Source organism: Phacochoerus africanus, chromosome 8, assembly GCF_016906955.1.
Source record: "Phacochoerus africanus isolate WHEZ1 chromosome 8, ROS_Pafr_v1, whole genome shotgun sequence".
NCBI classification, from domain to species: domain Eukaryota; kingdom Metazoa; phylum Chordata; class Mammalia; order Artiodactyla; family Suidae; genus Phacochoerus; species Phacochoerus africanus.
This window is the reverse complement of record NC_062551.1, coordinates 82,977,011-83,046,186: the sequence shown is the minus strand read 5'-3', so window position 1 is coordinate 83,046,186 and position 69,176 is coordinate 82,977,011. Positions and strand designations below refer to the sequence as shown.

Here is a 69,176-nt window from a genome sequence, read left to right as displayed (position 1 = left end):
ACAACGTTGACCATCCTGAGAGATGTGATCCTGGTGCTGATGGAAGGTAACCTAGGCTTGGGGCTCCTTTTTTGCTCTTGGCTCTCAAGCTCTAATTAAGTCGTGTGTGTGTGTGTGTGTGTGTTGGGAGGGGTGCCCAGCATATTGATGGGGGGCCATGGGCTGGAGCCTGGCATGGGCTGGAGAACCTCCCAGAGTCCCAGGCTGATCTTGGCACTGAGCAGGGCCCTGGGGTATGGTTGTTCCTGGAAATGTCCTGAATCGTCCTTTCCTTTCCTCTTGTCCCCAGGGTGCCTCCTCCCTGCTGGGATGTGTCCTCCCTGCCTAGTTAGAGGACTTTTGGGTGGTGTCTGTAGCATCTGGCACTCTAGCCCTTCTTCATATGCTTTCTTAGTCTCCGTTTGCCTTCCCTTTGTGGGGGGGTGAGGATTATGCTTCTCAGTGCACAGAGGGCTGGCCAGACTAGGGGTCAGAAAAAGACAGTCGGTGTTGGACAGAACCACTGAGTCCACTCCACCCGGAGCATCCTTTCTGTGGCCCCTGCCTCCTGAGGACAAGGCAGGGCTTTGAGGGGTGCTTGGTGGTGGTAAATGGGCTGCCCCGAGTTCACACTTATTCACCCAGCTTTCTTGTGCTCCAAGATCATAGGTCTCTATGTGGTCAGAGTCCATCTGGCTCAGTTTGAGGTCAGCAGGAGTGTCTGGCTGCAGGTCAGGGCTTTTTCTCCAAGAGTGTGATTGACCCAGATAAGAGTGTAATCCTGCCCCATGGGGGTGCAGGGATCCCCAGGTTGCCTTCTTTCCATTAAAAGTTTTTTTGTTTCTTTGGTTTTTTTTAATTGAGCATATACTGTGGGGCCCAGGCACTCTTCCAGGCGCTGAGGAGAGGGCAGTAAGCCAGATGTCCTGATCTCACAGTGTTTCCATCTTGGGAGACAGCAAGAAACTAACAAATACGATAATTTCCCACAGCGTTAAGTGTGAAGAGGAAACTCCGACAGGGAGATGTGATGGGGACCATTTGGGAGGTGGGGCAGCTTCGGGTCTGCTGGCCGATGAGGTCTGAGTGAGAAGACATTTAAGCAGCAGGAACCGGTGGGGGTGGGAGGGAACCGGTTCCTTCAGCCCCTGTCCCTGCTGTCCTCAGGGACCCCCAAGGGCGTGGACTTCACAGCCGTGCGGGATCTGCTGCTGTCGGTGGAGGGGGTGGAAGCCTTGCACAACCTGCATATCTGGGCGCTGACCGTGGCCCAGCCTGTCCTGTCTGTGCACATTGCCATCGGTGAGCAGTGGGGATCCTGGGGGTGGGTGAGGGGGAGAGGCAGCTGGTGGCCTGGGGCCATCCCTCAAGGGTCCAGATGATCCCAGACGCTTGCAGTGCCCCTGCACTGGACTTGACCCTAGGCTGAGTACTTGGCATACATGATTTCATTTGATCATCACAGTCCAATGTACAGATGAGGAAACGGAGCGTGGGGGGGGGGTAAAGTCACTTGGCCAGGCTTTTACAGCTCGTAAGAGGCAGAGGGGCTTCCTAACCTTAAAGCCAGTGCTTTTCCTGCTCTTTTCAGGGTTGTGCCAGGTATGGAAGCCAGAGGGTGGCCTGGTACAGGAGTGAGTCTAAAGGTTTCTTGATGTCCGTGCTTCCCCATCTTGTTCTGCTAAGGGGTAGGATATGAGACTTGGGCTCCTAATCATTCCTAAGGGCCCACCAGTGAGTAACGTTTTTCTGGTGCCTCCCCCTGTGTGTCCTCTTGGCCCCCAGCTCGGAACACAGATGCCCAGGCTGTGCTGAAGGCAGCCAGTGCCTGCCTGCAGGGGAAGTTCCACTTCCACACTGTGACCATCCAGATCGAGGACTACTCGGAGGACATGAAGGACTGTCAGTCATGCCAGGGCCCCTCGGCCTGACCGCCTGGCCAGGCACCACCTGGAGCATGGACAGGCCTGCAGATGGCTGGACAGAGTGTCCCCCAGGCTGAGCCAGGACTCCGCCTAGCCTGACTGTTATAAACCGGGTGCCTCTCCTGATCGCCACTCCACGTTCAGGGTGGAGGAGCCTTGTCCCGCTCCAGGAATGGGCTCTTCCTCTGCCTCCCGTAACTGCCTACTGCCAGCCCCAGGATGGGAACTCAGCAGCTGTAGAACTAGTGTGACCCGGCACCCTCAGCTCCTGGCGGGGCAGAGTCTGGGCCGCATCCTCAGCCCATGCTGGCCTACCAGCAGCCTCTGGAAAGGCAGTGAAGCATAGTGAGGGGTCACCTACCCGCCTCATTTCCCATTTTCAGTCTGCCTGGCCTTTGCCTTGGGAACCTGTAAGGAAGCTCTGGAACAAAGCCCCTTCCCTGTGCCTCTAGCAATACGGCTTAAGGAGGCCAGTGGGGGGTTGGGGAGCTGGGAGGACCCTACACAGCTATACAGGTCACCCCCGCCCACCCCTGTCCCCGAAATGAGGAGCCAGAGGGCATCTAAGGCTGACCTGTGCCTGAGTCACTTCAGCTGTGAGCTAAATCTTTCTTTTCCTGGACGGAGGGGGCTTCCAAGTTTGTAAGGACCTGCTGGTCCTCTTGCCTCATTCTCCCAGTCCAGGAAGCTCTGCCAACACCAAGGTGACAGGACGAGTGGGGGTGGGCAGAGATTTCAGCTTAGGTCCCAATTTAACAGCTGCACAGCCCCTGAGGCTACTTCTCTTACCCAGATAGTGGCCGGGGGTGGGGGGTGGGGGTCAAGGAGCCTGACATCCAATATGGTTAGACCAGCTCTGTTGCTAGTACGGCCTAGCCTGCTCAGAACTTGAGGATGGAGGACAAAGAGGGTACGACCAGGACAGGAGGCCCTGGCTTCCTGGGGTGCATGTGAAGATTCCTGAATTAGGGGGTGGCTTGTATTTACAAGATGGTGAAGGTGGGGGTAACCTGCCCCCCCGTCTCACAGAGGCGGCAGCATGCCCAGTCATCGGGTGGCCCTGATCTAGTAGTCTCTGCCCTCAGGCAAGTCAGAGCCGCTCTCATCTGTGGACTGAGAACCTTGACACCTACCTCACAGGGTTGTTGTGAGGGCTGGAGCCAAAGTCCGCTAAGCACCTGGTGGTTGTGGAAGAGTGGTTATTTTTCATCACCATTCTAGAAGGCTGGCCTGAGGCTGCTTTCCAGGGGCGCCAGGTGGGCCCCCCAGCCTCCCCAGGGGCAGCTGGGTCAGGGTGCCCTGGGGGTGGGTATTGGTCACTCACCTTCCCCTCTTGGCCTCTCTCTTACCACCTGGGAAGCGACCTCTGTGCCTTTCCAGCAGTCATCCAGGGTCGCCTGTGAGCTAGGTCTGCAGGTTTTTCAGCCGCTTAAAAATCTGTGGAAGCGTGTGTAGGGGTGGGGGGTAGGGGAGACTGCGGGTGGCTGAGCTTCACTCCACCCCAGTCTCAGGAATCAAAATTCCTCCCCCCTGCCCCCGGCCTAGGGCAGGCTTGGAAACCTGGGCTTGCTGTCTGCCAGTTCCTTACACCCCTCTCAAGAGACAGCCATTGCTCTCCTCCAGTTTTACAGATGTGTAAACTGAGGCTCAGAGGAGTTGAAGTCGTTTGCCCAGAGTTATACAACCAGTGTGGGACAAGTCTAGGATTTCTGTCTCACTTCCTCAGGCAGGGGCTGGAGGCCTGCTCTGGGCTGCATGTTGGTACAGTATGAGCCCTTGGGCCTGCCAACCCAGGGCCAAGGCCATGCCAAGGCCATTCAGTGTTCTGGGTGCTGCAGCTGTGAGTGGGGAGGGAAAAGGTGCCTCTTGTCCCCCTGGCTGGGCCTGCACTTGGAGTCCTCCCCACCCTGGGAAGGCTGCCTGGGCTGCAGCTGTGTGCTTCCTCACCCACTGTCCTTGACTCTGGGCCAGACTGTCTCCCCTTTCCTTTAACTCTCCATGCCCCCTCCACTTCAAGAATCTAGCCACAGTAAGCCTCCCCAAGGGGAGCTTTCTCTGCACCCCATGCAGTGACCCAAGCCATCCAGGGACCAGAGGTCTAGCTGGAGGATGGAGGTGGGAAACCTTGGAGAGGCCTTGGGGACAGCATGTTCTGGACAGCAGTCACGGGAGTTTCCAAAGTTGTGAGGCTACCAAAGCAGCAGAACACCCGATACCCTGGACCTGGGCTTGGACCCACCATCCCCATTACTCTAGAGTGGCCTCCGCTCCCAGGCGAGACCTGAGCCCCCCTCCAGGCAGCTGCTGCAGAGCTACTTATAGCCCAAGCTTGAGGGGGCAAGGACATAGGCTTTATTTCGGAAGTGATAATTCCAGTTCCAGGTGAACGAACCCAGCGTCATCTCCCTCACGCCACTCTCAGCAGGGCGATCGGGGACTGCCCCTGCTCCCACCCACCCACTATAAATGGCCCAGTCTTCTTCCTAACTGTGTGGGCCAAAGGGTGGGGCTTTTCTTTCAGATTCCTTACCCCAGTTTTCAGACTACTAGCTGCACACCGCCAACCTCCACATTCCCTGGGCTGGTTTAGAACTGTTCCCTTTCGGGGAGGAGGAAGCGTGGTGTGGTGCTGACCTCTAGTGGTCAAGGATGGTAATGCAGGAAGACGGCAGTGCCTGAGCCAAGGGTCCCAGGCCACCTTCTTCTGCCCAAACTCTGCTCTGGCCGCCGGTCGGGAAGGAAGACCGGACACTGGCTCCCGGACACTTCTCCAATTCATCCAGGATTGAGCCTCACAATCCAGGAGTCTGCGAGAAACTGCCTTCCGGCCGGATTAGAAACCCCAGGTGATGGGGGTAGGGTTTTGCTCTCACTTGTTAACACCCTGCCCATGCCCCCATCACTGGGCCCAGAGCCAGGTATGTAGTTGATGTCTCTTCCATCTCTTTGTCAAGTGTTTGTGGCACACTTGCCAGGCCAGAGAGAAGGGGACATGGCCCGGGCCTCCGGGGCCAGCCCTGGGGCTTGATGGTGTTCCTTGCAAGGCAGCAATGACTGCTCTCGGGACTGTGGGACACACCCAGCTGGGGAAAGCTCAGAGGATCCGGGGCAGAAGTGGGAGTCAGGCAAGTTGGTGGAGGAGACGAGGATCTGAAAGACAAGTAGATGTCAGCTTGGCAGAGAAGCCAGAAAGGCAAGAGGTCTTTGAAAGCACAGGCGGAGCAGCAGAGGCAGCCCCTTGCACCTGGGGACTGGAGGGTGCGGTTGGCCAATCGGGACCTGCGGGTGGGGGCTAGCTGGCAGCCTTGACTGGGTCTCCAGAAGTCTCAAGGGAGGCTGAGACTCCACTCCCTACCCACCCCAGGCAGATGGAGGGCAGTAGAGACGGTCCTTCCTAGGGCTTCTCCAGGCTGCGGTATTTCTTACGCAGCACAGACACCGGGTCCTTGAAGAGCACTGGGTCCAGACGGAGGCGAGAGGACACGAGGGGCATGTGGCCAAACCCTGCCACCATCTGGTTGATGCAGTCCTGGGTGGCAGGCTGCTGCTCCTGCCTGAGACCTGGACCCCCAGGTGCCTAAAAGAGGGCAGAGCAAAGTGTTGGAGGGCTTCTCTGAGCTTCTGAACCTCAGCCACCCCTGCCCCATGCAGCAAAAAGGATTTGGGTTAGACCAAGGGAATCCCTTCCCCAGTGCCCTCCCAGTGCCACCAGTCCCCCCTGGTTCCTCACCAGTGGAGGGCTGGTTTCCCTATGCCGAGTTGCATGGGGCACCTTGATAGGGGGCAACTTGGTGACTGCTGCTACTAGGAAGTTCATCAGGACATCCACACAGGTGGGTGCCTCATCGGCCAGGGTCCACAGAGCCTTGGGCAGGGAGTGGGTGAAAAGGGTGTGGTAATACCTGGGTAAGGAAGGAGGAGCAGGAGAGGCTGGAGCAGCGTTCACCTCCCAGGCCCCATTCTTCTTCCTCCATCTCACTCTCCCTTTGACCTCAGCCTCTAAGCTTCCTGTGAAAGCTCTGCTCCCTTTTCTGAGCCCTGGCCTCCTCGGAGAGCTCCCATTCTGAGTATGCACCGTCTCCACTATTCTGTGCTCTGCAGCTTGTCTGCAGCCAATGGCGAACCCCCTGCCCCTCCCTCACAGCTCCTTTGGGCCCCCTCCCCGGGCTCTGAGGTCTGAACTCGGAGCCAGAATGAGGGGAGGAGCAGCTGGTTCCAGGGCCATTGGCCATGGCGGCCCAAAGACCAGCTTTCAGAAGGTTGTGGATTAACCAACCTTATGTCCCACAGGCCCTCCTACAGAGCAGCCTGGGCCCACCCTGCAGACATTAGGGGCATTTGTCACTCTTCCTGCAGAGCCTTTGTGTAGGTCTACAAAGAGATCCCAGGTTACACAAATTTAATTTAAACACCTTTAAGGAACCCCTCTAAAGAGGCCCTTCAGAATTCAGTCCCTAGGGGTGCTGCAGGCAGCTTCTGGAAGGCCCCAGCCCATTTATAAAGCATCAGGACCATTCTCTGGTAATCCCCCAGCCCCAACCCTGCACCAAATCCAAACTGTCCATATACTCTGCATGGCTCTATTTAAAATAACACTAGCTGTCATTTTTGTTGTTGGTTTGCTTTTTAGGGCTGCACCCAAGGCATATGAAGGTTGAATCAGAGCTACAGCCATTGGCCTATACCACAGCCACAGCAAGGCAGGATCCGAGCCGCGTCTGCGACCTACACCACAGCTCGAGGCAATGCCAGATCCTTAACCCACTGAACGAGGCCTGGATTGAACCTGCAAACTCATGGATCCTAGTCAGATTCGATTCCTCTATGCCACGACGGGAACCCCTAGCTGCCATTTGTTGACTGTGTGCCAAGGACTTAATGTGCTTTTCTTATTTGATGATCACAACAGCCCTGTGAGGCAAATACACTTTACAGATGAGGAAACAGAACCTCTGGAAGGGTGGAGAGACTTGCCCATCACAGCACTGGAAGTGGCCTTGAACCTCTGGGCTCTAGGCTGACTGCTGTGTTCATTCCCATGCCACCCTGCTCCAGGTTCAAGGTGGGAGTCTCTGGCCCTCTGTACCTGTGGTAGAAGGCAGCCGAGGTGAGAACCATGGAGAATTCATTGGCCCTCTCAGCAGTGTAGCCCCAGCTACCCCGAGCCTCATCCCAGAAGTGGTTCCACGTCAGAAAGCCGACCATGCGCTCCGGGAAGCTCTGCCACACCACAAACGCGAAGTCCACCTGGGGAGGTATTTAAGTCAGGTAAGAGGAAGGACTTCCTGACCAGCCAGGAGCATCTGGAGACATGGAGGCAAGCCAGCCCGGCTGAGTGGCCCTGGGGAAGGAGACAGAAGCCTGAAAGCTCCCAGGGATGTTTACGGGAACTTTCCAACTGGAAGCTAGAAACAATGCTTTTGCAGTTGGGAGCAGAAAACAATGTTCTCAAAAGAGTCTGTGGATGGAGTTCCCCTTGCGTCTCAGTGGCAACGAACCTGACTGGCATCCGTGAGGATGCGGGTTCGATCCCTGGCCTCACTCAGTGGGTTAAGGATCCGGCGTGGCCGTGAGCTGTGGTGTAGGTCACAGACGAGGCTTAGATTTCGTATGGCTGTGGCTGTGATGTAGCTGGGCAGCTGTAGATTGGATTCGACCCCTAGCCTGGAACTTCCATGTGCTGCAGGTGCAGGCCTAAAAAAAAGAAAGAAAAAAAGAGAAAGAGCGAGAGTCTGTGGAAAGCTCCTATTAGATTTCTGAGGAGGAAGCGTGATTGGCTTGCTGGGGTGGTTTCAAAAGCAGGAGGCTGGACCTCTTGACCTCTGGTGGTCCCAGCTTCTGGAATCCGAGGGGCCACCAGGGCTTTGCTTCTGCCCCAACCCAGATGGGGCTCCTCTTGGGACTCCTCACCTCACTTGTGGAAAGACTGCTGTGGGCGTCGAGGCTGAGGATGGCATCTGTGTTGATGGCGCTGTACGGGAAGAAGCGGCCACTGACCTGCAGGGAGGGGGGTGCGGTTCAGCTGTGAGACCCCCTCCCCAGGCTCCCATGGTGAGTATCTGAATATCTGCTAAGCAGAAGTCCCTGTAGGCATGGTGTAGAAGGAAGAGCCAGGAACCCAGCAAGTCAGCCTGGAACTCGGATCCGAGGACCTTATTTTATGTCTTTGGACTTCAATTCGCCCTTTGGTAAAATGGGACTGTTGGTCCCACGTAGGGCCCTTCAGTTTTGACACTTTCGGATTCCTCTACTGTCACATTAGGAGCTCACCTCGACCCTGGAAGAGATTATTCAACAGCCTTCGTTTGAAAGAAACAGGTCTGGAGAGATGAAGGAAATTTCCCAGGACCACACAGCAAGTGGGTGTGTCACACCAACCTGGTTCTCAGAAGCCACGCCTCCCCATACACCCCCCACCCATGTGCTGCCACCCATCCCTGTTTTCTCAGGATCCCAGGTTTCTCCTTTATCCTTTATCTGAGACAACAATGAACTCCCTCTGCCTTTCCACAGCACAAAAAACCCAGTTCTCTGGAAGCACAATTCCCAAGGACTGGGGATGGAAAAGAATCATTTCCATCAGGCCTGCAGCTGAAACCCACAGTCGATTTTCTTCAGGCCCAATGTGAAGTCCAGCTTCGGCTCAGGCCCAAGTAAATCACACTGTCACACTGGGTGTGTCTGCCCCAGATCCCAGCCTTCGGGGGACTGAGGCCACCTTTCCTTGCCCCTCCCCACCCCTCACCTTCCTGGGTCCATCAATGACTGTCAAGGGCACTGCTGTCTCCGGCAACCTTGGTGGGGGTGGCTTCTCACTGCTCCAGAGAACCAAGATCTAGAAGGAAAGGGGAGTGTTTCCTGAAGACTGGGGCAGAAGGTGGGGGCCGGGCAATCCCAGGAGTAAGCTTTTTCAGGGTGGAACAAGTTTGGGAGAGCAGCTGTATACGTGAGTATGGGAGGAGTTTAGTTGGAGCCAAGGTTCTTTCATGGCTGCCCTGTTTTTGCCTCTGGGCTTCTGGAAGGCAGCAATTCCATTGACTTGGAGCAGTGACTTGTAGCATTAGAACTCAAGTCACACCTAGCCTGGGCCCTGACCCCATTCCCCATCCCCTTCTTCTCTCAGAGGTTTCATTCTCTTCCTCCTGCTCCTTTATCCTTCCCAACCCAGCTCAAATGTTCCATCTTTGAAGCTGTTCCATCTGCGCCCGGGCTGAGATGCTTGTCTCTTGCAAGTACTCTCAAGAGCCTATCTGGCTTCTCTAGAGTGACATTTGACAGTCAGTGTGCAGGGAAATGCTAGCTGAATTTGAATCCAGGGCAGAATCCTCTCCTGTTTTTGCTCTGCCTCCTCAGCATCAAGCCCAGGGTACTCAGAAAATGCTGGGTGAATAAATAAATGGAGGCATGTATGACAACTTCACCCTCCCCAAGAGGCACCTGTTTTTCAGGTAGCTTCATCAGTTTCCATGAGGGAGGGAGGTTGGAGGTGGGGGAAAGGAACTAGAAACTTGGGACTTAAAGAGAAAGAGTAATGGTACTCGGAAAATCCTTCCCATGCTTCCCCCCAAAATGTGTGGTTATCCTTGTCCAGATGTCTTCAAGGGCCCTGCCCTATCCCTTGCCCCTACCGGGGATCCCCACACCCTAGCTGGCAAGGGGGCAGACCTGGGCACAGTGCTGGGAGCCTGCCATTGCCTGGATGAGCTTCATGGGGAGCTGGCCTGGAGCCTCCACCCAAATCAGGGCACTGAACTTGCCCAGAGGACGAGAGCCTGGGGAAATGAGACACAAGCTATTAGGGTGGGAGGTGACAGAGCACCCCTGGAGAGTGATCTGAGCTGGGGACTTGGGACTTGGGGAGAGAGAGGGGGGTTTAGGGAGGAGCTTGGTAGGGCTCTATGGTTGAGGCTGGAGCAGACTTGGGAAGAATTTGTGGGGGACTTCAAGCTGTCCCATCCGTAGGGCATACCCTGTTGTAGGTGATAGAAGGGGAAGTCCGAGGGGCTTGTGGAGAAAGTGGGCAGGGCCAGGAGTGCCCCTGGAGGGCTGTTCCACAGTAGCGAGGGGTGAGCAGATGCTCCAGAGATCCGGTCCTGAATGATCTGTGAAATGAGAGATGGCTATGCAGGGGGGAGTGGTCAGTGTGGCTGTGGGTGGGGTCTGAGAAAGTGAGGACCTGGTGCCTCCCCACACCTCCAATTCAGGAATCTAGGGAAGGTAGCATCTGCATCACTAGATGGCTGGGGACAGAGGGTTCAAAATGCAGAAGTCCAGAGCAGGGGTCACTCAGTGAGGGTATCCTCATTGATGGCAGATGTCAATAATAGGTCATGACACATGCCCCAGGGAACCATTGCCCATCCATTGGAGTTGGGACATGCTTTTTTTTTTTTTTTTTTTTTTTAATCTTTTTAGGGCTGCACGCAAGACATGTGAAGTTTCCAGGCTAGGGGTCGAATCAAAGCTGCAGCTGCTGGCATACACCACAGCCACAGCAATGCCAGATCCAAGCCATGTCTGCAACCTATACCACAGCTCATGGCAACAGGGGATTCTTAACCCACTGAGTGATGCCAAGGATGGAACCCGTGTCCTCATGGATACTAGTCAGTTTCATTACCACTGAGCCACAACAGAACTCCCTGGCACCTGCTTTGAAATCTGTTTGCTATAGATGTCCCTCTACTGATGGGGAAACTGAGCCCAAGACTGGAAGAGGAACTCATCCAAGAGCTCCAAGCCAAGTCTCAAGTTCACCCCAGAAGCAGTTTCAAGGGAGAAGCCCTAACACCAGGGCAGAGGAGGTGTCTGGAGAGAGGGGCGTGGAGAAGGGGCAGCGATGAGTCAGAGCCAAGCACCAGAGCCCCCAGCAGGCGAGCCCCTCACCTCCAGAGTGGTATGGATGACCTTCTCCACTGTGGAGAAGTAGGCGTCCCATAGAAACTGGGTCTGCTGACGCAGGGCAAGGACCCGTGTGAGGGGCATCTCCTGGAGGGCAGTCAGGACCTGGGGCACAGAGGGAGAAAAGGAGACAGCACGGGGCCCTGGCCGGCCCGGACTCACCCTGGGGTGGAGACAACCTAGGCTGCAGGTCTGGGAGCCAGAAGCCCCCTCCCCATGGTTCTCCAAATGGATTGGCAGCAGCCATCTCTGGCCAAGTCCCAGGTCACTGAGCAATCAAAGAGTTCAAGGATCACACAGAGCTGGGTGTCAGTGCCCCTTAGGAACTGTGTGATGGTGGACAAACTACTTAACCTCTCTGAGTCTGTTTTCTCATCTGTAAAATGGGGACAAAAATTGTATTTGTCTCATAGGGTGGTTGTGAGGATTGAATTCGATGATACATGTTAAGTACTTAGCACATTGCAGAGGCTCAGTGAATAGATGCTCTTCTTACTAACTTCCTACCCTATTCTCTCTTCTCAGGGGATTCAAGGCTCACACATAGGTTTTTTTCAGAGCTGGGCAAAATTAGTTTCATCAGCTGGAAAAGTCACTGTGCATTTTGCTTTCCTATCCTCAGTTCCACGTAGGCACTCAGATTTTGGATTTTTTTTTTTTTTTTTGTGGCCTTCCCTTAAACTGGGGATTTAAGGAGTCCTGGACCAGTGGGGCTGGGCCCATGGAGATCATCTGGTCTGACTTATCCCATTGTACAGATGGGGAACAGAGGCTGAAAGAGGCTCAAGACTTGCTCAGAACCCCAGAGGCTTGAGACTAGGGACAAAATCATCAATATACATAGATGGGGGATAAGAATGAGGACTGAGACTAGCCTGGTGCCAGGATCCCCAGGGTCCTCCCATGTCCTGGGTCCAGTCCCCACCCCGTGGGCAAGGCCCTGAGCTACCTGAAGTGAGAGCCTCTCATCAGCTACAATGGCCGCCTTGGTCCAATCGATGACCTCGGAGAAGGGCAGCTCCCAGCGAGGGCTGAGAAGCACAGGGATGCAGCCAGCCTGAGGGGTAGGGGGGTCACTGGGGAGCCCAGTCCCACCCGGCACGCACTCACCCCTCCTCCCTGTTCCGAGGCAGCAACTGCTGCATTGGGGGCAAAGGGTAAAGAGGGAGGAAGAGGGATATGGGGGGTTGGTCTGCAGGGGGAGCAGTAACACGGCTGTAAGCACATCTGAGTCCCAGAATAAAGGAATGGGCAGCTTATCGCCCCTTCCCATTGGCCCCAGGCCCAGACTACCCTGTCAGCTCAGGACAGTGGGGGGACAGGGCTGGGGGGATGCTCAAATGGGGGTTGTACCTGCAGGGCTTGGAGGAAGTGCAAGGCATCAGAACTTCGGCCAGGGATGAGGCAGAAGGTGGCATTGGGTAGCGTTGCCCCAGGGTGGGTCCTAAGGAGGCACAGGAGGGGGTCCCACACACAGGAGGCCTGAGACAGCTACCCCTCACCCCACCTGGCTCCTTTGATGGCCCCCCAGCCCCTCACAGAAACACTCCCAAATTCACAATGTGCAGACTGACCATCATGGTCTCATATGTTAACAAACACACACACACGCACAGCCATGCGCAGCCATACAGTGGCCTGCCCATTGCCCACGGCTGGGGCAGCAGGCAGGAGCCCTGAGCTCTGGCTCTACCGCTGCCCTTGGTGGCCCTCCAAACCTCCCTTCCCTTCTCTGGACCTTGGTTCCCTCATTTGCAAATTGGGAGGTGGCGGGAGCAGATGTTTCCAAGGCCCGACTGACTTGGGCAAGCACGTCTGCCCTGCCACCACTCTGCCACACGCAGGCTCCAGGGCAACCCTCACCTGAGTGGCCTCCATGCCCTGCCCTCCCCCCATCCTGAGGGCACAGGCCCATGAAAGGCTCCTCTGTCGGGAGGTGGGCTGGGCCCCCAGCCTGGAACCACACAGGAAGCTGCTGCCCAGAGGCCCCCCCTTGCCCAGAGGATAGGCTTCCTCTGTCCCTCCCCCTACCCCACTACCGGCCCCAGGGCCACACCCAGCCTGTGTGTGCCTGTGGGGGGAGAGGCAAGAGTCACATTCTCCTCGGAGCCACCTTCCTGGGACTGCCCAGCCATGACCTAGCTATGTGTGTGCGCATGTGCAGGACTCCAGGGCTCACAGGCCTGCTGGGGGGGCTGATGAGCAGGGCCTAGAGGGTCCCTCCACTCTCCTCAACTACAGTCTATCTGGTCCTGAGTCTGAACTTCCAAGAAGCATTCCTAGGAGTACTTAGCCTCTGGACCAACCCTCCCTGAACAGATTGGGAGACTGGGTCTCAGACCTGAGGACTGGCTTAGGCTCTCAGAAAGGGCTGGGGCGGAGCTAGAATTAGGATCACGGTGTGCTAACTCCTGGCCCCAGGTTATCTGAACCACCCCAGAGCTGCTGCCAGGGGTCTCCCAGAGGACCCTGCTCAGGGGTCTGCCTGGCTTCCTCTGGAAGAAACCACAAGTTAAATACCAGGACACCCTGCACTTCATTAAAAAAACCACAACACCAGCCAGCTATGGCCCCTCCCCCTTCCCCAATAAAGCTCTAAGGGACCGAAAACCCCCAAGTTTAAGGCTCCGGAGAACCTAGAGCCAAAGAGACTGCTCAATAATCCAAACCCATGAGTCCTCATTAACCTCCACTGTTTCCTCTGTTCTTTGCACCTCTTTTTCCCTCAGCCTGGAGCACCCTCCCTCGCTTGCAGCCCGAGGAATTCCTCCTACTCGTTTTTTTGTTTGTTTGTTTGTTTTTGTTTTTTTGCTTTTTAGGGCTGCACCTGAAGCATATGGAAGTTCCCAGGCTGGGGAGTGAATTGGAGCTACAGCAATGTGGGATCGGAGGAGCATCTGTGACCTATACCACAGCTCAGGGCAACGCCAGATCCCCAACCTACTGAGCGAGGCCCGGGATCAAATCCACATCCTCATGGATACTAGTCAGGTTCATTACCACTGAGCCACAACAGGACCTCCCTTCTATTTGGGTTTTGTTTTTTGATTTTTTTGTTTTTTTGGGGGTTTTTTTTGTTTGTTTGTTTTTGACTGCACCTGTGGTATATAGAAGCTCCTGAGCCAGGGATCAAACTGATGCCACAGCAGTGACCTGAGCCACAGTACTAGGTCCTTAACTCACTGAGGCACCAGGAACTCCTCTCCTACTTGGTCTTAATGTCTAAAACTCAAACATCACCTCCTCTGGGAAGCCCTCCTTGGTCTCTCCAGCACCCCCCCCTCCCCCGTCTCTGCTCCCACAGCCCCTGTGGACACTGTGGTAGTAATGAGCCAAGCTAACCGCTACTGAACATGTCCTTTGTTCTGGGCACTGTTCTAAGGGCTTCACAGGCCTTGCCTCACTTTATTCTCACAGCAACCCTATGAGATGGGAGGTCTGTGCTGTTGGTATCCCATTTTACGGATGAGGAAACTGAGGCCTGAAGAGGTCACACAGCTCTGAAGAAGAGAAGCCAGGCTTGAAGCTTGCCCAGCCTCTCTCTGCTTAATACTGTGTGTCATAAGACCAAGCGACTTGAGGGCTGGGGCTGCCTCCTTCATCTCAGTATTCCAGGGCCCAGCAGGGCTCCTGGCAGAGAATAGGCATTCAATGGGTGCTAAATGAATGAATGCTCAGTGTGCAACAGAGAAGAGACCCAGGACTAATGGACCAAATGTCTGAAAGGTCAGTTTTAGCACATATTCTGGTAATGGGGCAGGCTGAGAGTAGCCCGTGGGTGGCCTTGGAAGGTGGTAATTTCCCCATCAGAAGCTGGATGAGCACTTGAGTGTGTTTGTGTGTATGTGTGTTGTAGAAGGGATATCGCAGTGATTGCTGATGATCTGTGGGCCTATAAAGTGCTTGCCATTGGACTTGGGCCCCAGTGCCCAAGGCTGTTGTCAATGGGACTCCACCGACAGCCCCAGGCAGGGCTGCATTAAAACTTCAGTGCCCTAGGCACTTATCTTTGTGGCCCCTCAGCCATAAAAATATAAAAATTATATATGTATATATAAATATATATATTTTTTCTTTTTAGGGTCGTACCTGCAGCATGTGGAAGCTCCCTGGCCTAGGGGCTGAATTGGAGCTGCAGCTGCAGGCCTATGCTATAGCCACAGCAATGCGGGATCTGAGCCACATCTGTGACCCACACTTCAGCTTGTACCAATGCCTGATCCTTAACCCACTGAGTGAGGCCAGGGATCGAACCCACGCCCTCATGGATATTAGTTAGGTTCTTGACCTGCTGAACCACAGTGAGAACGCCTATAAAAATTGTATTTGATAACTGCGTTGGCATAAAAATGAACATACTAATATTATACGTTAAAGCATTTTTTTCTGTTTCATTTTCTTCTGATTGTCAAAGAAAATTTTCAGGGGCCATTTAAAGTAACATGGGCTCTAGGCACTGCATTTTCTGTGCCTGGTGGAGACAGGCCAGGGGACCTTAAGACATGCATTGAATTTATATTTAAAAAAAGGACCCCAAACCGGAGGGGATCATATGTACATGTTTATGTACAGACAGAGTGCTTCAGAAAAGACACAAGAGAAACTAGAAACAGTATTTGGCTCCAAGAAGGGAAAAGTGGGTGGCCAGAGACAGGGGTGGGAGGGAGTTTTTACTGTATACCCTTTTGTGCCTTTGGAATTTCGTACCATGTGAATGAATTCTCTGTTCATAAAAATAAATAAATAACAATTTAAATGGGTGGAGGCTGATTCCCAAGCAACAGGAGACTGTTCAACGAAGGTGGAAAAATATGGGCTTTGGAGCCAGAGTGTGGGGTTTAATCCCAGTGCTGCTGCTTCCAAGTGCCTGAGCAGCACAGTGAAGGAGGCCATGGCAAACCAAGGAGCTTGTCACCAAAGGCCCCTGGCTGGCTCCCTCCACCTCTCTGAGCCTCAGTTTCCTGTTCCCTGAAATGGGGATAACACCTCCCTTGAAGGGTGCTGGAGAGGATTAGCCATGACTTAGCCAGCTGGCACAGCACCTGGCCCAGAGCGGGCTCTCCCCAAATGCTCACTTTCTCCCCTCCCCCCGCCCCCCCCCAGCAGAGTGAATGTGGGACAGTGGCAGGGACTGTGAATTGCCTCTTTCTCTGGCCAGCACTTGTTTATTCAGGCCACCTTCCGGGGGCCAGCCTGTGGCTGTGGGCCTCCCTCCCTCTCTATGCCTCTACTTGACTGGCTGGCTCAGGCAGCTGCCCAGCCCTTCAGGGAAACTGAGGCTTCTTCTACTCCAGAGATTACAAGTCCCATCACCTGCAGGTGGGTTGAAGCCAAAGGCAAAACTTCTTGAAGTTCTGAAGACAGTTAAAGGCTGCCAGGTGTTGCACCTTGGAAATAATCATTAAAAATGCTACTCAGAGGGTGGCCCACGCCTATTAGTAGACCTTGGCCAGTTCTGGCCAATTTGTGCTCAATCAGTAAACATTTCATGAGCACCCACCTATGGTGTCTACTCCCTAAGTTTTCGGTTTCTCAAAGACGTTCTAGCTGAAATAGCTTTCAGAGTCACCAATAATTGCCTCCATTTAGCAGGAACCAAAGTCAGCCGAAAGAAATGCTCATAGCCAAGAATGGCTAAGTGCCTAATCAGAAGTAAGGCTGGGCAAGGTGAGCTCTGAGTTGGGAGCTTGAGGTGCCTTGGGGGGATCTGGCTTTTCAGGGGACTTCTGAGGATGCCTGCTAGGGATGGGCCCTGGCAGAAGGGCCATGGGGACAGAGAGGCAGTTCTGCCCTTATCCCTGGCCGTGGGGCTCCCTGGAGGCCATGTGCCTTCAAGGGGTAGAGGGATTCCATTCCCACAAGAGCTCTGTGGCTGAGAGAAGCCCCAGAAGCCCCAAGGAGAGGCAAAAATGGAGCCTGGCCACGTGAAGAATTCCTGGGAGAGAAGTGGAGCTCAGAATAGGCCATGTTGTTCTAGCAAAGAACAGGGAGATTCCTGAGATAGGGACAGAGGGAGGACTCTAGAGGGACAGGTTCCAACTTCAGTCTGCCTGGAACATGGAGGAGGGACCCTCTGCTACAGGGGCCCTTTTGAGCAACCGCAAAAGGACTGTCGTTCTTGTCTGCCTAGCCAGCCTTTGGATGCTGCTGGCCTCCTGGGGGTGCAGAGGGGTTAGGGTGCTTAGGGGTTAACTGCCTAACCACTTGGGGTGTGTCACCCCAACTAGCACAGGTAGAGAGAAGTTTCTGAATGATTCTCCATGTCCCCATAGGTCCCGATGTCCCTTATAGGTACTCAGGCACTCTCACTGGTGGGAAGTTCCTCTGTAGGTCTGACTTCATATTTGCTCTAAGCAAAGGCAGTTACTTTGAGAGGTTAGTCCCCAAAATTAGATGTAAGAGCAGCTTCTATCTGCGACCATGGCTCTGAGGCATATGACAGGACTGATCATAAACTCTTGCTTAAAACCCAGAACTCTAATGCTGAAGGCTCTGGAGACAGGCAATTCTGGATGAAAACACTGGCTGTGCTCTTTCTAGCTGGGTAGCCTCAGACAAGTTACTGAATCTCTCTGCGCTTCAGTGTCTGGTACACAAACACTTAAAAGATAGCAATGAGTATTATTATAATCATTTATAAAAGTGCTTAGCATCTAGTAAGCACTATCAAATTGTACGTTAAATAAAATATTAGGGAAGGAAGGACAGGAGTAAAGGAAGAGTCATGTTTTATGCTTTTAAAGATCCCCAAGGAAGAATTCCAGAATGTGCCCTGGACACCCCTTGCAGCAAATCACCATCTTGGTAGTAGTGCTCTCTGCTGTCTAACCCGATTCCCTCTTGCTGCGGCGGAGGCTTAAGTTTGCCAGGACGAGCTGGTTCACCCATCTCAATCCTGCCCTCCACCCTGGCCCCCAGGCTCACTCCCAACACATACCCTTCCCATCCAGCCCCCAAGGGGAGAGATCCACTTACTGCTTGGGTCCATGGTCCTGCTCACAGCGCCCATCCCAGGGGCAGGCAGAGGAGTTGGTGCCTGCTGTGTGCCACCCGCCCCTCTCCTCTGCCAGGGCTAGCAGGGCCATCCCGGGGTGCGGGCTGTGCTGTCGCAGCTGGCCAGGCGCCCCACCTCGCAACGGGTGGGCTTCAGGGAGAAGCGGGAGGGCCACATCAAAGCCAGCCCGGAAGGTGTCCACTGTGGGTCTGGCCTGGGCCACCATCGCCTGTCCCAGCTGGAAGGGCCGGGGGCACAGGGCTGGGTGGAGACCGAGGACCAGGTGATTCCTGCCCCCGTCCCATTGCAGGGGCACCGGGGTGCACTGTCCAGCGGGGGTGTCCGGGCTGAGGAGGAGGAGGAGGCAGGCCTCAGCAGCGCTGAAGGTGTGGTAGCGGGAGCCCTCGATGGAAGCCAGGATCCTGCGGCGAGTCTCTGAGACGGGTCCAGTCGCTGGGTACACGAACACCTTGAGGCCACCCCCTCTGCACTTTGAGGCATCAAAGCAAGCTTCCCAGGTGCAGCTGCCTCCACCGGGGGCTCGAGGAGGTTGAGGGCCATCTTCCGGAAATTCCGCAGGTTGGGAGAAACTCTGCAGGAGCTCGGCGTCCAGCCAGCGGGGCCAGCCTTGGGGGGTCCCTGCCCGGGGTCTGGAGGGCACTGCCAGGCGGAGAAGGGGGAAGACTCCCAGCAGGACGAGGAGCCAGGAGGCAGACAGTGCCAGCCAGAGGGACTTTCTTCTCCATGACTGCATGTGGCCACCCACAGCCAGGGCTGCAGGAAGCGGAGGAGCAGGGGACAGAGGGCACGTCTCTAGGACTGCGATCAACCTTCTAGGTACAGTGCCCTCATGGTACAGGTGGGTACAGAAGGCCCGTTGAGGGCAGGCTCCCTATGTAAGGTCTAACAGCAAGTCCCAGGCCAGGCACCAGGAGGCCAGGTGGGACCAGCTCTCCAGCCCTGCCTCCCTGTGGTCAGCACTTGGCTTCCTCGGACTTTGGACAAACCAAACCTTCCCCCCCAGCAGGGCCCCTGCCCCGAGGGCTGCTCGGGCTGATGCAACCCCTGTCCAGACTGCAAGGTAGTGTCCTTCTGCCCTCCTGGCTGCACCCCCTGACCTTGGCCTGGACAGAGAGAAGGGCCGTCTGCCAGGCCATGGGGGACCCGTCAGGGCTCCCACAGGAGGTGGCTTGGAAAGGGTGCAGGGCTGGATGGAAGCAGGGCTGGTTTCCCCAATCCTCCTGCTGGAGCAGCCCCTGAGCAGCCCTGATCACCCCTGTGCCCACTGGCAGGCACTCCTGGGCTTTGGTCCTGTGGCTGGAGCTGAAATTAGACCCTACAGCCCATGTGGGCTCTCAGGGTCAGCTGAGGTCAAGGCCTGAGTGCAGCCGGTGCCCCCCCCCCCCCCCCCGGCCACCTAGGGGGGCCAGGAGGGCTCTGGGTTCTGGTTCTCTCCTACCCTGCCCCTTTCCCGGCTCAGGCAGCTGGGCTCCTCCTCCCCCCACCTCTAGCAGCGGGTCCTGCACCCTCTGGTTTGGAGCTATCTGGGTGCAGAGGCCGGGTACCCCATGCCAAGCCCCTGCCTCTTGACACCCAAACCCTGCTGGTGTCTAGCCTCCCGGCTCAAGACAGCATCTGTCGGGTCTAGATCTCTTTCCCAGCAGCAGCCTGGCTCCTCCCCTGCCAGCTCTGATTGGCTCGTGGCTGGGAGGCAGGGTCTCCACTTAACCCCTTCCAAACCAGTTTTCTGGATTGCTAATAATAAGAACCAGCAGTGCCCACACCTCACAGTTGGTCTTGAGCTATCGCAGCCTCAGTCTCTGAATTCTCACATCAATCTTCCAAGCCCAAAGATCATCGTTCTTGTTTCCTACAGGTGAGAAAGGTGTAGTGAGAGAGGGAATGGTCTCTTCCTAAGGTGACCCAGCTAAGGAGTGAGGGAGGATTTGAACCCTGAGCTCCTGACCCAAATCCTTAGAGCTCCCTGCTGGTTAGCCCAGCTCGGGGATTCACTCTTGGCTGGGAGGCAGACCCTCCACTTAACCCCTTCCACCAACAGATGAGATTCGTGAGGTGTCAAGTGGCCTGAGGGTGAGGCGGGATTGGGTAAGGTGCTCCCAACTATTTCCAGGATGGGTCTCTCTTCCTTTGCCTCCCTGCCTCCACCACCTCATCCAGCTCCAGCCCCTGCTTTTTCAGGGCCATTCCTGGCACCTGGCATTCAGGTATATGGGGCAGCCCTTGCCTGGAGCTCTGGAGAAAAGGTCTGTGGGATGGGATCCTTGCTCCAGTTCACATGGGAAGTTCTTCCTGAGCATGAGCTAACTCTCCATTCGTCCACACCCCGTTGAGGGTCCCCTGCTTGGTTCCTGGGCCTGTGCTCTATGAAGGGAGTCAGGAGCGGGTGAGGTCACCCACTGAAGAGTCACTGGAGTGGTGAGAGAGACTCAGACTCTGGCTGCAGGAGCCTCAGTCTGATGAGGGCGGCCACAGGGCAGACCTGGAGTGGACTCTGCTTCTGTCCCTTTCTGGCTGGATGATGTTGGGTGTCCGTCCCCTCTTCTCTAGGAAGGGAATAATATATCCACCATGAGGTAGTGGCCCGGTTAGAGCTAGGCCTGCCCCGTGGGGCTCCTTCCACAAGAGCCTCCTGCCCTTCTGCCTTCCCCTGATAGGGACCCCCCTCGGGAATGTTGTGCCCTTGGTAGGCAGCCAGTCTGGGGTGGGGCATAGTCCATACACCAAGAATTCCTCAAAATGGCCAACAGCAGGGGGGTCTGGCCTCTTGGCACCACAGGGTCAGGTACTAAGTGAGAGACTGACCTCCCTGCACGCACCAGGTTCTCTCCCGTCAAGAGGGGCCTTTGCACAGGTTCCTCCCGCCTCTCTCCTTCCTTCCTCCACGAACCCCTCCTCAGCCCACAGGGCTCAGCCGAAGCCTCCCTTCCTCCAGGAAGTTTCCCTGACTCTCCTCCAGCTGGGTTAGGACCCCCTTCTGGGCCATTTCTGCCATTTCTTCATCCTCTGTGCCTCTGTTCATTCACTCCTTCACCCAGCAAATAAATACTTAATGGGTTACTAATATGGGCCAGGTTTGTGCCAGGCACTGGGGGTTGAAGAACAGTGATAGCTAACATTCATATCACCCTTGGGATGTGCCAGTGCCTTAGCTCATTTAATCCTCTCCTATGGGGGCTTTGAGGGAGATACTATCATTATCCCCATTTTCCAGATGAGGAAATGGAGGCCCCCGGGGAGTTTAAGAAACTTGATTATATTCCCGAGTTACCATGGGACTCCCAATCCGGGCCGTCCATTCCTTTAACCTGTGCACCTGCACCATTCTACCTCCTGAGAGAGACAGAGGTGGTCCCCCCCACCCCCCAATTTCATTGTCCCAGGGAAAGAAAGACCAGTAACCTGGCAGTTACAGGGCGAGGGAAGGGGGCTGTGGCAAGTGCTCAGAGGGGCCCAGAAATGGCATCTCTGGCAGTGACAGGTGTGGCTGCCTGTGTGGGGACAGACAGGAAATGGCAGGAGTGGAGGCCCACAAGTCACTCTTTCACTCATTCCCCACCTCCTTCACGAGCTCTTACTGTGGGCCAGGCAGGTCCCCAGGGTGGTGGACCAAGCAGACAAAATCTCACTCTTGTGGAGCTTGCTTTCCTGAGAGGGAAAATCAGCAACAAGCAAAACAGATCTCACGTGGTATTTGGCAAGAATGCTCTGGAGAAGAGGAGGGCCTGCAGTGCTAAATGCAATGGATCAGGCAGGCCTCCTGGGGAAGCTGACCTTCAAGGCGAGGGGGTGAGTGGAGGCTGTTCCTTGAAGAAGGTCATGCTGGGCACAGGAGCAGCCAGGGCACAGGTTCTGGGTGGGGAGTGTGCTTGCCATGTGTGCGGCCCAATCTGACTTTGTTTTCACAGCACAGCTCGGACTCCAGGCAAAAGGCTGATGCAGAATTTTTTTTTTTTTTTTTTTGGCTATTCCACGGTACATGGAGCTCCCGAGCCAGGGATCAGATCTGAGCCACATTCGCAACCTAAACCACAGCTTCGGTAGTGTCAGATCCTGAACCCACTGTGCTGGGCTAGGACATCATCCATTCATTCAATGGCCTCTGTGACCCAGCACTCCTAAGATGCCACTGATCCCATTGCGCCACAGCAGGAACTCCGAGAGGCTGATGTAGCAGCAGAGACAGAAGCAGGGAGCCCCATCGGGCCAGGGGAACCACATAAGTGAGTTGTGATGGTGATTTGAACCATGGTGGCGGGGCGTGAGAGGGTGAGAAGTAGCTGGATTCTGGATATAGCTTGAGCCAGGGCAAAATGACAGATTTGCTGATGGGTGGGATGTGAGGTTTGGCCTGAGCCACAGGCAGGACAGACCTGCTGCCCACTGAGATGAACTGAGTGGGGAGCTGATTTGGGAAGAAGGTCAGGACTTCAGTTCTGAGGCTGAGAGTCAGGTCTCATTCATCTTTCTCATCCCCAGCATTAGTATCGTAAATGGCCAGCAAGTGCTTATTGAATGAGTGCATGAAGGGATTACGGACAAAAAGTTGGGAGGGTAGGAGGCCAAGGTCAGCTGTTGAAGAGCTTGGGGGGAAGGGGGAAACACGAGCCTGTTCCAGCTCCCAGCCCTGGGCACCCTGGCTGGCTCATGCCCAGGCCCACACCTCCATCCATACACTAGCCCCTCCTCCTCTCATCCCTGCCGGGGGCTCTTGGGCAAGCCTGGGCCTGGGCTTGTCTGGTCTGCGTGTCACCCAGTGGCCCTGGGGCTTGGATGGAGGAAGAGATGGCAGGGCATCCTGGCAGGCAGACTGCACTGGGCTTAGCCTAAAAATACATCTCTGGGCTCTGCCAAGGCTCCGGGGCCTCCATCAGGCTCTTCAGGGCTCATCAAAGCCTCTAGGAGTTTCCAGCCTGTACTAGGGCTCTGATCAATGGGACAGAAGCCAACTCTTTGGGGAGAGGGGAGTGGGACAGGGCAGGAAGAAGAGGACAGCCGTGACTGGGGCAGGAAGGAGAGGTGGAGAAAGAGAAGGCCAGGGGTCTGGCTCAGCACATTGAGGGGTCTAGGAGAGGCAGGGGTCTTGTTTCCTGCAGGGCAGGGTTAAAGCTGGCCTTTAGGTGGATATGAGGACAAGGGGGTGCTCCCGGAACTCTGGGCACTACGGCGTGGTGCTGTGGTGGCATCGCGCTGCCCGGGGGCTGCCTGAGCGTGGGGTTGCTTCCTGCCTGAAGTGCCAAGTGTCATGCAGACCAAGTTGGCCCAGGTAGAAAATGGGTGCTAACATCAATGGGTTTGATCTGAAGTGTTCCCTCTTTGTACCCTGAGTCTGCCTCCCTCCCCGCCTGCCTTCTCTGGGTTGAGCCAGAAAGCTCCAGAAGGACTGTATCTACTCCTGGGGGAAAGGGGCGCGGAACTGGGTTGTGCTGTGCTCGGGTGCTCTTAGCAAGCTTGTGTGCCCCTGCCAGCGACCTCACCTCTCTGGGCTTCTGCTGCTGCTTCTATAAAATGCCAGTAATAGCTCCTTCCTCAAAGGCTCGCTGGGAGGAGGAGATGGGATCCTGAATGTACAGCATCCGGAAACCCTCAGGCACCTAACAAATGATGGCCTCCCTGCCCCTCAGACCCCGGGGCAGGGTGATGACTCGCACAAGGGGCATCAAGCTGGCCCTGTGGGTAGATCGGGACCAGGACTTGAGTTTTCCTTCCTGCGCCTGAGTTCCTCCTGCTACACCCCATCGCCGTCTGGGAAGAAAGAAGACACTTGGAGCTCTAGGAGGCAATCACCGTGGAAACCCATCTGCTGCTTCTTATCTGCTGCTGTTTTTTTCCTCCAGCTCTGAGCCTTCTGGGTGCCTCATGGCAGAATTAGCAAATGCGGGGGCTGAAGGCTGCGGGAGGCTCTGGAGTCACAGCTCTCATTTGCTGGAGCACAGAAAACCCCAAACCCAGGTGAACCCCCACAGGCCCTGCAATATCTATACAGCTCAAGCCCAAGTGTCTGCCCCCTGCGCTCCACCAGGATGCAGAGCAGTTCTTGACCGCAGCAGGGATAACTCACACCCGGACCCCACCTGCGGGAGGGCTGGGTAGGGAACGGCCCAGGGAGGGGACGTGGGGAAAGCAGAACTGGCCTCTGCTCTGCTCTTCCTCCAGGCATGGTTTGTGACCTCGGGTCTTTAATTTCTCATCATTAGCCTAACATGGTAGCAGGACTAGGTTTCCCAGAGCCAAAAGACCTGGAATTCTTACTGAGAAGTCACCCTGACACAGGTTCCAGATAATCCTTCCCTTTCCCATCCTGTCAACACTTGACTTTGTTAAGGAAAAGTATGTGAACTTGGAAGCGAGGCAATGGGGAGACTGCTTGACCTTCATCCATCCACTGGGGCATCATCTAACAAGCCCCTGAAGGTCATGGGACTTCCTCTGTATTAGGATCCAGGCATTTTATAAGCCTAAGAACTAAGATGGTACCTTGTAGAAAACAGACAAGATACAAAGGATTTTTGTCCAATAGTGATGCAAATGATTTCTGACCAGGAGGGATTACCCCAAAGGTTATAGTCATGCATTTGCCAGCTGAGAATCTGACCAGCTGTCTTATTTCAGCCTCCTCTGTGCTTTGCAGACAATCAATGAGTTTTCTGAACCAGCTTTGTCATCCTGAGATTTTCCTCATGAATGAGTGAAATTCAGCTTTGACATCTCACTATACATATATTTGTCTTTTTAGGGCCGTACCCGCAGCATATAGAAGTTCCCAGGCTAGGGGTCAAATTGGAGCTGCAGCTGCTGGCCTACACCACAGCCACAGCAATGCTAGATCCGAGCCATGTCTGCAACCTACACCACAGCTCACTGCAACACCAGATCCTTAACCCACTGAGCAAGGCCAGGGATCAAACCTGCATCCTCATGGATCCTAGTCAGATTCAGTTCCGCTGCGCCATGACGGGAACTCCCAAGATAGGTTTCTTTTTTTTTTTTTTGTCTTTGCTATTTCTTTGGGCCGCTCCCGCGGCACATGGAGGTTCCCAGGCTAGGGGTCGAATCGGAGCTGTAGCCGCCAGCCTACGCCAGAGCCACAGCAACGCAGGATCTGAGCCGCGTCTGCAACCTACACCACAGCTCACAGCAACGCTGGATCCTTAACCCACTGAGCAAGGACAGGGACTGAACCCGCAACCTCATGGTTCCTAGTCAGATTCGTTAACCACTGGGCCACGACGGGAACTCCCAAGTAGGTTTCTGATATCAGGAGAAAGGCAGAGAAGATGGAGGTGAGCAGGCATCTCTGGTCCCGGCCCTCACAAACAGGACACCTGCCGGAAACTACTGGCTGAGCTTTTAGCCCTGGCCACTCCTTCCTGACTTGTATTCCTGGGGCAGGGGTCCAGAGTAGGGGCTGGGGGACAGCAGATCTGGACAGACCAAGTCAAGTAAATTTCAGATGCTGGTTCTGAAGTCCTTCTGTGCCATCCTGCTAAATATTTCACCTGAATTGGACCCCTTTTTTTTTTTCATTTTTAAAAATTTTATTGAAATACATTTTATTTTTTAAATGATTTTTTTTCCTATCATAGCTGGTTTACAGTGTTCTGTCAATTTTCTACTGTACAGCAAGGTGACCCAGTCACACAGACATATATACATTCTTTTTCTCACATCATGTTCCATCATAAGTGACTAGATATACTTCCCAGTGCTGTAAAGCAGGATCTTGTGAATTAGACCCTTTCTGAAGGCTCCAGAAGTCAGGCCCAGCCTCCCCTCGTTGCTGAAGCCTCCCAGAGCTGCCCACACCCAGGCACCTCCATCTTAGCCCTGGATGCCAAGGGGTTAACCACTGGGGCCTGGCAAATGTTTACCTAGCAGGCAGGCTGCTTGGAACCCCAGGTAATTAAGCCTGCTTTCCAAAGCCAAGGCAGGAAGGTTTCATTCGCCTCTCCTCCCTCCCCGGGGAGGCCACTTGGCAGAGTAAACACAGCTTTCTGTTGGCTCTTTGAGAAGATGATCAGCAAAGGGTGGAAACTGGGGGCAGGGATCAGGCCCTGAGGTAGGCTCTGAGGAGGAGGAGGAGCTGAATGGGGCTCAGTCCCATTTTTCTGGAGTCTGGGCCCCACCTCAGGAGCCTGGCCTAGGCTGACATTCTTTAAGACATGATCATTTATCACTGAAGTTGATGGAGCCACTTATATACTTCATTTAATTCTCACAAGCACCAGAAGGGCAAGGGGCTCTTATCTTTGGTTCCAGATTAGGGAAGGGCCATGCAGAGGTGAACTCTCTTGTCTAGGGTCACCCTGCTAGTGGGCGGTAGCCCTGGGACCAAACACCATCTATTCGACATCGGATCTGCTGGGTTTTCCGCCTTTTCGCTCATGGAAGAAAAGGCTGTCGATTTGCTGTGAACCTATTATGGGCCAGGCGCTATGCTGGACCCTTTATTTCAATCTCTAAGCCAGAAGTATTCCCTGCAATCCCTTTCCTACTAACCTCAAAAGAGTGAGATCGTACAGTTTGTAACTAGGGAAGGAAACACAGACGTGAAACCCAGAAATAAGAGCCGGATGGGCTTCAAGTGCCTCTTGTAACCCGAAGGCATCCTCATTGAATGTCCATCGGGTTCTGCAGCCCCACCTCTATCCAGTTCCCAGTGCTAGCTGGCTCCCATCCGCCCTGCTTCCTCTGGCGTCCAGGCTGCCATCATTTCACACCTGGATCTCTGCCATGGCCTCCGGTTTCTGCGTCCCTCTGGTCTCACTCAAACACTATCTCCTCAGAGAAGCCAGAGGATTTGTTAAAAGGTAAGGTCCATCTCTTCCTTGGCTGTATTCTCTATTAACCATGTTCAGTTCCTGTGGGGATTTTTGTTTGTTTTTTGGCCACACCTGCAGCATGTGGAAATTTCAGGGATACAACCTGTGCCATGGTAGTGACTGGAGCCACAGCAGTGACCATGCTGGATCCTTAACCTTATAGGCCACCAGGGAACTCCCTAGCTTCTGTGTTTTGCTGTTTGGCACTGGGGCCTTGCTGAGCCTCCCAGGGTAGCCTTCAGACTCCTACAGGTGGTAAACAGTTGGTCTTTGAGCTTACCTTTCAAATGCAAACCAAGCAATCTAGAGCCCAGACCCTGTCACCTCCTCTATTGGGCCCTCATACTCAGGGCCACTATGTCCCTGCTCTATGCATCCCAGGAGCAGATACCAGGCAGCTGGAGACAGCCCCTACCTCAGAGCTCCCTGAAGTTATTCCTACCAGTCATTTCTAAGTCTACTTGCTGCCTTGCCTGTTCCTCCCATGGAAACCGCAATAAAGGTCCTTGCCTGCATGGTCTCCTCCCTCTCTCTGCCTCCTGACTGAGTCTGGTGCTTCCTCATGTGGCCCCCTGGGGCAAGGTGTGCACTCCCCTTGGGATCTATGAGTATAATAAACTGTCTTTTCAATGGCAATCCTCACCTGGTCAGCCTCGCTACACCTAAATAATACCACCTATGTGTTACCAAAAAAAAAAAAAAAAGCCCCAGTGGCTCCCATCACACAGAACAAAATCCAAATTTTTTTCCCCACAGCTTGGAAGGCCCTCCCTGATCTGGCTTCTGCCTGCCCTCAAGACCTTGTCTCCTGCCTCCTCCCTGGTTCCTGATCCAGCAAAGCCATTTCCAAGTTAGGACCTTTCATCTGGCTGTCCCCTCTGCCTGGAACATTCTTCTCCCAAAGCTCAGCATAGGCTGCTCCTTATCGACACTCAGGGCTCAGTTTACTTGTCACCTCCCGAGGGAGGCCTTCTCCGAGCGCTCACCATCAAGGGATAACAATCGCTACCACTTCTGGGTGTCTTCCACAAGCAGGCTCCGTTTTATGTACTTTTCACGTACTCACTCTTTGAATCCTCACAACAACCCTATAAGGTAGGTATTATTATTATTATTTCCATTTTATAAGTAGGGAAACTGAGGCTTAGAGATGTTAGGTGACATGACCAAAGTCTCACAGTTGACAGGTAGGAGAGCTGGGGTTTAAACCTAGCAGCCCATTTTCAGAGTCCATACTCTGAACCATCGCACTTTATCACCTAGTCCATAGTAAGTTTACAGTAATGATTATTGTTATTGTTGTTTTTAACAGAAGTTGAATTTCACCCACTCATGCTCTTTAATCAAATTTGAATTCCTGGGAGTTCCCGTTGTGGCGCAGTGGTTGACGAATCTGACTAGGAACCATGAGGTTGCGGGTTCGATCCCTGGTCTTGCTCAGTGGGTTAAGGATCCGGCGTTGCCGTGAGCTGTGGTGTGGGTTGCAGACGCAGCTTGGATCCTGCGTTGCTGTGGCTCTGGCGTAGGCCGGTGGCTACAGCTCTGATTCGACCCCTAGCCTGGGAACCTCCACATGCCGTGGGAGTGACCCTAGAAAAGGCAAAAAAAAAAGACAAAAAAAAAAAGAAAATTGAATTCCTTTAGGCAAGCCACTCACTGTCCAGTTTGCCATAGTCCTTCCTGCTCCCTACTGTCTTACACCTGACTTGCTTGGACCCTGAAGGCGTTCATGTTTGCAACCCTGCTCTGGGTGCCTAGTAATCATTCCCTGATTCTTTCAACCAACACTCACTGTTGCCAAGTGCTGTGCTAGGTCCATGGAGATGAGTAGGACGGCATCCATGCCCTCAAGGAGCCCATGGCCATGTTCAGAAGAAATCTGCACACAGGTTGCTTCACTGCATTGTTATGTATGCTGTCACGGCCGTGCCAATGAATATTAGCAAAACATCAAACAACACAGGGTGATTCAGCCAGGAAGGATTTCCCAGAGCAAGTGACATCTCTGCCAGGTTTGAACGATTGGAAGCAGTTGGAAAAGGTGCAGCACAAGCAAATGGAAAGAACACAAACGCACGCATGGAGATGGCTGAGCTCATGCCTGTCTCGGGACCAGCTCCTCATTTCGGATGAGAAGGAGGAGTAAGTCTGACAGGAGTAAGTCTGACACTGTTGCACCTGGCAACAGTGAGTGTTGGTTGAAAGAATCAGGGAATGATTACTAGGTACCCAGAGCAGAGGTTGCAAACATGAACGCCTTCGGGGTCCAAGCAAGTCAGGTGTAAGACAGTAGGGAGCAGGAAGGACTGTGGCAAACTGGACAGTGAGTGGCTTGCCTAAAGGAATTCAATTTTTGGCCTAGTCTCCAAAAATCTTTTTATTTCTTTTTTTTTGTTTTTTGTTCTTTCAGGGCCACGCCTGCGGCATGTGGAGGTTCCCAGGCTAGGGGTCTAATCTGAGCTGTAGCCACTGCCTATACCAGAGCCAAAGCAATGACAGATCCGAGCTGTGTCTGCGACGTACACCACAGCTCACAGCAATGCCGGATCCTTAACCCACTGTGGAAACTTAACCCACTTAATAACCCACGAACATGATTCTTTACCAGTGTTGGAGACCGGAGGCTGGAGTTCATTAGGTGGAGGGTGGCAGGGGTGGATTGAAGTGGACATTGGATGGACCACAGTGGATTCAACACACATGTTGGCAGAGGAGACAACATTTGCAATGGCATGGAGGGTGACAGAACATGGCCAGACTGGAGAATGTTATGTCCCCAAGCACTCTACTGTGCTTGGGCAGTTCCTCCAATAGAAGACCCTGAGACTTGGGTGCTCATAGTCTATTTGGGAGGTGATTGCAAGAAGCAGAAGTGAGGAGTTCCTGTTGTGGCTCAGTGGAAACAAATCTGACTTGTATCCATGAGGATGCAGGTTTGACTCCTGGTCCCACTCAGTGGGTTAAGGATCCAGTGTTGTTGTGAGTTGTGGTGTAGATCACAGATGCAGCTTGGACCTGGCGTTGCTGTGGCTGTGGCATAGGCTGGTGGCAACAACTCCTATTCAACCCCTAACCTGGGAACCTCCATATGCCGTGGGCACGGCCCTAAAAAGACCAAAAAAAAAAAAAAAAAAAAGCAGAGGCAAGAGCATGGAGAAAGTGAGACAGGGAGGGGAGAAAATAAGATGGGTAAATTAATGTGCAGCTTGCTGGGAGCAACTGGGTTCCCTTCTCCTGGAAACTCTTTAAGAGACCTGTGAAAAGCACCTCAGAATCATCTTAAGGATGGGGAGTCATAGACTTCATTGATGGCTGAAGGTTGCCCTTGGGGTGGGTAGCACATGTCTCCCCCTTCCTGGTTCATAGATGCCTAAGGAAGCCCTCAGGGAAGGAAGCAGAGAGAAGAGGGACTTTGAGTGGAGGGGCTTTCAGCCACTGGAAACTATCCCACTGGCAAGGAGGCTCAGAGAGGGATGAAGGTATATGAGGCAGGTACCAACAATGTCTGCTACTACCTTTTTGAGCCTCTGTTTTCTTGTCTGAAAAATAGAATATGATGGGGAATTCCCATTATGGCTCAGCCATAATGAACCCAGCTAGTATCCATGAGGATTCAGGTTTGATCTCTGGCCCTGCTCAGTGGGTTAAGGATCCGGCATTACCATAAGCTGTGGTGTAGCTTGCAGATGCAGCTTGGAACTGGTGTTGCTGTGGCTGTGCCGTAGGCCAGCAGCTCCAGCTCTGATTTGACCCCTAGCCTGGGAACTTCCATATGCCGCAGGTGTGGCCCTAAATAGCAAAAAAAAAAAAAAAAAAAAAAAGATTTGATGTAATTCCCAGGAGGACTAAATGAGCTAAAGGATTTGAAAGTTGGACTTGGCTCAGATGCCTCAGAGATTCCTTCCCTGACCATCCTGTTGAGCATAGCTCAGTCTTTGTATTCTCCATCCAAGCATCTTACTTTCTTTAGCGCATTTAACAGTCTGCGATTGTCTTGGTTATTTATTATCTGCCTCTCCTCAATAGAACGAAAATACTCTGTGGGTAGGGAATTAATCTCTTTATTCATGGCTTGATTTCCAGCACTTATTATCGTTATTATGGCAACAATAATAGAGAAGGACAGTTACTGTTCTTGATCTTTATTAAGCATATACTCCCTCTGTTCATAGGAGGTTAAAGGAGGATTCGTCTGGACTAACTGGGTCCCAATAAGATGACAGAGACAAATAATGGTTCCCTCTGGGGGATGAGTGATTGTAAATGGAGAAGGGACAAGAGACAACCTTGTGGAGGTATTGGAAATGGTCCTACATTTTAAACGAGAGGATGGCTACATCAATTTCTTTCTTTCTTTCTTTCTTTTTTTTTTTAAGATTAAGTTGGACTTCCCATCATGGCTCAACGGTAACAAACCTGACTAGTATCCATGAGGACCTGGGGTCGATCCCTGGCCTCACTCAGTGGGTTAAGGATCCTGTGTTGCCATGAGCTGTGGTGCAGGTCACAGGTGAGGCTCAGATCCCATGTTGCTGTGGCTGTGGTGTAGGCTGGCAGCCACATCTCTGAGCCAGCTGCAGACCCCTCACCTAGGAACTTCCTTATGCCATGGGTGTGGCCTTAAAAGGACAAAAGAAAAAGACAACAAAAAAATATTAAGTTGGGAGTTCTCTTGTGGTGCAGTGGGTTTAAGGATCTGGTGCTGTCACTGCAGCGGCCTGGATCACTGCTGTGGTGCAGGTTCGAACCCTGGCCTGGGGATTTCTGCATGCCACAAATGTGGCCAAAAAAAGGATTAAGTTGTACAGTTAATATTAGTGCAATTCACACATTTTATTGTATGCATATTATAGTTTAATTTTAAAAAGTATTGTCTACCAACTTCAGCAGGTGGAGGGGGGAGAGAACATCCAAAGCTGGTCACACAGATGCCAACTTAATTTAGCAACAAGGTAGTTCTGGAATGGGATGGTAGCCGACCAGAAGAGATCCTTGAGCCGTTTGAGAACAGGATCTATAATGAAAGCTTGGGAAAGAAACCACTTGCTGAAAACTTAAGGCATTTGGGTTGTTTCTCCCCAAACAGACTAGATTGGAAGGAAATGCAATTGAACTCAAGTAGGTTATTTGGCCACAGGAGTTTGGGCCCAAGGTAGATCTTCCTAACAGTGACAAAGGAGGTAAAGGAGGCTGTGACATTGCTGTCCCTGGGAAGTTTACAACTTAGTTGACTAGGGAGTTCCTTGGTAGTCTAGTGGTTAGGATTCAGTGCTTTCACCGCTGTGGCCCAGGGTTATATCCTTGGTCTGGGAACTGAAACCCCACATCAAGCTGCTCCATGCTGTGGCCAAAAATACATAAATAAATAAAGACTAATCTTGATTGGCCAGTAAATGTCCCTGGCATGGCCTTGTCTGGGAGGGGAACAAACTCCAGCTGCCCCTCTCATGACTAGGAACTCTGGTTAATCATGAGTGTTCTGAGTCAGCTGCAGAGCACTGATTAATTAGCCAAAGAGAACCATCTCTGATTTGCACTAAGCTCTTTATGTTCTGTAGTCACCGACACCAAGCACAGCTTTAATTAAATCCAGGGCTTGATTATCACAGGGTACTGCTGCCATCACTCTTTCCTGATGACTTTATCTTGGCTTCTGGAAGGATGGTAGTGGTGACAGTGTGTCAGGAAGAGAGGACAGTCTAAAGTCTGGAGCATGGAATCCGGACCCTGGTGATTTGAGGGTAGATGGAGGGATCAGCTGTATGACTCAGCACCTGACCTTTAAGGAGCTCACAATTTATTGGAGAGTTAAGGTCTCCCACCTGGTAGAAGATGCAAGGCGGTGTGGGGTAAGCACCTAGAGCGTATAGAGGTGGTTTGGGACTGGAGCGGAATCAGAGAAGCTTCATGGAGAGGTAGATTCCACGGAAGAACAGGATTAGACAGGCCACCAGGCAGAGCAGAGTGCCTAGTGGAGGGAAGAGCATAAATATAAGTGTGGAGGTAACAATAAGAACCTGATAGTCTTTTTTTTTTTTTTTTGTCTTTTTGCCATTTCTTGGGCCGCTCCCCTGGCATATGGAGGTTCCCAGGCTAGAGGTCGAATGGGAGCTATAGCCACCAGCCTATGCCAGAGCCACAGCAATGCGTCTGTGACCTACACCACAGCCCACAGCAATGCCAGATCCTTAACCCACTGAATGAGGCCACAGATCAAACCCGCAACCTCATGGTTCCTAGTCGGATTCATTTCTGCTGTGCCACAACTAGGACTCCAGAACCTGCTAGTCCTGAGATTGGTGAGGAGGTGAACAGCTGGGGGTAGGGCAGAAGAGGGGTGATTCCTGGGAGAGAACACCACTGGCAATACTTCCGAGGAAGTAGGTGGGGGTCCACGTTGGGGAAGACATTGAATGCCAAGCTAAGAAGTTAGTACTGCATTCAGTAGGTAGTAGGAAGCCTTTGAAAGTTTTTGAGCTGCTTGAATAATCCAGATTTCTTATGGAAGTTTACAAGGCTCCTGAGGATGTGGCCCTCCCTCCTCAGATATGACTCTTTATTCCATCCCGCATGCTCTGTGCTCCAGCCGGGGTGTAAAACATTCTTCACATTCTCTGTACCCCCGGTAAGTTCTATTCCTTCAGTTCTCAATTTTAACATTTCTGTAAAATCTCCAGGAAGCCGTGATGACACCGTTCCATTTCCCCAGGCCTGGGCAGGTGTTTCTTTACAAGCAGGCCCCCACAACCCCTTGGTTTTTCCCCATTAGAGAACGCATAACACTGTGTAATTATTCATTTGTCCCAATCCTCTGCTGGACTGTGAATTCTTTTTAGGCTAGCGACAGTAACCTATTCACCAGTGTGTCCCTAAGAACCGGCAAAGCGAGGATGGACGGAGGGGCTGGTGGGACAGCGAGGGATCTCTCAGGTTCCTCTCGGTTCTGGCCATGCATTTCTGAAGGACAATGGAATATCACGTGTCAACAGGTACAGGTTGGTAGGGAATGTGCCCTGAATTTGAATGAGCAGTTTTATACTCTCACAGGAAGCAAAGTGGGGAACACAAAACAAGATCAGACTTATTCCCTGAGAATAAAAAAAAAGCTCCAGCTACCCTCAGACACACCCAGGGATTATTTGAGGAACAATTAGGCGGAGGGTTACTAACCGGAACTATAAACCGTAATCCTCCGCTCAGGCTTCCATAATCGACCACCAGGTGGAGGAATCGTACCGCATCCCAGCCTTGGGGTGGCGCCCGACGATGAGGAGGCCGTGTGGAATTTTGGGGATTGTAGTCCTAGGGTCTTTATGGGCAATCTCGCGCGGTGCACCTCGGGAGTTATAGTTCCGGACAGAGGGGCGGGACACGCTTTTAAGCGCTAAGGTTGAGTTGTGGAAACTACAACTACCGAAGGGCCAGGGGCTCCGGGACAGCTTCTCGATTCCGTTGAGGTGATAGTCTGGGCTGCTTCTGAGGGATCGCCTTGACTGGGTAAGTTTGGTTGGAGAAAACTTTTATTCTGAACTGAAGTGTCTGCGGAGTTTCTCATATTCCACCCCGGTTTGGAGACTCCTCCTCTCAATCTTAGAAACTGCACATTACTTTTCTGTTTCCTGTTGAGACACCTCGAGTATCCACCCGCATCCTTCATTCTCCCACTGTCATCTTGCGCTGTCACTCCCCCAGCTGCCCCGGTATCCCACGGTGAGCGGAGTCCACAGCCCCATCCTGAGCCCATGGCGTCACCCCTCTGAAACCTGGGCTTCCTTGTGCGCTGCCCCGTCTGTGTGCTTCATTCTTGCCCTCACTTTTCTGTTTTTCATGCTAGTGGAAGAAGGGTCACCATTCCTTCTCAATCCACGGAAGAGCCCAGGACTTAAAGTCAGCAGACCGGGGTTTGATTCCAGCTCTGCAGCTCTCTCGCAGTGTGACTGGGCTAATCATACGGCTTATCTGGGACTCACTCTGTCTGCCAAGTGGAGGTGACAGTTGCTCTCTCAGTCTTAGCTTGAGGCTGTCTTATGGAGCCAGTAGACTAATATGTGTAAAAGTGCTGTATAAACTGTAAAGCCTCCACAAGCGAGAGCGATCATTTTTATGATAATTATGAATGCTCTAGAATGCTCTCTTGGCTCCTTTTATAGTTCCGCCCCATTGTTGCTCAAACTTGCCATCGAGTGTTTGGCGGCTCCATTTTCTAAGAACAGGATGATATTACTCACTCCCTCAGAGACCAAACTTCAGACTAATGAGCTTTAAGTCTCCAGAGAGCTTTGTCTGAAAGGAAGTCCCAGAGAAATGCTTATCTTGGACTCTGTCCTGAAATAGCCAGTGATGAAAAGTCCAGGCAGCTGGCAGAAGGGCGGTCCCTGTTCACTGGAAATGGGGCCCCACCAGGAGATGGACAGCTGCAGCGCAAGTCCTGTCCATTCCCTCTGGGCTCTTCTGGGCCTGTTTAGTAGACTCTGGTTTTGGTAGGAGTGTCTCAGGCCTGAAAAGGCTGGGAGGAAAGAAACCATTTTGTCAAAGTGTGTAATCCAGAAAAACCAGAAAAATCTGGGAGTGTGGGAGGGGGTATAAAAAAAAGCTTGGCTGGGCCTGATAAGAGACATAGCATTGTTAATGAATCCCTAACGTTTTATGAGCACGTAAAATGTACCAAGTCCTAGGCAAAATCAATTTTCTCATTAAATTTCACTTATGGCTCAGAGAGGTGTAGGTCATGTAGTTAGTTTATGGTTATAGTGATTTCTGTATTCAGGTGCTTTACATACATTCAGTTAGTCCTTATCAACTACTTCATGAGTGATTGTCATTTCTGTCATGTGGAGAAATTATCAGGGGCTTTGAATTGAAGGAACTTGCTCAAAGTCACACAGCCAATTAAGTGGTAGAGGTGGAGTTCGGATTGCCTTCAAAGCCTTTCTTTTCCCACTGTACCATATGGCCTAATTTTTAGATCGAAAAGACAGAGATTAAAGAATTGAGAGGGTTTAAATCAAAGCCAAATAAAGGAGCAACTGTGAGATCCCTACTATGTGGGAAAAGCATGGAGATTGATGGTTTGGCCTCCAAAGAAATATGAAACACAATCTACCCCTGTAGTGTATGTGAAGAGATAATGCATAAGTGTGTAATAAAATTAAGTAGCGTTTATTGGATAAATTGATTATTGAGACCATTTCTATGCAGGGCACTATGTTAAGCCTAGTAGCTGACAGAAACATGCTTCTAGGCGGCCATGGGGATTAAACCAAGTGATGTCACAGTCATTATTATTTCATTAATGTGACAATGGTAATATGTATGACTGAGTCATTCTGCTGTACAGCAGAATTTAGCACAACCTTGTAAATCAATTACACTTTAAAAAAAGAAGGAGTTCTCAGTGGTTAGCAAACCAGGCTAGTATCTATGAGGACTTGGGCTCGATCCCTGGCCTCGCTCAGTGGGTTGGGGATCTGGCATTGCTGTGGGCTGTGGTGTAGGTTGAAGACGCGGCTCGGATCCTGTGTTGCTGTGGCTGTGGCCTAGGCCAGCGGCTTCAGCTCTGATTGGACCCCTAGCCTGGGAACCTCCATATGCGGTAGGCCCTAAAAAGACAAAAGACAGAAAATGGTGAACTGGAATACCACGTACTCAGTGAATGTTTGTTGCATGCACACATGACTGAATTAAAGAAAAGTCCTGGGTACCGTCTGGACCAGAGGCTCTTGAAGCTAATTGACTTCTGACAACGGAGGGCCCTAAAAGCTTTATTTTTTAAAAGTTCCAGGTGGTTGTGATGATAGATTCAGGAACCTCTGATCTAGATTCTACTTGGACCTCTTTTTGGAGGCAAGTCACTATAAACTGCCAGAAATAGGTATTAATTCAAGAGCTGTCCAGAGGCAGCCTGTCATTGCTTGTCAGTTGAGGGATGCAGACAGTTCTTAGAGGTGAGAGGAAGAAGGTTGGAAGGACTTGGAAAGCTTCACAGAGGACCAGAGATTTCACTGGGCTTTGATGGCTGGGACAGGTTTGGATGAATAGAGAGGCTGCAAGGCAGGCACCACCATGAACTGTTTAGATAAGGTGAGCAAAGGCTGGTAGAGAGACCTGGGCTGATTTCCTTGGAGAATTCCATGGCATTTATTGGAAATGACTCTGGATGCTCGGTGTGGATGTTTCTTGGGCAAAATGTGCAGGTTAGATTTGATTTTCCCATCTCCCCATTCTACTTGGGCATCAGTCAGCATGAGCCCAGGGAATGCAGATTCATTTTCATGTTAGCCTCACACGGGCCAATTAGCTTCTTTAGTTTTTATTGATTTCCAAACTTAATTTAGTTGATCATCTTCCCAGAAACTTTCCAGGAGTAACAGAGCATTCTGCTCCCCTTCTGTTTGGCTGTTTTCAGCTTTCTGTACCCTGATTCCTATCCCTCGCTGTCTTCTCTATTCAGGTTAAGACCAAAATCTCTTCCTATAAGAAGCTACTATCATTCTGTTCACTCAGCCCTGAAACCTAACTCATCTTTGGCTCTTCCCTCTCCCTTGACTCACTAAATTCAAATTGCCAAATCCAAAATGCCAAATCCTATTTTTTCTACTTTTCACTCAATCAAAAAATATGGCTTTGTGGGTTCCCTGCTGGTTCAGTGAGTTAAGGATCCAGCATCATTGCTGCTGTGGTGTGGGTTTGGTCACTGGCCTGGGAACTTCCTCATGCTGTGGGTGCAGCCAAAAAACAAAAACAAAACAGAAACCCAAATATTTCTTGGTTACTTCCTAAGAGCCAGGTACTACACTAGGTGCTTTAAGTGTATTATTTCTTTTCTTTTCTTTTTCTTTCTTTCAGGGCCGTACCCTCAGCATATGGACGTTCCCAGGCTAGGGGTCGAATCGAAGCTGTAGTTGCTGGCCTGCACCATAGCCACAGCAACTCGGAATCCGAGCCACATCTGCAACCTACACCACAGCTCAGGGCAACGCCAGATCCTTAACCCACTGGGCAAGGCCAGGGATTGAACCTGCATCCTCATGGATACTAGTTGGGTTCATTACCACTGAGCCATGACGGAAGCTCCATGCATTATTTCATTTTATCTCCATGGCAGTTCTGTGAGGATAGATAGCGTTCCCATTGTACAGATGGAGAATCAGGCTTAGAGCAATATGATAACTTGCCCAAGGTAAGAAAGCTAGGCAGCGGAGGAGCTGGGCCTCAGACTTGAGACTTTCAGACTTAATATCCATCGTGTCCACAACCTTATTTCAGAGTAGATTTCAACTCCTTAGCCTAGCACTTGAGGGACTGCTACCCTCCAGATTTGGTCATGTCTTCCTTTTCTCACCTTGCATCCATCACAAACTACTCCAGGTTTCTCAGATATGCTTTCTTACTTCTTTGTCTTGGCTCACACACTTTCTTCTACTTGAAAGACAATTTTCCCATCTTCCCCTGCCCTCCACTTCCAAGCTAAAGGAGCTCTCTTTCTTCTCGGAACTCCCACAGTATTTTGTCTGTCTTTTTTGGCACTTAGAACTGCAGCTGCTTCATTGTCATGTGGGTGATGTGTCCTGTGCACCCCCCACCTCCACCCTGGGTCCTCCGTGCACTTACCTTCAAGGGGAAACGGTCAGAGTCTGAGACTAAGCAGCACACATTCAGCTTCACTTTGGCTAAGTAGTCCACTGACTGCATCAGGAGGGGGCGGTTGGTGAGTGGATGATTGTGGGGAGAAATGATCTCTAAGGTCTCTTCTTGCACTGGCATACTTTGACTTGAACTTTCAGATCCATCCCAGAGCATCTTAAAGAAATCAGAGTAATGTAATGCCTGAAAATGTGGGCCTAGAACTCAGTGTATCAGTTTAGATGCTATTGGTTCAAGCAAGAGAAATCAGTCGATTTAAAAAAAAAAGGGGATTTATTGACTCCTGTAACTAGAAAGTCTAGGAGTGGGTCAGGTTTCTGATATAATTCAGAGGTTTTTAAATTTTTTTTGGTTGGGGTGGGGGAAACGCTGCTCCTGCAGCATGCATAAGTTCCCAGGCCAGAGATTGAACCCCAGCCACAGAAGTGACAATGCTGAATCCTTAACCATTAGGCCACCAGGGAACCTATAATCCAGAGATTCTTTTTTTTGTGTGTTTTTTTTTTTTTTTTGTCTTTTGTCTTTTTAGGGCCACACCCATGGCATAGGGAGGTTCCTAGACCAGGGGTCGAATTGGAGCTGAAGCTGCTGGCCTCTGCCACAGCCACAGCAACTCAGGATCCAAGCCACGTCTGCAACGTGTACCACAGATCATGGCAATACCAGCTCCCCAACCCACTGAGCAAGGCCAGGGATCGAACATGCGTCCTCATGGATACTAGTCAGGTTCATTAACCACTGAGCCATAACAGGAACTCCTATAATCCAGAGATTCTTAATGTCTTCACAAATAAGACTCCATTTCTCTGTGATTCTCTCAACTCTGCCATCCTCTGCAGGTAGCTTTATCCACAAGGTAGCAAAGTGGCTGCAGCAGTTCCAACCTTGCATCCCCACATCACTCCAATTCAAAGCAAGAAAGAACTTTTCTACCCTCAACCATCAAACCGAAGTCCTGGGCTTTCTTCTAGTTGGACCAACTTATGTCATGAGCCCACTCTTCATCACATACTGATGGGGGTATTCAGAGCTGATTGGCTTGGGTCATTAATAAGGCGCAACTCTGGAGGTTGGGCAGGGATCAGCCCCACAAAACAATCACAAGGCATCTGTGTCTGAGGGCGGGGTAGAATGGATATCAAGAAGTTTGGCCACATTCCCCGTTGTCACACTGCCCATGATCAAATCCTGGCCCTGCTAGCTGTATGTTTTTGGGTAAATCACCTAATTTTATTATCAGTTTCCTCATCTGTAAGATGAGATAACAATACATATCCCAGAGGGTTGTTGTTAGGATTTAGTTAGATGATATGTGTATGTAAAGCACTTGGCGTAGTTCCTGGCCCAGAGTAGGCGTGCTGCTGCTGCTGCTGCTGCTGGTGATGATGATGTGATTGAGGAGGGTGGAGAACAACGGTATTAGCCCCAATTTAAGAAGCAGCCAAGTTACAGAAATGTTTTCTAGTCAAATTGTGCACACCTGCCACTTCGAAGGCTCCTCTTTGATCTCTGCCATTATTCTCTTCCCTATCTCTGCCCCTTTCCGCTCTTATATTAGATCCCTTCTAGAAATGCTTTCCTTCTTTCCCCATGCCTCTAAATCTTCCTCATATTTCAAGGCCCGGCATAAGTGGCTTTAGAGTTAATAGTTTAGGTCACTGATTTCATGTGTATATAACTGAGTCTCCCCATGAGCAGGATCCGTGAGGGTTAAGAGCCCAGATCTGGATTAGAGAGACCCGAGTTTGCCACTGAGAAGCCGTGCAACTTGGGAAAGTTATTCGTGCATTAGTGTCCTCATCTGTAGAACGGTCTAAGCAGTACTTTCCTCAGACAGTTGTTGAGAGAGTGAAATGCCGCAATGTATGTAAAGAGCTTAGCTCAGTGCTGACACAGGGTAAGTAATAGGAGTTAGCAGTTATTGTTATTCTTAGTCTCATGAGGACAAGGTCTGGGTTGTATTCTCTGCAGCAGTTACCGCTGTGCCAGGTACAGTGTACGTGCTGAGTAAACACTCGTTGGTGGGTTAGGAGGAGTACAGAGGCTCTCTTTTCATGACCATCTCTTCACTCTCCACCTCCACCAACAGAAAAAGCAGCCCCTAAACATTAGTAACGTCACTGTAGCAGAGTGAATGACGTGGACGATTGAATCAAGTCACCGGTGGGGAGGAGGGGTGGACGGGGTTGGCAGATGACTTGAATAAGCAACAGGAAGCCGAGAGGAAACCAGCAAGAGGCCGTTCTGTGTTCCACCCTCCAGCCATCCAAGTTCAGCCACGGCCCAAGTCGTTTGATTCAGCTGGTGATGAAATGGGGGTCAACCTGTCCGTGGGCTTTCCTCCTGTCACGGGACCCCACCTCGTAGGCTGCGGGGATGTGATGGAGGGTCAGAGTCTCCAGGTAAGCGACTCCAGCGTGTCTCCTCTGCTTCTCTCTGCACATGGCTTCTCAACAGCAAGTCTGATTGTGCCATTCCAGGCAGGGGGAAACTGAGAGCTGGTCTGGATTTGGTTTTAGAGCCCCCAGTTCTCTTTTCCCTGACCTTTTTCTTCCTCTTTCCAGTTAGAAACATCTCAACAGATAAGAGAAGATGGGTTCTTTTTCCAGCTAAGAGGAAACAAGGCTCTAATTTCAGAGATGGCTCTCAGGTGTCTTGAGGGCAGATGCCTGATCCTGGAAAAGTTTTGGATCTCATCCTAATCTGAGTGTCTGGGAGGAGGAGCAGTGGACCATGCACCATTGACTTTTGATTCCCCGACCTGGGTAGAAAGTCTCCTTTTTCTCCTCCTCTGCCTTCATCTATTTCCCCCTCCTGCTTTGGTTTGGGACTGTCCTCTCAGTTCCTAGGTTATTCTCTGCTGGCCCTTGAACTGTCCCCTCTCCCTTGTAAGAGGCACGTATTTCCCAGTAATCCCTCGCCTGCTCCCATGTAAAATGAGTGTGCTTCTGCTTCCCAAGGACCAGCCTAGAGGATTGGCCTGGGTGACCCACCGGTGTCACCCCATTCATCACAGGGGCTAATCCCTCTGCCCTGGGGCTTCTCCAGGCCTGGGCTCAGGGCCAGATTTAAATCTTTCAGTGTCCCAGGCAGTGGAAATATTTCAGTGCCCCTCAGATGTAATTCAAAATATAGTTGGCTGTTAGGAATAAGATAAGCCTTACGTGTATGCTAAACATAAAATTGTTTCTTTCTGGATTTTCTGAATGCAAAGTTCAGGTATATGAATTGAAGCTAAAAGTTTCCCTGTTTTGATGCTTCACTGGTGCCCCAAACACCTGCTGAGTGTATCTCTTGGGAAATCTAGCTGGGCTTGGGCCTCTTGCTCTGAGCAGCTGCTCTCTTTTCTTTCTCACAGGGGAGCTTCTTTCGACTCTTCTACCCATGCCAAGAAGCAGAGGAGGCCACGGAGCAGCCCCTGTGGATTCCCCGCTATGAGTACTGCACTGGCCTGGCGGACTACCTGAAGTTTAATAAGCGCTGGGGGGGGTCGCTGTTCAACCTGGCTGTGGGTAAGGGCTGGCCTCACCCCGAGATGCTCTCCCAGCTGCTTGGTTATGTTCCTAGGAGATCACCAGACAGACCCATTACCTTATAGTTGGTGTTGTCTAGCCCATTTGTAGTGGGGCACACCTTAGCCAGTCTGGTATGGAGAGTTGGAGAGAACTACATACATAAGAGCTTTGGTTATAAAGTTAGACTGTCCTGGATTCGAATCTAGACTTTATCACTTACTAGCTGTTGGGACTCAAGCAAGTTACTTAACCTGTCTGAATATCTCCCTTTGCAGGGTTGTAAGATGTATGTACATAGAACGTGCACTTTAGTAGGATATAGGATGTGTTCCATAAATAGTGGCTATTGCTCATTTATTTGGCATGTATTAATTCCACGCTGTGCCAGCTACAGTGCAGATCAAAGAAACATTCTCAATTTCCAAGGAGCATACCATCTCCTGCAGTTGCCTCTAGCTCTCCCCTTTTCCAGTTAGGATCCCATCGAGTCATCCACTGCCCCCAGAGGCCCCATCGTTAGGAGCTCTGCCCACTGCCTTGGCGTCTCAGGATTTATCCTGTAATGTTCAGTACTTCCCCTCTGGATTTATTATCCTTTTTTTTTTTTTTTTTTTCTCTTTAGGGCCTCACTTGCTGCATATGGAAGTTCCCAGGCTAGGGGTTGAATCGGAGCTACAGCCGCTGGCCATAGCCATAGCCAGAGCAAGGTGGGAATCAAGCTGCATCTGCCACCTACACCACAGCTCACAGCAATGCCAGATCCCTGACCCACTGAGCGAGGCCAGGGATTGAACCTGCATCCTCGTGGATCCTAGTCAGATTTGTTTCCTCTGCGCCACAACGGGAACTCCTATCATCCTATTTTCTGTTGTGTTTTTGCTCCCTGGGGGAGAAAAGGGGAAAGAATAGATGATTGGTTACCCTGGGCTGCTCAAGTGTAAGGTGGTTGTCCCAAGAGGAGGGCCACATGTCCCCACCATGCCTGTGCCCAGGCTAACCTTGGGATTACACCTCTGGGGCAGCTGGAGATTCTATAGCCCATGTCTCTGCTAGGATCTTGTCGCCTGCCTGTTAGCTGGAATGGCCCCTTTAAGACAAAGGACTCTGGATACCCCTTGGTCATCTTCTCCCATGGCCTTGGAGCCTTCAGGTAAGAGCTCCTCTTCCCCCAGACCTTGTCATATTCCTTGCTTGGTGGCAGCTGCTGAGTCTTAGCTGATTCTCAGAGGGCAAAGAAACACAGATTTCCATCTGCCAGCTGTTTCCTGTACCATCTGCTTCATCCCAAAGCACTGAGTTCACCTTCTCTAGAAGGCCTTTCCCAAGCCCCTTTCACTTGGTGGAGCCTCTCAGCAGGAGTCACTTCCTTTGCATCACATGTTCCGGCATTTATGTAAACTCACGCTTTTGGCTTTCTTCCTCTGTAACAGCCCAGAAGTATGAGAAGGAGCTTGGGCTTCATGGCCAGAGAAACGTTCAACATGTGTCGAGGGCACCTCAGCCTGAGGCCCTGGCATAGCGGTGAGGAAGACAGTTTTGCTCCCTGCTCCTGTGGAGCTTGCAGCCTCACCTGTAAATCTCAGCCACACCACTGGGCTCTGTGAGCTTGGGACTGTGGTAGTACTCTCTGAGCCTAGATTTCCTCACTGTCAAATGGGATGCTGCTCCCCCAGGGTGGGTTGTGAGGACTCAGTCAGGCACTTGGTGGGTGCACACGCCTGCCGGTTCTCCTCTCCATCTCTCCCCATGGAGGATCATGGGGGGTGGACTGTAGGATCTCTTTTCATCAGACTTTGGGAAACACTGGCCTAAGTTTTACAAGACAGTATCCATTCAGAATTCTCCCTGGGAATTCTGATTTCTACACCTTGGTGTGTTATGTAGCTTCTTAATAACCACAGTATATGTGTTTCTGTGTAAGCCTATGAATATTCTCTATGTACACTCTTTCATCAACATAGAAGTCTAATGTCCCAGAGAGTTACACGAAGACATCTGTTTTTGCCTTTTCATTCCCGACCCCCAGCCCAAACCATTCTCTACCCGTAGCCAGGGAGGTCTGTTTAAAAAGGAATATGATCTTGTCATTCCAGCACCTGGAACAGTGCTTGGCATATTGTAGGTGCTCGGTAAATACTTGCTGAATGAATGAATGTCACTTCCCTCCCTAAATCTTTTCAGTAGCCCTTTGAACTTAATTCAGCTTTTGTCATGGGCTTACCTGAATGCAGCGGATCCAAGGGAGAGTTTCCAGCCTCGTTGCTTGCTGCTTGCCCCACTCCAGCTCTCCAGACAGACAGCTCTAAAGGCACTGTGTTAGTGTCTGCCTCAGGGTTTTCATCTGTTCTGTGCTTTGTGGCTGTTCCCTTTGCCTAGAATATTTTGCTGGTTTACTCCTCTCTTCCTCCTCCCCCTTTTCGTCTTTTGCATGGCTCATTCCACATTACTTTCAAGATCCAGGTGTCACTTTCTAAGGGACACCCATTCTGACCCTTGTATTATGTTAGGTTAAGTTTTCCAGTGATGTGCTTGCTTGCTTGCTTTCTTCTTTCTCCTTTTTCTTCTTTTTAGGGCCTCACTTGCTGCATATAGAAGTTCCCAGGCTAGGAGTTGAGTCGGAGCTACAGCTGCTGGCCTATGCCACAGCCACAGCAATGCCGAATCCGAGCTGCATCTGAGACCTACACCACAGCTCATGGCAACACTGGATCCTCAACCTATTGAGCAAGGCCAGGGATTGAACCTGCGTTCTTATGGATCCTAGTCAGGTTTGTTAACCACTGAGCCACAAAGGGAACTTCCTCCAGTGATGTGCTGTCATCCGACAATCTGTACTTCTCTGTACATAACGTAATTCTGATAAATGAATTGTTTCTGTGATTATTTTTAATGTCTGTCTTTTTTATGACGGTGAGCTCCATGAAGGCAGAGACCAGGTCTGTCTTCTGTCTTTCCCAGTGCCTAGGACAGTACCTGGAAAACAGCTTCCAAATACATTTAAATAAAAAGTATATGTTTTTCTAGGTTCCATTCTTTCAGCAAATATCTGTTAAGTACCTGCTCTGTGCCAGCCCCTTGAAATGAAAAGAAGGTGGGACATATAGAGATAAACAAATCGAGGAATTTTTATCTACTAGTGAAGACCGAATGTAGATTCACATAACTATAGCCCATGGCGGAAAATGGAGAGCAGATGTGGAGATGAGGTTAGAAAGGCAGCAAGATGGTTTTCAATGTTACTTTCTTATTCAGTAAATTTAATACCTGTTATGTGCCAGGGCCTCTACTGGAGTTGGGTATTCAGTAGTGAGTAAGACAGAGCCTCTGTTTTCAGGTTGTAGTCTTGTGGGGAAAAGAAGCTAAGAAACATTCTTTCCTAAGCTTACAGGTATTTTATAGAGAGAGCAGGTGAGCTCCTGACTTTAGAGTGGCCTGTATGGTCTAAGACTCTGTTTTGAGGCTTCAGTAGACCTAGACATATCAGTTATAAATACTCTTCATTAATCAGAGCAAAATGCCAAGAAAAAGGGCAGAGAGGTAAAAGGGGCATGGTTTCCTTCTGTTGCATCTAGGGTTAATTCAGGACCTGAAGTCCTTGCCATGGGTCACAGATCTATGGTTTCCCATCCCAGGGAAGAGCCTGTGTTCAAGTACCACCCAGCGATTTGCAGTGTGCCTTTGTCTCCTTTGGTTCCCACATAGTCCTGAAAAGTAGGTGGGGGGATGCTTATTTTACAGAGGAGCAAATTTGCCCAAGGTTGCAGTTTGAACTAGGAAGAGATCAGAAATCTCTGGTTCAGGAGCTCCTGTCATGGCTTAGTGGTTAACGAACCTGACTAGTATCCATGAGGATGGGGGGTCAATCCCTGTCCTTGCTCAGTGGGTTAAGGATCTGGCATTGCTGTGATCTGTGCTGTGGGTTGCAGACTCAGCTTGGGTTGATTCGCACCCTTGGGGCCTTGGTGAGGGAAGGGGTGTGCTGGCTGGAAAAAACAAAAACTCCTTGAGAAGAGCTGCCACATGTGAAACTTCCTCCATTCAGTCTTTTGAGATGGCCACCAGCAGAGCATGGTTGGACTGAGGCTCAGAGTAGGCTATTCTTTTAATCCCTTCTCTTGGTTCCTTCCTGGATCTCTAGGACACTGTATTCAGCCTTCTGCATGGAGCTGGCCTCTCGTGGCTTTGTGGTAGCTGTCCCAGAGCACAGGTGAGAGAGGACAGTCATAATGAACTGTCAGGGTTGGGTGGGGATATAGGCTAGTTCCCTATAAGTAATGTTATTTCTCATCCTCACAGCACCACGCAAGGTAGAGATTATATCCCTTTTAAAGGTGAGGAAACCAGGGCTCCAAGATGTTAAGTAACTTGCTGAAAGTGACACAGCTGAGTTGGGGTTCAAACCCAAGTCAATCTCCCAAATCCACATTCTTTTCTACTCTCCTATATATGCACCTGAGATCTTTTCCCATGTTAGCCAAAGGATGACTTAGTCTTGGCTGAAAAGCAGGATTTGGTAAGGGAAGAAATAAGTCCAAGTGTCTTCTGGTTTCTCTTTGGTGGCACATGTATGGTAGGGATGGGTCAGCTGCGGCCACCTGTTTCTGCAAGCAGGCCTCAGAGGACAACCGGTCTGACAATGAGTCATCGGAGGAGGAATGGATCCCCCACCGTCAAATTGAGGAAGGGGAGAAGGAATTCTGTGTTCGGAATTACCAGGTAGGCTTGTGCCAGAGAGAGGGAAGAGTTACTAAGCCTGTCCTCTCTGTACTACACTCCCTAAGATCACTTTGAACTAAACTCTCTTGAAATGTCAGTCACAGTGGGTCTGAGCTTGCCACATCAGAAAAAAGGGGTATTAATCAAGACTGATAATTGTAAATGACAGAAACTGCAGCTTCAGGAAAAAGGAGAATTGGTTGGCTTATATAGGAAGGACAGGGCTACCGGAACCAGATTCAAATGCCATCGGGACTTGTTTTTCACTCCTTTCTCTGTCCCTATGCTGGTTGATCTCATCTGCTGGCTGGCTCACCTTATGAGGTTACATATGTTTACCCTCACTGTCTGAGAAAATAGGGCTCTTTTGGGGTTGTCCACCACCTCTGCCCTAAGCTGCAAGATGCAAAATCCTGGATGGAGGGTCCTAAGATGGGGGAAGAACCAAAATACAAAGTTCCCATCAGAAATGCATTGCTAGGAGTTCCCGTCATGGCTCAGTGGTTATCGAACCCTATTAGCAACCACGAGGATGCAGGTTTGATCCCTGGCCTTGCTCAGTGGGTTAAGGATCTGGCATTGCTGTGAGCTGTGGTGTAGGTCGCAGACGCGGCTCAGATCCCACTTTGCTGTGGCTCTGGCATAGGCCAGCGGCGACAGCTCCAATTCGACCCCTAGCCTGGGAACCTCCGTGTGCTGCCAGCGCGGCCCTAAAAGACAAAACAAAAGCAAAACACAATCCAAACAAAACAAAGGAAATGCATTGCTAGATTCTTTTGGCAGGGGGTGGGGGCAAGCCTCAAAAGTCAGGGTTCACAGGTGAGGTGGGGGAGGGTGAGTGCTAGGCAGACAAAAACAATAGATGTATGTTATAAATGGGCAAGTACAATCCAGTACTGGTTTGATAATGGGAACACTTTTACACCCTTTTGTTTTCAAAACGCTTCACTATACCACACTGCATAGCCATGTTATATGCCCATATGCCATGGGTGGATAGGTAGGACCTGAGCAGCAGGCCTGACTGCACTGTGCTGTTAGCTGGTGCTTACCTGAGGCTCTGTGAGGGAGTTGAGCCTTTCCCAGGACATGGGGCCCGAGGTACTTGCTGAGATGTGGGCGGCCACACCATCCCCGCCTTCTTCCTTGGCTCAGTGGGGGTGAGATTCCCAGTGGATGGTTGTGCGGTATTCCAGCTCCCACTGGGACTTTCTCTGTTGCAGGTGCATCAGAGGGTAAGCGAGTGCATGAGGGTGTTAAGGATCCTGCAGGAGGTCACTGCTGGGCAGACCGTCCTCAACATCTTGCCTGGCGGGTTGGATCTGATGACCTTGAAGGTATGGTAGCAGTCAGCATGACCTGGAGCACATTTTATTCATTAAGACTTTCTTGGTTACACATAACAGAAACCCAAATCACTAACTTAAACCAAAAGAGAATTTATTGGCTCAAATAAGTAGGAAGACCAAAGGCAGATTGGCTTTAGCCAGTATAGCTAGATCTAGGGTCTCAAACATTGTCACCAAAGCTCTGGCACTCTCTCCCTTCTCCGGCTCAGTTCCACTCTGTGTGTGTGCATGGGCTTCATTCTCACCAGATTCTCTCCATTAGGCAAGAAAGGTGGTTGCTGGCATTCCAAGCCTGCGTTTCAACTCAGCTCAAGATTTAAAAGGAAAAGAGACTCTGTTAGCTTCCACTAATGGGAGAAGGCCATGGCCCTGCTTGGGTCCAATGCCTGTTCCAGGCCAATCACTGTGCTAGAGAGGTAGGGTGTTCCAGTTGGCCTTTGTGGGCTATGCACCCGTTTCTGGGTCAAGGGAACCTGAGCACCAGAACTGGCAGCCCCGCAGGGCCACGTGGATGAGGGAGAGAGGGTTTATCTGCAAAGGAAGGGCTGTTGAGCTGCAAACGACCTGTGTCTGCTGCAGGCTAGTTCCTTCCTTTAAGGGAATCCCCAAAACCCCCAGGAGGAGAGAAACTGTCCCAGCTATGGAATTGGGCGCCTGTAGTCCTTTTGCCTGTAATTTCAAAAGTAGTCGGCTTTGGAATTCCCGTCATGGCTCAGTGGTTAACGAACCCAATAGGATCCATGAGGATGTGGATTCGATCCCTGACTTTGCTCAGTGGGTTAAGGATCTGGCATTGCCATGAGCTGTGGTGTTGGTCGCAGACACGGCTTGGATCTGGCATGGCTGTGGCTGGCAGCTATAGCTTCAATTCAACCCCTAGCTGGGGAACCTCCATATGCCATGGGTGTGGCCCTAAAAAGACAAAAGAAGAAAAAAAAAAGTAGTTGGCTTTATTTAGAAATCACACAAAAGCATGAAGGAAAAAACAATGAAATTTCTTGGACATTTTGGTGTTTGTCCTTCGGGTTCTTTTTTTTTTAATGGCCGCACCCATGTCACAGGGAAGTTCTCAGGCCAGGGATTGAATCTGAGCTGTGGCTGTGACCTACACTACAACTGCAGCAATGCTGGATTCTTTAACCCACTGTGCTGTGCTGAGGCCCCAACCCGAGATTCAGCGGCAACCCAAACCACTAAGTCAGATTCTTAACCCACTGTGCCACAGTGGGAACTCCTTTCCATTTCTTTTAAAATGTGTTTTTTAAAAAATATATATATTTTAATACAAGCTGTTTAGTGGCCTTTTTCTTCATTTAGCAAAACAGTATAAATGTCTTCTTATGCCAGTTAATATTTAACTATAGCATAATTTTTAATAGCCATGTAATATTCCATTGTATGACTGTGAATGATACATATATATAGAATAACAGTTACTCCTTTGTGAGTACTTCCTGTAAGAAGAGCTCTTTATACAAACATACGCAGTAAGCATTGTTATCTCTCTCTCTTTTTTTTTGGCTGTGCCCTTGGCATGTGAAAGTTCCTGGGCCAGGGATTGAACCTGCGCCACAGCAGTGACCCATGCTGCTGCAGTGACAATGCTAGATCCTTAACCTGCTGTGCCACAGTGCAACTTCACATTCTTATCTCTTTTTTTTCTTCATTTTTTAAAGTTTTATTGACTTATAGTTGGTTTACAATGTTGTGACAATTTCTGCCGTATGACGAAGTGATTCAGTTTTACATGTATACACATCCATTCTTTTTCAGATTCTTTTCCCACATAGACCATCACAGAATATTGGGTGGAGTTCACTGTGCTCTACAGCAGGTCCCTGTTGGCCAATCATTCTGTATACTACCATGTGAATATTGTTATCTCTTTACTTAGAAAGAAACCAAAGATTTAAGAGATTAAGTTTCTTCCCACAGTTACACAGTTAAGTAAGTGGTAGAGTCACTTTTTTTTTTTTTTTTTGTCTTTTTAGGGCCGCACCCATGGTGTATGGAAGTTCCCAGGCTAGGGACCGAACTCATGTCCTCATGGATACCAGTTGGGTTTGTTACCGTTGAGCCATGACAGGAACTCCGAGTCAAACTTGAAACTGGGGCTTTTTGACTCGGAAGCCTGTGTCGTGTGCCCCAAAGCCTCTTTAGGACGTATCTTTTAAAGGCTCTGGGAAAGTCCTCTAGGAAGAAGCATCAGCCTGGATGGCCAATGGGTAAGGCAGAGCCTGAAATGTAGAGAGTTTCACCAGCAGTATGGTGTGTGTAGTCAGTCCTCACCAGACAAGCAGGGTCGAGGCACTAAAGTTTAGGCCTGAGACAGGCACTGGGCAGGCAGGCTAAGTGTACTTAGATTTGTTAAGAGGCAGCCTTTTGGAGAAATAGAGAATAAAAAAAAAGCTAAGTAAATTTTCATCTATTAGATTGAGCAAGATCTAAAAATTGATTACTCACTGTGTTGGCAAAGCTGTGGGGAAGTAGATTGGGCTCCCTTACTGGTGTGAGTGCAGAATTGCCCCACGCGGGGCAGTTTGGCAACAGCTATCAACAGCACAAATGCACATAGTGTTTGACCAGCAATTTCCAGTTCTGGAAACTGATTTGTCACATACCTGCACTCATGTAATATGATGTATGTATAAAGTTAATTCATCCTCGTTTGTAATAACAAGAGATTGATAGTATCCCAGATGTTCACCTCTAAGTGACCACAGCTGGTTTAATGGGCTGTGGAACAACGGATGTATTCGTTTGGGTAATATTAATTGCTATAACACATAAGCCCCCAATCTCAGTGGCTCAACAAAGGGAAATTCACTTCTTTCCCACGTGAAGCCCCAAATGGGTGCTGCTATGTCAGGACTGACTTAGGGATCCAGGCTTCCTTTATCTAAGTGCTCTACCCTCTTCCATTTGTGAAACCCTACTTCCCCATGTCCATTAAGCCAGGAATGGGAAAGGACATGGAGATTTATATGGAAGGAACAGTTTTTATAGATCAGGTCTGGAAATGGAAATAATCACTTTCACCCACATTCTATCGCAAGACCACCATCTCTCACATCCAGTCACAAGGCCACATCTAAGTGCTGGGAAATAGAGTCTCACTGTGTGTCCAGGAAGAAGAGGGACCGATTTGGTGATCCTAGCTGTCTGTACTATGGTGAAATCAAACGTATCTGTAAAAAAAGGACAAGGAAGCTCTTTATGTACTAATATTATTATGCAAAAAAGTAAGATAACAGTATCACTTGTGTAAAGGGGGGGAAGTATATATTCATGTTTACCCGTGTAGGTGTAGGTAAGCTGTGCAGACACAGAAAACGCACCAGTTTGTGGGTAGGGGGTGGGCAACTGTGTGGAAAGGGAGTAGGGTTGGGGGGAGACTTCCCTATATACTCCTGATTTAATTGAATTGAATTGAATGTTATTTTATTTTTTGTCTTTTTAGGACCACACCCATGACATATGGAAGTTCCCAGGGTAGGGGTCAAATTGGAGCTGCAGCTGCTGGCCTATGCCACAGCCACAGCAAGGTGGGATCCGAGCCACATCTGAGACCTATGCTGCAGCTCGTGGTGATGCTTGATACTTAACCCACTGAGTAAGACCAGGGATCAAACCCGCATCCTCATGGATACTAGTTGGGTTCATTATTGCTGAGTCACAGCAGGAACTCCCAATTTTTAAAAATTTATTTTTTCTCTTTTTATGGCTGCACCTATAGTTCCTGGGCCAGGGATTGAATCAGAACTATAGCTGTGACAATGCTGGATCCTTTAACCCACTATGCCAGGCCAGGGATTGAACCCATGCCTTCGCAGGGAACTGAGCCACTGCAGTTGGGTTCTTAACCCACTGTACCATGGTGGAAACTCCTATATACTCCTGATTTTGGAGATATGTGAGTGTATTAATTTATTAAAAAAGCCGAAGAGGCCTCAACCAATCTGAAGGTACTGAGCAAAGGGGGAGAATTTAGATACAGAACCTCAGAAAAAAAGTTGGGAGGACCACTCGTTCAGGGCAGAGTCTGGGCAGCAAAGCCTATAGAGATTTCCCGAGCCCCTTGGCTGGCAGCTGCAGCAGCTTTTTATGTAACCATGTCCTAAAGGCTTCTGGGATCAACCAGAAATAGATTCTTGCTGAGCATTTTAGAGGGAGGAGGCTCACTCTGCTGGGTTAAAGTTAGGAGAGATATCAACAGAGGTAGAACCTGAGTTGGTTTGGGTACAAACAGTCCTTGCTTCAAAGCAAAATGGACAGGCAGCAGGAGCTCCCTGGCTCTGTCCTTGACTTGGTGCACGTGTCATCCCTCCTGCTGGACTGGTTGTAAGGCAGGATCTAGAGGATTGAGAAAGTTCCTATTCTTAATGGGCTCTGCTACTAATAGTCGCATAATTTCTGTCTATTTACTTATTCATGGATATTTGAATACCTACATAACACTGTATTATATCTACCAGGTATTATGTAGGGGACAAGAGTATAAAAATAAAGATGAGATTCTGATTTTCAGAATTCCTGCCTACAGAAGGCTGTTCAGTCCAGGGGTGGCCTCACCAGCTGCTCTCCAGTGGGCAGAGGCGCTTAGTGACGTGGTTTTGGAGGCCTCACCCACTGGATTGTGCCTCTGCACCATTGTCTCCTTGTTTCTTCCTCTTGCCCACGAAGAGCTCCTAAAAAAGCACCCCTGACTTGGGCTTTCTGACTTGGCTTCCCTTAGGGCAGCATCGACATAAGCCGCGTGGCTATAATGGGACATTCATTTGGAGGGGCCACAGCTGTCCTGGCTCTAGCCAAGGAGACCCAGTTTCGGTGAGTTTCCCAGTGATGCTGCTGTTAGCATGTATGTTAATACCATTCATCCATTCAGCAAGTACTATGTACAAAGCACTGTTGTGGGGGCTGAAGATTCAGTGGGGAAGAAGAAACCAAGGTCTCTGGCTTCACAAAATTGTTATTGTGGGAGGAGACAGACTAATAAAGAAACTAACAAATAATGAAATCCCCAGCACCCAGGTGCAATGAAGAATACAAAATAATGTGATAAGCTAGAGTATCTGGAAGCTTCTTTGAGAAAGTAACATAAGCTAAGACTCAAAGGCAAAGAAGCCAATCACACAAAATTCTAGGAGAAGATCATTCTAGGCCCTGAGGTGGAGGGAAGCTTGCTGTGTCAGTGTGAGAAGAGCAAGCAGTGGCCAGATCACGGGGCCTTTTGGCCAGAGTAAGGAAGTTAGATTTTTGTTCTAAATATGAAGGAAAACCATTGAAAGATTTTAAGTATATTATATACATATAATATATATATATTTTTTCTTTCTTTTTTAAGGCTGTACCTGTGGCATATGGAAGTTCCCAGCTAGGGGTCGAATCAGAGCTACAGCTGCATGCCTACACCACAGCCACAGCAATGCCAGATCCAAGCCACATCTGCCACCTACACCACAGCTCATGGCAACGCCAGATCCTTAACCCACTGAGCGAGGCCAGGGATGGAACCTGCATTCTCATGGATACTAGTCAGATTCTTGCCGCTGCACCAGAACAGGAACTCCCTTTTTTATATTTAAAAACCAGTATGTGAAGAGTGGGTTGTAGCAGGATGCAAATGGAAACAAGGAAGCCAGTTAGAAGGAGGCTCTTTCAGAGTCAGGGGGAGAGATGATGGATTTGCACTAGGATGGAGCTAGTGGGATGGAGAGAAGTGAAGGGAGTCAGGATAGTTTCTAGAATTTTCAGGACTTAGTGATGCATGAGATAAAGGAAAGAGAGAAATCAAGGTTTTTCACGTGTGTAGCCATCTTTTGAGTGGAAGACGATTGTCCTCTGTTGAGATGGAGGAGACTGCAGGAGCACTGGGGCCAGGGGGAGGGTAGGACGCTAATCTTAGGGGCTTAGTTTTACCCTTGGTATCAGAGCTTATGGCTTGACAAACTGGCCATGACTTTGAGTCATGGCACCAAGGAGGTTTTTGCTGACCTCCCTGCCATGTGCTGTCTTGACTGACATAGCACCATGTGCAGTCAGGGCACTAAGCTATGTTTTGATACCTTGTGTGTTCTGTCTCCACTGCTATACTTGAAGCTCCATGAGAGTAAGAACTGTGTCAGTTATCTCTGGATAAATGACATAGTAGGTACTTGTCACAGCACAAGGCTAACTAAGCACATGAATGAATCAAGTGCGATTCTGTGTGACTCAAGTCAGGTGCCTGAGAGTAGATCTAAGGGAAAGAAGAGGTCTGATCCTTACTTTCAGAGAGTTTAAAGCCTAAAAGACTTTTGGTGACAAGTACAAGTGATCTCTAGCCAAGGTCCTAACCGAAGGCTATGGGCCCTGGGTCCCATCCTGGCTTTCTGAGCCTTTACCCCACTGAAGGAAGAATTCCAACTTGTCCCCCACTCTTGCTTGGTTTTCTGCATGGAAGTTCCAAATGTCTGGTCCTGTTCCAGGTGTGCTGTGGCTCTGGATGCTTGGATGTTTCCGCTGGAACGTGACTTTTACCCCACAGCCCGGGGCCCTGTCTTCTTCATCAATGCAGAGAAATTCCAGACAATGGAGAGTGTCAACTTGATGAAGAAGATTTGTGCCCAGCATGACCATTCCAAGATCATAACTGTCCTGTGAGTAACCCCCAAGCTCATGATCTCCCGTGTCCTCTCCATTTTCTATTCAGCCATGGCATCCTTAATTTCTTCTAAATTATCCAAGGGCTCTACCCATTGAAAGAATACCAAAATACTTACAGAGTTTCAAAGTCTTAATTCCTTTAGAATTTCATATCCGTCCTTTTTTGCCACCTAGCTCCCCCTGCAGTGATTTCTTCACTGGCTTATATGACTTTATTTATTTATTTATTTATTTTATCTTTTTGTCTTTATAGGGCTGCACTCTCGGCATATGGAGGTTCCCAGGCTAGGGGTCTAATCAGAGCTGTTGCTCCTGGCCTGCACCAGAGCCATAGCAACACCAGATCCGAGCTGCGTCTGCGGCCTATACCACAGCTCACGGCAATGCCGGATCCCTAACCCACTGAACAAGGCCAAGGATCGAACCCGCAACCTCATGGTTTCTAGTTGGATTCATTTCTGCTGCGCCAGGACAGGAACTCCTATGTTACTTTATGACAGGATTTACCTGTTGCTTTTTGTAAAAAGGGGTATTGGAGAGGAAGAAGTGTGGGTCTGGGTGGACTCTGGAAATCTCTAATCTCGTTTGGCAGTTTTATTGAGTCTTTTGAAGAGTGTGGATATAATACCTTTGACTTTCACAAGACAGCCCTTCATGAGTAGCTCAATTAAGATATTTTTCTGTAAACCATCTATATTCTGCCAACGAGAAACCACATTCTCTTCATTTCTGTCATCAGCACTATCAGATGGTTTGTTTTCAGGAGGCATTTTTCACAGGGAGAAAATTTTGAGTAACTTTAGGAAAGGTACTGTACGTGGGAAGTGGCTTAGAGCTACAGCTACAGGGCCAGAGTCTCACTTTCAAGTCTCTGACTCAATCCTGCCCTGTCCTTGAGCCCAGTAGCACACATACTTCAAGGATCTCAGGTTCTATCTCAGCAAAACAGCAGATAACTATACATCATTGGCCTCTGGACTCGTGCAGGTGGTTGAAAGGCCAGATCTAAAGCCTGGAGTGCTGGGTCAGTAGGCTGTGGCTTTTCCCCTCGCCCATCTTGGCCCACACTCTCTTCCTGGGGTGGGAGGGGGCAGTCCCTCCCCTTTCATTTTGATTTCATGGCAGCAGAGGACTGCTCTCTCCAGGCCATTCAGATCCAGGATAATTGTAACCTCTGGAGGGAAGGGAGATGAGAGCATCTGGAAAGGGGTACGCAAAAACTGGATTTAACTCTTGATAATGTGTTGTGTCTTAAACTGAATGCTGAATAGTCAAAAATCCATTATATTATTCTTTATACTTTCTCACATGCCCTAAATATTACCCTTTAAAGTCAGTTTTTCCTGCATGATATCAAGTTTAGCATTTATAGTTTTCTTCCCTCATTGAATTGACCAGTAAATTTAGGGATGAGTAATTTAGTTCTAAATGAACCTTCCGAGAATTTCACCTTCAAACTTATGCAATTGATGTCAAAGGACTTAAATTCTAATCTGGAAGCCCTCCTTTAAAAGCGCTAGCCCTAACTTTCCTGGTTACTTAAAGGCAAGTTATTTCTTTTTCCTGTTCACATTGTGGTACAGTTCTGAGCTAAAGAGGGAGCTTATATGTTTTGTGAATGTTCAAAAGTCACTGGGTAAAAGCCATGGGGTAAGAGTTTGTAATAACTTGGAAGTGGCAGGTGCCACAGGCCTCACTTCCTTGTCCTACCCCCTCTCCAGCCTTTCCCCTGCACGGTCAGGCATTCATTGAGTCAGCTTTGAAGCCAGGTGCACCTGCTCTCAAATCCTAGTTCCATCCCTTACTAGCTGTGTGACCTTGGGCGGATCATTTCTCTCTTCTGGTTCTGTCGAAGAGGAAAATACTTCCCTTACGAGATCGTTGTGAAATTAACTGATAATGCATGCAAAGCCCCTTGCACATTGTAGGTGCTTAAGTATTCATGAACCCTAGCCTCCAGATCCTTGTTTTTCTTTTCCTCTAGTGGTTCTGTTCATCGGAGTCTAACGGACTTTGCTTTTGTGGCTGGTAACTGGATTGCTAAATTCTTCTCCAATCCAACCCGTGGGAGCTTGGACCCCTATGAGGGTCAGGAGACTGTGGTGCGGGCCATGTTGGCCTTCCTGCAGAAGCACCTTGGTAAGGAGAGAACTGGGGCTCTGGGGCAGGAGGGGTCTTTAGATTTCCCTGCACAGTGGTCTGTACTGACATGTCTCGGATCAGGGAGATTTATGGCAAATAAACCTCCTTCACCTGAGTGAAGGAGAGAGTTACATAGAATTCTAGAAAGAACACTTAGCTGAAAGTTTAGAGAGCCTAATGCTGTCTCTTACCACCCGAATGACCTTGGCCCAGTCATTTAACTCCTCTGAGCCTTGATTTCTTCACTGTAAGTGGGCCATTCGCCTCTCTCTACTCCACCACCTCTGTCCTACTTCATTATCGCTCATCTGTATTGTGGAGGAGGTTATCATGATAGGGCTACATCTGCGGAAGTGCTTTTTAAAAGAAAGCACAGAAAGGTGATAACTAATGTCGTAAGTCACAGGCCAGCTAAATGGCAAGGGCTGTAGAGGTCTTTGGTCCAGCTCCCCACCCCCCGCCCCAACCCCGACCGCCGCCGGAGGCAATGTACCTGCCTATTCTCCCTGCCGTGTGGTCCAGCACCGTGGAGAGCACACTGCCCCGAGTGTCAGCCCTCTCCTTCACTGGAAACTAATAATTTTAAGAATTGATATTCCGGAGTTCCCGTCGTGGCGCAGTGGTTAACGAATCCGACTAGGAACCATGAGGTTGCGGGTTTGGTCCCTGCCCTTGCTCAGTGGGTTAACGATCCGGCGTTGCCGTGAGCTGTGGTGTAGGTTGCAGACGCGGCTCGGATCCCGTGTTGCTGTGGCTCTGGCGTAGGCCAGTGGCTACAGCTCCGATTCGACCCCTAGCCTGGGAACCTCCATATGCCACGGGAGCGGTCCAAGAAATAGCAACAACAACAACAACAACAACAAAAAGACAAAAAAAAAAAAAAAGAATTGATATTCCAAGTAGGCTTTGTTTGTTTTGGTTATAAGGACCAGAGATTCACGAATTTACCTCCAGAAGAAAGGGGAGTCTGTTTAAGAGCATCTACCTGGCCAGGTGGGGCGTGAACCATGACAGGAAGCAAGGGAGCATGTAGGACTGACTTCTCGCTCAATCGCTCCATCTCTTCCTTTCATGACATCTCTGTTTCTCTTTGCTCAGGTCTGCATTTTTCCTCTTGCTGCTCTGTCCTTTTTCTCTTGCTGAGAACATCTGCTTATTCATAGTTTCTGCTTCCTCTTGACTTTGGTTGGCCTGAACTGCCTGTGGCTTGTTCTCTCTCCTCGTGACATCCTCTCATCAGCTCCCACAGCTCACCTCCATACTTTCTGGGATTTCTTAGACCAATTCCCAAGAGAGACAAGTAGGTTGTGCTAGCTCATCTTTACCTGCCAGAGCACATGGTGGACCGCTGCCCGGCTCAGGCCTGGTGCTCTCTTGATCAGATGTGCCTTTCTGATCCAGTCAGAATGGAAAGGCTGCTATTATCTGTACAAGGCTGATCTCTCAGCACGTGCTGTGCGTAGGGCAGCTTCCTTCAGAAGGGAGCCAGGCTGGCCTGGGTTTCTAAGGTTGGACCTAACTCTAGCCTAAGACCAAAATCTGATTCTTTATAACTCCTCCTCACTTGCCCTGGGCATCCCTGCCTCGGACCCCTTACCCTCGGTAACTCTTTAGATGTTCAAGTCACCTCTGGCGTCCTCACTGAGTGTTCTGTTCATTAAGCTAAATGTCTGTGGTTCCTCTGCCTGTCCCCTGATCCCCATGTTGCCATTTATTCCTCGCTTTGGATGCACTCTCTGTTGATGTGCCTTTTTACATGTGCTGCTCTGACTTGAGTGTGACATGCTACATATGGTCTGGCCAGTGCCTGGTACAACAGTACCGTTGCCTCTGTGCTCTGGACCCTAGACTTCCAGTTGGATGGCCTGAGTGTATAAACCTCTCCATCAAGTGCTGAACAAATATGACTTGGATTGAGTTTGCTTTTATTTTTATTTATTTATTTTTTTGACTTTTTAGGGCTACGTATGTGGCATGTGGAGGTTCCCAGGCTAGGCGTCAAATCAGAGCTGTAGCTGCTGGCCTACACCACAGCCACAGCAACACTGGATCCGAGCCGCATCTGCGACCTATGCTATAGCTCGTGGAAATGCCAGATCCTTAACCCACTGAGCGAGGCCAGGGATCAAACCCTTGTCTTCATGGATACTACTTGGGTTCGTTACTGCTAAGGCACAACTGAGTTTGCTTTTAAAACATTTCTGTCCTATTATGATTGTATTGACTTTTTGAACCTAAATTTGCACTTCTATATTTATACATGTTCATTTCATCTCCTCATCACGAGCCACTTGCCAGCCTAGGTTTAGCGACTTTACGGTTAATAGAGGCCTTGGAGCATCATCCTTATCACATGGTAGGAGAGGAATGGATCCACATCTCAAGACTTTAATGGGGCCTCACGGCAGGGTCCTCATCCCACTTTCCCTATTTCCTCTTAGGCACCATATCATCAGGGAAGAGCTAAGGATGTCAGGGGAGCCCACCCTGGTGTGACTGGACTCCCTTGAGTAGCAGTGTCCGTCGAGCTAAGATACTCATTATTGGAGACCAGCAGAAGATTAGAAGAGTCTTAGACTGTAGGAAGATTATTGGGGACTTGCTTTATGCAAGGCCTACCACCAAGTACTTGAGTTGCATCAGTTGCATTAGCACGTTTAATCCTGAAGATGGCCCTTTCCAATGGGTACTTGTATTATTGACTCCATTTTACGGATGAGGACACTAAAGCTTAGAGAATTTCGATAATTCATCCAGGGTTATCTGGTTAGTAAGTGGCAAAGCCAGAATGTCACCTAGGCTGTCTGACTTGAAAGGCCAGGTGCTTCATGGCTGCACGGTTCTGCCAGTGACTCTGCTGGCCCAGGGGTGCCCAGGATCTTTGGGAGACACAGAGGGCAGGCCCCACTCTGACAGGAGGGAAATGACAGCCAGGAAAAGGAGGCTCCTTAGACAAAATGATGCTTCTTTTTAATGTTAGAGATGAGTAAGCCTCACCAAGCATGGAAGGGGCGAGAGTCTTCTAGATAGAAGGTACAAGGTCAGTTTTGAGAAGCTGCGTTTAGTGTACTGGAGTTCAAGATAGTCAACTGTTGGAAGATAAAAGTAGAGAAATGGGAGTTCTCATGTAGTGCAATGGGTTAAGGATCTGGCACTGTCACTGCAGCATTTCAGGTTGCTGCTATAACATAGGTTCAATCCATGGCCTAGGAATTTCCACACGCCGTGGGCACAGCCAAAAAAAAAAAAAGGTAGAGAAGTGGGTAGAAGCCAGAAGCCAGATCTCGAAGCCCATGTATTGGCTGAAATAAGTTTGAATTTTTACTCCATAGGCTAAGAAAGTCCTTGGTGGGTTCTAAGTGGGGGATGCCATGCTTAAACTAGTGTTTGTGGTCTGGCTTATCATGGAGGATGGGCAAGATGGGACAGTTGAGAGGCAAAGCACCCAGGTGGGAGGCTCCAGTATCCAAGCGATAAAAGAGGGGACGGAGTGGAAAAGACCGAGGCTTTCTCTCTGCTCAGGGTAGTTAGCTTTGCAAAGAGAGGAAAGTTTTTTGGTGGCCAAACAGTACATTGTCACATGGAAAGCTAAAATAGGTGGCTTAGCTGAACCTCTTGCCACTCCTGAAAAATATCTCCGATCCTCAAAAATACCTCCGAACACAGGCCCCGCTGACACAGGGGTAGCGTTACCTTCTTTTAGGAAGCTTGGTGCTCCTTTCATACTACCTACAAGCGGCTCCTGTCTCCACCTCCTCATCCTCCCTCCCACTCTCCTAGGAGACCCTTTCACACCTTCTTCTTTCTCTTCAAACCTCTAACACCTACCTTCCCTCTCCCGTCTCTCAGCTGATTACCTTTGCCTCCCGCTTCGCCAAGCACACGGAAGCGGTCAGTCCACCAGTGCCCAGCACCGTGTCTCACTGCCTTCCTGCGTACACCCAGCTTTCTGTCCGGTTGCTAGAGTTTCCTTCTCGTCTGTCTACTGAGGCCAGCCCCTCCACCTGGGCACTAGGTTTCACCCTCCTTGTTCTGCTCAAGATGATTGTGCTAGTAGTTTTTTCTTCTTTACCTTAGATTGTCCATTTTTCTCTCTCTACTGGTTTTCACTGCAATGAAATGTCTCTTTAAAAAATCTGTCTTATGGGGTTCTTTTGTGGTGCAGCAGCAGGATCTGGTGTTGTCAGGTTTGATCCCTGGCCTGGGAACTTCCACATGCCATGGGTGTGGCCAAAAAAGAAAATGTGTCTTTGTCTTTTTGCCATTTCTTGGGCCACTCCTGCAGCATATGGAGGTTCCCAGGCTAGGGCTCAAATCGGAGCTATAGCCGCTGGCCTATGCCAGAGCCACAGAAACTCAGGATCTGAGCCGTGTCTGCGACCCACACCACAGCTCACGACAACGCTGGATCATTAACCCACTGAGCAAGGCTAGGGATCAAACCCGCAACCTCATGGTTCCTAGTTGGATTCGTTAACCACTGCGCCACGACGGGACCTCCAAGAAAATGTGTCTTGACCCACACTTTATCCCCCAGTTACCACCCTTTTAGCAGAACTCCTGCAAAGAATCTTCCTGTTCTCTCCTTCTTAGCTTCCCAATCTCTCTTGAACCTACTCCAGTCAGGCTTTTGCATCCCAGTCCTCCATGAAAACTGCCTTTGTCAAGGTCACAGTGATCTTCACGATAGTAGGTCCAGTGGTCACTTTTTTTTTTTTTTTTTGTCTTTTTAAGACCACACCTGTGGGATATGGAGATTCCCAGGCTATGGGTCTAATCAGAGCTACACTGCCAGCCTACACCACAGCCATAGCCACGTCAGATCCGAGCCGCATCTGCAACCTACACCACAGCTCATGGCAACGCTGGATCCTTAACCCACTGAGCGAGGCCAGGAATCGAACCTGCAACCTTGTGGTTCCTAGTCGGATTCGTTTCTGCCGCGCCGCAGCGGGAACTCCCCGGTGGTCACTTCTCATTCCTCATCTCACTGGAACTCTCAGGAGCTTCTGACAGAGTTGGCGACGTGTGCCTCTGAGAAGCCCTGTCTTGACTCCAAGACACCCCACTGCGGATTTTCTCCTCTCTCAGTGTCTGCCCCTCCTCTGTCTCTGTTGCTGCTTCTAGGGCTCAGTGCTCGGACCTCTTCTCTCCCTGTAGCCCCTCAAGTCGTCCAGTCTCATGGCTTTAAATACCATCTCCATGCTGACTGTTCTCCAGTTTATTTCTCCGGTTTGATCCCTCCCCTGAACATCAGATTTATTTAACCCACTACTCAGCTTTTCTCCTTGGGCTTCTACCCAAGAAGAAATCCTATTGGCTCTACCTTCAAAATACAAATGGAAAGTAATCAACAACTATAAATGTAATAAATTCATTGAGTAATAAAAAAGTTTTTAAAAAAAGGCAAGTAATCACGTGTCACCATCTCCACAACCCCCATCCTGTCCAACTCAGCTCTCACCTAAGTTACTGAGCTTCCTGACTAGTCTCCCTACTGCCACCCTTGACTCCCTACACAGTCCTTTCTTTTTTCTTTTTCTTTCTTTTTTTTTTTGTCCTTTTGTCTTTTTAAGGCCACACTCACAGCATATGGAGGTTCCCAGGCTGGGGGTCGAATCAGAGCTGTAGCCTCCAGCCTAATCCAGAGCCACAGCACTGCCAGATCTGAGCCACCTCTGTGACCTACACCACAGCTCACAGCAACACTAGATCCTTAACCCACTGAGCAAGGCCAGGGATGGAACCCGCAACCTCATGGTTCCTAGTCAGATTTGTTTCCACTGCGCCACAACGGGAACTCCCACAGTCCTTTCTTAATCAAGCAGCCAGAAGGATCCTTTCAAAAAGTGACTCAGATCTTGTCACTCCTCTGTTCAAATCCTCCAGTGGCTCCTCATTTCTCTGAGAGTCAAAGCCAGCGCCCAGCGTCCCTCCTGCCCTCCTCTTCCTGCGGCTGTGCCCCTGGCCTACGTCACTGTCGCTGCACAAGCCTCCACACCCAGGCACACTCCCGCTTCAGGCCTTTGCACTGCTATTCCTGCTGCCTTGAACATTCTTCCCATGGAGTCTCAGGGCTCAGTCCCAACTCCTTCAAGTTTTTGCTCACAGTTCACTTTCCCGGTGGGACTCCCATTGACCACCCTTTTTAAGACATGTGCCGCCCCTTCCTCCCCTCGCCCCTGCCCCCATGCCACCACCACTGCCTCTGTCTGGCTCTTTTTTCCCACAGTACTTCTCATCTTTTCATATCCTATGTACTTTGTTTTGTCTATTGTCACCTCTCTCTCCTAGATTGTGAACTCTGTTTGTCTGTGGCTGTATTTTTTGGCACCAAGAACAACCCGGGGCACATGGTAATGTGCTCAGTGATTTCTGAGTTAATGAACATGTAGCACTTGTTTGTTGAGGACCTGTGCCATGCCAGGTTCTTGGCAGGGTCCCGAGGATCTAAAGATGAAGGAGAGTGGTCGCTGCGTTCTGTCCCGGGTTTTGTTTGTTTTGGACAAAAACCCCATTTGCCTTCTCAGCTGTGTCCCACTCCCTCAGCCCGCGGCCTTGGGTTTCCGACTGTTCTTGCCATGTCATTACCATCTGCCGGTGGTCCCAGGGCCCCTCTCCTGAATCACGCCTGGGGTTGTGTTGCTTCATGATGTCGCTGTCTTTACGCTTCCGTTCTTCACTGAGGTGGCCCTGGATCCACATCCACGGGCTGGCGTGTGAAGGATCTCTTACTGCTCAGCAGCATCCTTGAGCTCAGAAGTGGGCTTTCCACTTTCTCACTCCTTTGGACCAGGGTTTGAATTCTGTTCTCTACCACCTACCAGCTATTATGACCTTGGATGAATTGGGTAGCTTCCCTGAGCCTCAGTTTTCCTCAATGGTAAAATAGGGCCAGTATAGTCCTTAACACACAGGAATATTATGAAAACTAAATGAAACAACGCATGTTTAGCAAAGTCCCTAGAATGAATTATCCTTCAACAAATGTGACTTTCTGTTATCATTAGTGAGTTGTGATGGGTTAAACAAATCATTTAAGAAGCACATTTTTATAAGTGGCACTGGGAAAACAGTCATCATTACTGCCATCACCACCACAACCACCATGACTAGGCCTCTTAGTATCCCAGGTCCTTCTCTCTCTAGAGGAGACCCACTAAATCCATAGGAGCTGCGCTTTGATCTAACCTTATGACAGTTGACCTAATCCTTCTGTTTCTTTTTCTCATTCAGACCTCAAAGAGAACTATGATCAATGGAACAACCTCATTGAAGGCATTGGACCATCACTCACCCCAGGGGCCCCACAGCATCTGCCCAACCTGTAGGCACACAGGGGCTGCCCAGGGACACCCATGGCCTTCTATTAGAAAGTGGTCCTCACGCTCCTTCTTCATAGATTGAGAGGGTGTAATTGTACTGTTGATTGGATGACTGGGTAACTTAATCTGGAACTGTTCATCTTAAACTCATGTTGGGACTTGGATCACTTACTGATTTGGGAAACTGACTTTCTGGGGACTGAGCCCCGATGGTGTGGGGAACAAGCGGTGGGATGGGGCTGGGGAGGCCCAAGCCCCAAGCTGAGCACAATGAGCCCTATCAACCCAGCCAGCCGACTCCTCACCTTGGGCCAGTGTGGAAGAAATGAAGCCACAGGATGGAGGGAAATTTCCCACCTTGGGGCCCTCTAGCCCACCTGACACTCTGTTCCTACCTCTCTGCCTTCTCCCTCCCCAGGGCCGCTCGGTGAGTTCTGAGGACTTAAGGTAGCTTTCTAGGATGGGGACCACCATCAGGTTTTTCTGTCTATTTTCAAGCCTCCTTATGGCATGAAACATAGCCCCAGGCATTTAGTCAGGATGAAGCTATACTTGGGAGCCCGTGGAAGGGGCAAACAGCTTTGACCTGATAGCAGAGGGAGAGCGGCTGAGGGACAGAAGGTATCTTAAAAACTCTGGGTATCTCAGAGTTTTGCTGAAAATGTAACTCGACAGGAAACAACACAAGTAGGCTGAGATGGAGAAGGCAGAATAACAGTGTGAAGTAGCCGTTTGAACAGGCCCTCACCACAAAAGGGAGGGAGTTTGGTCTGTTCAAATTCACAGGCCATCCCTAGAGAGAAGCTTAGGAACACTTTGGTCCTGCCTTTTACCTCAGATATTGTCAGCTTCCAACAGGGTGCTGTAGTTGTCTGTTTTCTGGCTCTGAGGGCCTCGCCTCCAATTTAAGTCAAGATATAGATTGAATTTCCATTCTGTTCCATTTATAATATGAATGATATTAATACTCATGTTTGCCTAACGATATGTTGGAATATTCTCTGTCTTTAATCTGCCTCACAGCAAGATGGGGAGCCATCTGGAAGTAACTTTTCCTTATGTCTTTCTTTGATCACTTACCACTTATGCCCGTGTTGGGGGAAAAAAAACTTTAAAAGGAGAGGAGGTCTTCCTAGGGATCTCGTTGGAAGCTGTCTGGGAACATCAGCGTGAAACACCCCCTCCGCTACTCTAGACATCTCACCTCAGTCCAAGTATGGAACCCCGGAGGAGGCGAGAGCAAGAGGGAAATTCGTCTCTACACAACAGGTCCAAGGTCATTGTCACCAAAGCAGGCTGGGACTACATCTCCCATCCCCAACAGCTGTTCTTTCTCAGAGGTGAAACACCAGATCCTTTGAGGCTGTGGATCTACTCTCAGAGATTTGTGGGTTCCCGGGAGGCAAAGCACAAGGAGAATATAATTAAGGCCTGGTCTCTAGAGCTCTGCGGTCTGTTGTTTTTGTTTTTTTGTTTTTTTGTTTTTTGTCTTTTTAGGGCCGTACCCTCGGCATATGGAGGTTGCCAGGCTAGGAGTCTAATCAGAGCTGCAGCTGCCTGCCTACACTACAGCCACAGCAATGTGGGATCTGAGCCACATCTGCAACCCACACCACAGCTCATGGCAACACCGGATCCTTAACCCACTGAGTGAGCCCAGGGATCGAACCCACAACGTCATGGTTCCTAGTCGGATTCATTTCTGCTGTGCCACGACGGGAACTCCTGTGGTCTGGTTTTGAGTCCAGGCTCCACCACTGCTAACTGGGTAAATTTGATCAAATCATGTTCTCTTTCCAGTCTCGATTCCTGCATTTCTGAAGTGAGGATCTGCATTGTAAATAGACAGGAGGATGAAGTGAAAGAATGTATAATGCGTGGGTTATTTAAAAGTATGTTTCCTACTTTCTAAACATAAGAGATGTTTCTAGTTACCCTCTAGCTGTTGTTTTCTTGCTTAATTGCTCTTGGTCAGAGAAAACGACCCACATGGTTTTTGTCCTGAAACTTGCTTGTTGGCCCAGTGTGAAGTCGATTTTGCGAATGTTCCATGTACATTTAAAAAGACCGTACATTTTGAAGTTGTTGGCTTGCTGTGTTTCCTTCTATGAGAGTGAATACAGATAGATAATCAGGGCTTCCAACCCCTAGATGGGGACCAGAGCCCCTTGGCATTCACAGAACCGGTAGAAGCCCTCTCTTTGTGCCTGGGCTGGTTCTGCAGATGCTGAGAAGCACTGACAGCATTAGCCTAGGAGACCTAAGTTCTACATTAGACTCATAAATAATGCAGGTATATTTTGTAAAGTCCTGGAACCTTCCTAGAGAAAGAAGTTGTTCAGAAGCTGGGTCCATCTCCTCCATTCAGTCTGTGTTCGATGATGACTCATTTATCCAGCATCACTGGAATAGGTGAATTTTCCCCATTGACAGTTATCCTTTATGTCACAAATTGTCATATTGACTTTTTTTTTTTTTTCCCCCTCAGGGCTGCACCTGCAGCATATGGAGGTTCCCAGGGGTCAAATCGGAGCTACAGCCGCCAGCCTACACCACAGCCACAGCAACACCAGATCCGGGCCTCATCTGCCACCTACACCATAGCTCATGGCAATGCCAGATCCTTAACCCACTGAGCGAGGCCAGGGATCAAACACGCAACCTCATGGTTCCTAGTTGGATTCGTTTCTGCTGCACCACAGTGGGAACTGCTTGATTATTTTGAATGGTAATTTGCCAAAAAGATAATGCACACACTTCTTAATTGTGATCTGACCTCATTTAATTTTGTAGGATATTTCTTTTAATCAGGATAGACTAGAGTATGTGGTAGTAATAAGCAATCCCAGAAAGCAATAAAAGTTTATTTCCTACTGATGCTACATGTCTTCTGTGGGTCAGCTGGAGGCCCTGCTCTGCGTCATTTTTATCCTCACTTGGGGACCCAGGCTGGCAGAGCTACCTGGAATTGTTGCCACTGGCCATGGTGGAGCAGGAAGAGAGCAGGAGGAAGCACCTGCTTGGCTCTTGAAGCTCCTGCCTAGAGGTGGGCCGTCATTGTTTCCATTGACGGAGCATTGGCAAAGCAAGTCCTCCTGCCATTCCTAACATCCCCTACCATCCCAGAGAGCAAAAACATCTGTGACCAGGTCTGATGCCCTCTGGTCTGTGAAGATGTGGATAGCTGTACTGCATGGCCCCAACTGCTGGCCTCTTAGTTCTTTTCATTGCTTTTCATGGTTTGTGTTTTTTCCCTTGTGGTCAGCCTGCCAGCCATTAGTCTTCATTGCCTTGCATGTGCCAGCCCCTAGCAGCTCTTCCTGTTCACTTCAAATTTATAACTTCTGATCAGCCACGTTATTTACAGCTGTCTTAAGTAAAGCTAAGTAGTCACTGAGAACAGGCCTGAGGGACTGTCCTGCAACTCGAATGCACTGCCAGTAGTGCTTAGACTTTGTAGTCCTTCCTTTAACTGCTCAGAGTGGGGGCATCACAGGCCTTTGGTCTTTTGTCCTGATTTTTGGTTAGGCTCTTGGGAATCAAAGAGCCTTTAGATATGCAATGTAATCTGCATATCAATTGATACGTGCTGATAAATTGCATTCTAGTGAATCCTTTCCAAAAGCAAAGAAGATGTCTTGGGTTTCATTTGCATCTTCTGGTTCCCCATGCAATTATAGGACTGTACCCATGGAGGCATCCTCGTGATATATTGTGAACTTCCTGTGCACACAGTGGTGCATCAGTTAAGAAGGACAGAAGTAAATACAGGATGCAGTGAGATTCCTCATCCCTTCCACTTCCTGAACATGTCAGACTAAGGCTGATTGGGTTCTTGTTCTGCTCTCAATAGTCCCCAGTCCCCTTTCTGGTGTGTGTCCTGATACACCTGTCCTGCTTGCCCCTCTTCAAGAAGAATACTAGGCTCTTGAAATGTCAGTTTCAAGTCCGCACAGCTGTACGGACTTCAACTTGTCTGGGCCTTGTGGGGGTCTTTATCCACCCCTTTTTTCTTCTGGGGCACCACTATCCCTAGGCCTGTAAAGTGACAGAGAGATAGGAGAAGTCATTCTGGGACTTAGCCTCAGAAGGAAGGCCACTTTCTGTTCCGTCACAGCCAGATTCAGAGGCCAAGTGTCCCTGGGCACAGCTGTACGGAAAATGGCGATGATGATGATGATGATGATGGTGGTAAGAGCTAATATTTATCGGGCCCTTACTGTGTGTCCTGGACTGTGTGTCCGGGACTGTGGTCAGTGCTTTACATGCATCATCTTATTTGCTGCTCACAGTAAGCCTGTGAGGTCAGGTGGCATTAGCCTAATTTTATGTGTGAGGAAGCAGAGCCTTAGGGAAGCAATTTAATCAAGCTCTCACAAGGAAGAATTTGGCAAAACTGGAATTTGGGCATCAAAGTCCAAGCTCTTAATCACTGGGCCGTATGGCTTAATAGACACACTTGGTCTTAGGCCTTCCCTGTCTCTTTAAACTGTCAGGTTATGAAGAATGTAATTTCATGAGATTGAATTGAGGAGGTCAGTATCTCTAGGAATTTCTGTATGACTTGTATTGAGATTCAGTGACATCCTTAGTGCTCCTGAGCAGTGGGTTCAGAAGCGAGAACTGAGCTTTGTCAAGAACTGTGGGCCAGGAGCTCTGTTGATTGGGCAGATGAGGAAAGCTGTTCAGGAATGAAGAACATGGTCTGAAATCAGACAACTCCAGCACTCTCAGCCTTGTGACTTTATGCTAATTTACTAACTTCTGGGAGCTTCCCCTTCCTCGTTGGTAAAATTTGTGGTTGTAATCATTAAATGACGTAATGCATGTTAAGCCCTTAGCACAGTGTCTGTATTAAGGGCTTAATAAACATTAGCCATTACTAGTATTGTTTTATTTGGTCCTCCCTGCCTAACCATAAGGTTAGATAGAATCTGCCCTTGGGCCGAGTGGCCCCAGATGGACTTGGTTTAATTGCCATTCCAGGCTTTTCAGTTTCAGTTAGCTCCCCTCACAGGAAGCCTGCTAACTGCCACTCAGCCACTACCGTTGCATGAGGGTGGAGCTAAATGAACAGAGACAAATTTTCCATCCGCCTTGCTCTGATCTCCTGGCTCTCCCACCAAAAATCAAAATCCGCACCATAGTTCTGGCTCTGTAGGTGCTTTTCACCAGGGAGCGTCCACACACTTAGCTGCTGGT

General features: G+C 50.0%; 3 protein-coding genes across 10 annotated transcripts in view; 2 read left to right on the top strand and 1 right to left on the bottom strand.

Annotated features, from left to right (window-relative positions):
- The window catches only part of SLC30A2 (solute carrier family 30 member 2), an 8,384-nt gene extending 5,299 nt beyond the window's left edge, over positions 1–3,085 (top strand). For all 6 annotated transcript variants that reach the window (XM_047792699.1, XM_047792697.1, XM_047792698.1 and 3 more), the window contains 3 exons: positions 1–46; positions 1,147–1,281; positions 1,765–3,085. The exon at positions 1–46 is cut by the window's left edge and continues 60 nt beyond it. In XM_047792699.1, the coding sequence (XP_047648655.1) occupies positions 1–46; positions 1,147–1,281; positions 1,765–1,910 (327 nt within the window). In that variant the 3' untranslated portion in view covers positions 1,911–3,085. The remainder of the gene's footprint in view (positions 47–1,146; positions 1,282–1,764) is intronic.
- Positions 3,086–4,233: 1,148 nt separating this feature from the next.
- EXTL1 (exostosin like glycosyltransferase 1) lies at positions 4,234–19,188 on the bottom strand. Of its 2 annotated transcripts, XM_047792696.1 has the most exons (12): positions 17,781–19,188; positions 12,159–12,249; positions 11,755–11,862; positions 10,791–10,910; positions 9,874–10,006; positions 9,570–9,676; positions 8,650–8,739; positions 7,815–7,901; positions 6,991–7,151; positions 5,635–5,806; positions 5,264–5,481; positions 4,234–5,054 (listed from the first exon to the last, which is right to left on the bottom strand). In XM_047792696.1, exons 1-11 carry the CDS (start codon positions 18,551–18,553, stop codon positions 5,299–5,301), a joined length of 2,025 nt encoding a protein of 674 aa, XP_047648652.1. In that variant the 5' UTR covers positions 18,554–19,188; the 3' UTR covers positions 4,234–5,054; positions 5,264–5,298. The 2 variants fall into 2 exon arrangements, with proteins under 2 accessions (XP_047648652.1, XP_047648651.1); XM_047792695.1 differs by having other exon boundaries at positions 4,234–5,481.
- A 14,869-nt stretch (positions 19,189–34,057) lies between these two features.
- PAFAH2 (platelet activating factor acetylhydrolase 2) lies at positions 34,058–65,417 on the top strand. 2 transcript variants are annotated; one of them, XM_047792688.1, is made up of 11 exons: positions 34,058–34,136; positions 40,545–40,684; positions 41,641–41,794; positions 42,851–42,947; positions 45,936–46,004; positions 46,372–46,513; positions 47,737–47,850; positions 52,598–52,689; positions 54,330–54,500; positions 56,492–56,646; positions 63,886–65,417. In XM_047792688.1, the coding sequence occupies exons 2-11, from the start codon at positions 40,595–40,597 to the stop codon at positions 63,978–63,980; spliced, it is 1,179 nt and encodes a 392-aa protein (XP_047648644.1). In that variant the 5' UTR covers positions 34,058–34,136; positions 40,545–40,594; the 3' UTR covers positions 63,981–65,417. The 2 variants fall into 2 exon arrangements, with proteins under 2 accessions (XP_047648644.1, XP_047648645.1); XM_047792689.1 differs by lacking the exon at positions 56,492–56,646.
- The last annotated feature ends 3,759 nt before the right edge of the window (positions 65,418–69,176 follow it).

Coding starts and splice junctions, on each gene's coding strand:
- EXTL1 (XM_047792695.1), bottom strand. CDS start 18,553: ATGCAGTCATGGAGAAGAAAGTCCCTCTGGCTGGCACTGTCTGCCTCC. Junction 11,863..12,158: donor ACTTCCTCCAAGCCCTGCAG/GTACAACCCCCA, acceptor CCTACCCCTCAG/GCTGGCTGCATCCCTGTGCT. Junction 9,677..9,873: donor CTTCTATCACCTACAACAGG/GTATGCCCTACG, acceptor TCATTTCCCCAG/GCTCTCGTCCTCTGGGCAAG.
- PAFAH2 (XM_047792688.1), top strand. CDS start 40,595: ATGGGGGTCAACCTGTCCGTGGGCTTTCCTCCTGTCACGGGACCCCAC. Junction 46,514..47,736: donor TCTGTGTTCGGAATTACCAG/GTAGGCTTGTGC, acceptor TCTCTGTTGCAG/GTGCATCAGAGGGTAAGCGA. Junction 54,501..56,491: donor TCCAAGATCATAACTGTCCT/GTGAGTAACCCC, acceptor CTTTTCCTCTAG/TGGTTCTGTTCATCGGAGTC.